General features: G+C 35.7%; 3 protein-coding genes across 3 annotated transcripts; all 3 read left to right on the plus strand.

The window, feature by feature from the left end:
* The first annotated feature begins 19,532 nt into the window (after positions 1-19,532).
* Positions 19,533-20,468, plus strand: LOC138868397 (uncharacterized). Its single transcript, XM_070145949.1, has one exon. It carries the CDS (start codon positions 19,533-19,535, stop codon positions 20,466-20,468), a length of 936 nt encoding a protein of 311 aa, XP_070002050.1.
* A 3,956-nt stretch (positions 20,469-24,424) lies between these two features.
* LOC138868398 (uncharacterized) lies at positions 24,425-25,222 on the plus strand. Its single transcript, XM_070145950.1, has 2 exons — positions 24,425-24,636; positions 24,781-25,222. The coding sequence occupies exons 1-2, from the start codon at positions 24,425-24,427 to the stop codon at positions 25,220-25,222; spliced, it is 654 nt and encodes a 217-aa protein (XP_070002051.1).
* Positions 25,223-47,506: 22,284 nt separating this feature from the next.
* Positions 47,507-57,307, plus strand: LOC104237406 (beta-hexosaminidase 1). Its single transcript, XM_009791582.2, has 15 exons — positions 47,507-47,912; positions 48,595-48,678; positions 49,558-49,593; positions 49,685-49,796; positions 49,952-50,022; positions 50,105-50,235; positions 51,414-51,430; positions 51,583-51,631; positions 52,398-52,498; positions 53,917-53,976; positions 55,051-55,084; positions 55,461-55,559; positions 56,090-56,149; positions 56,227-56,477; positions 56,825-57,307. Exons 1-15 carry the CDS (start codon positions 47,571-47,573, stop codon positions 56,998-57,000), a joined length of 1,623 nt encoding a protein of 540 aa, XP_009789884.1. The 5' UTR covers positions 47,507-47,570; the 3' UTR covers positions 57,001-57,307.
* Positions 57,308-72,089: the final 14,782 nt, after the last annotated feature.

The raw sequence follows: 72,089 nt of genomic DNA on the forward strand, positions 1-72,089 counted from the left end.
TCCGAAAAAACATTGAAACTCTCAAGAAAAGAAAAACATACAAAGAAAAATAAAAAAAAATTGAAAATTAGAAGAGAAAGTAGTACACACCTGATAAATATTCTGGTATACAGGTGTAGAAATTAAGGGTTGAAGATTAACTAGCCTTTCAAAAATCTGAAAATTTCCCTTGGTTTCTGTCCGTTATTTTCGGCATTCCTGGATTTTATTTTGAATTTTTCAAAGCTGTCACTGGGATTTTCGTTGACTGGTTATTGCTGGTTATTGTTGCTGTTGCTGTGTTACGTATTACGTTGCTGACTTTCTTCTTCTTATATTGACAATATCAGGTACACAACTGTAATTTTGGCATTTTGTAAGCTGAAATGAAGAATGGAGTGTTAAATTTTTAATTTAGTTTAATTTAATTTTTTGTATTGTATTTAGGTTATTCATGTATTATTATTCTGTAAATCACTGTCATTTGGCATAACTAGGCATATTATAGCGACATATTAAATAACGCCTTAACCAGATTATTAGGAAATATATTTAAGCCTGATTATTAATTAAAACTGTTTAATAAAAAAATAGAAGAAATAACGTAAAAATGGCGTTATTGAATCAGTTTGGCAAAAATTAACTAAGTTCCTTATTCATAAGGTTTTTCGTCAACGATAAGTTAATCAGAATCATGTAGTCAATTTCAGTTATAACATGAATTAGTTTGCGAACAAGTATTAGGACATGATGTGAATTAAAACAAAGTTAGAAATATGGTTTAGTAATCAAGTTTTTATTTTTCTTTCTTTCAATTTTCAGTATTTGTAAATAATTAGTTTCAATAAGCTTAAGTCTTACTAACAATTTGAATTTTAATCCAACTATGGGATAATTAGTTTTTATTTTATTTTTTTATTTTATTTTTCGATAATTCCATGTTGTATTTATGATTATAATTTTTATTACTTTCTGTTAATATTTGTTTTTCTCTTCTATTTAATATGTTATTTTCAAGAATGTAGATATTGATTTTATATTTATAGACAAACTTAGTAATAATAAAAAGGTAGTCATTAAAGGATATTCTTAAAATAAGGAAGGATTTCGCTAAAAATAAATAGATGTAAATAATACAAATTTACAGGATTCTCCAATCTCATTTATTTATTTAATTATTTAAAAAAAATTACTTAGAATTTGGGATGGATTGTTTAGTGAATTTCACTTCCTTCCCCAAAGATAATGACGCGCTAGACTCTTTAGGCGCGATTTAATTAATTTTACCTTCTTAAACTCGGATGCGCATTTCATGCGACCCAAATCTAAATCCTAAAACATTGAATAAAAATGTGTTCCGGATTACGGGTGCATTTCATGTGACGTAATCCAAAGACATGTTTTAAACGATGTTCACAATTTTTTTAAAAAAAAAAAATAATAATAATAATATTAATAATAAAGTGGTAAAAAGTTAATATTGGCACATCGGTTCATAATTGTATTAAAATCAGATAAATAAGTTAAATATGGCAGTTGAGCGACCGTGCTAGAACCACGGAATTCGGGAATGCCTAACACCTTCTCCCGGGTTAACAGAATTCCTTATCCGGATTTCTGGTGCGCAGACTGTTAAACAGAGTCATTATTTTCCTCGATTCGGGATTAAAATGGGTGACTTGGGACACCCTAAATCTCCTAAGTGGCGACTCTGAAATAAATAAACCAATCCCATTTCGATTGTCCTTTAATTGGAAAAACTCCCCTGTACCCTCGCGGGTGCGGAAAAAGGAGGTGTGACACCAAGTCACCAATTTTAATCCCGAATCGAGGGAAAGAATGACTCCATATTACAGTCTGCGTACCAGAAATCCGGATAAGGAATTCTGTTAACCCGGGAGAAGGTGTTAGGCATTCCCGAGTTCCGTGGTTCTAGCACGGTCGCTCAACTGTCATATTCGGCTTATTTATCTGATTTTAAATACAATTATGAACCAATATGCCAATTTTAACTTTTAACCGCTTTATTATTATTGTTTTTACAAGAATGTGAACATCGCTTAAAACACGTCTTTGGACTACGTCACATGAAATGCACCCACAATCCGGAACGCATTTTATTTGATGTTTTGAGATTTGGATTTGGGTCGCATGAAATGCACACCCAAGCTTAAGAAAGTAAATTATTAAACACGCGCCTAAAGAGACTATCACGTTATTATTTTGCGGAGGCCGTGAAATTCGCTAAACGACCCTCCTGAATTCTAAGTAATTTTAAACAAGTATTTACTGAGGGCCCCGCAATTTGTGTTTTTTTTATTTGGCGAGGCTCGTCTCATTTTTTATATTTTTATTTTTTATTTTTTAGGATGCCGTTTTTATGTCTTTAACCATACTAAACCTTACAGCTTCTTTACAACTAAAATCTCATAACTTGTTGGAAGTTTAATAAAAAGAGTTTTAGCGAATGAGTGTTTCGGGAGTAGTAACAACATATACTAACAATAATTTTTTTTTTCCGAATGAACTAAGCGAAGGAAAGGGCGAACAAATTAACATCAAACTTGTGTCATAGAACGACTAATACAACTAAATCAAATGACATCCAGTAAACAAGAATAACATAATACAAAGATGAACCAAAATGCATACGGTGAAACATAAGCAGAAAATTTTTATGCCAATCTCTATATTGCATCTTCGAACATTTAAAGTAACATTTCCTTATCTAATACTTGAGGTTTACTGACCTGTGAACCTCGGCAACCTCAGGACGATAAACACGACCCCGACGGAGCTCAAGCCGGACCTCACTGGACGAGGAACAACGATGAAACCTCGGACAAAACACCTCGACGAGCAAAAGCAAACTCACCGGAAAAACAGAAAGCTCGGACCAAAGTCGACCTCAACGGAAAACAGAAAACTCGGCAAGGCGGAATCGAGGCAACCAACAGCTGCTCGGAAACGATGAAACAATGCCGACAGTAGTAAGGTCGACGCCAGGGGGGCTGCTGATGGGCTTGCTTTGGGTGTTTGTTGACGGGGGTTGACTGGTTGGGGTTGTGACGGAGAGGGGTCAGCTGGGGAGGGTTTGGATGTGGAACGAGGGTGGTCGTTTGGTGGTGGCGACGAGCAGTGGTTGACGCGTCGATGGAGATGGTCGTTTGGTCGTTGGTTGGACGTGGACGCAGGTGGTTTCAGACGTTGATGAAGGTGACGGAGGGAATGGTGGTTTGTTGGTTGTTTGAACAGTTGACGATGGTGGAGCTGGGGGGTTGCGGACGGTTTGGGTAAGGGTTTTTGGACGTGAGGGAGTGGTTTTGGGTGGTGGAAGGGCAGTGGTCGACGGTGGAGGGACGACACAGGCGAGACGGAGAGGGGTCAGCTGGTGGACTGTTTGGTCGTTTGGTTTTGGACAGTCGATGGTCGTGAGGCAGCTGCGACGATGTCTGGTGGTTGACGACGAGGGGTCAGCTGGGGAAGGTGACAGAGGTGGTGTTGTTTATGGTGGTTTTGGGTGGTGGAAGGGCTGGTTGGTTTGGACGTGAGGGGGAATAAGGTGGTTGATGGTGACGGGGGTGCGAGGATGGTGAACGACGGAGGGAGCTGGAGTTCCGGCGTCGGGGGGTTGCGACTGTAGAAGAATGAAGCGACAATGGCAGACTGCTGGTTGCGACGGAGTTTGGATAGGTTGTTCGGGTGGTGGTCTGTTTGGTCGAGGGTGGTTTTTGGGTGTAGGGTTTGCTAGGTTTTTTGTCAGGAAGAAGGAGAGTCAACAGTGCCTCTTCTCCAAATTTTAAAATCTGTCCCCCTCCCTTTTGTGTTTGCCCGGATATTTGATACCTCTTTGCCAAGAAAAATGAGCCCCACGCGTGGTGGGGTTCGAGGTTTGTGTCCCCCACGCGTGGTGGGATTCCCCATGTGTCATGGACTCGGTTTATTATGGGCTAGGTCCGAAAATTAGGCCTAAAACCGGGTAGTTTGAACCCGAATATTATTTTTTTCCCGGACCCGAGAAATAGGAACACGACGTTGCTCAACTAGTAGTCCTATGCAAGCAAAATAACTACCAAAAATAAGACTAATATTTAAACAAAACTCTATCTTTTTTTTTTTGAATATTTTTTCAAGATTTAAAATAGCTACAAAAACTATTATTGTAATTTTCGTTTTTATATATAAAGATAAAATATGAAGTAATATTTTTTGTATTTTTCAAAATTATAATGACTGCAAACATTAATAGAACTATATATTTTTTGTAATTTTTGAATTTATATAAAGTACCAAAATAAAGTACAATTTTTGTATTATTTTTTTTTCAAGTTTATGAGAAATACATAAACTAAAATTTATATATATGTATTTTTGTGATTTTTTCTTTTTGCAACGAAATAAAGTAAAAACAGTTAAAATGGCTATATTAGATCCAATTACATATTTATGCTAAAAAATGTGAAAATCCTCGGGGAGGGTCAAAAATCACGTGCTTACATTTGTAATCTGGCTTCATATCTGGTAGTTTAAAATCAGTATTTTTATAGAAATCATGCCTATAGGAATTGTGATTAAATTCTGCTTGCTTCATTACACGTTCAACTAGATATCATGTCTCTAGGAATTAACTCATCGATAATAGATATCATGCCTACAGGATCGGAAATCATTCTAGTCTAAAATCAGTTCAATTCATATTGTTCTTAACTAGTTTTAAACAACTCTCTCTCTCTCTTCTTATTAATACGGTTTAGAAAGCATGTCTATAGGATCTCAAATCGTTTGTTTTAAACTTGTTACTGTTTTGCCACCTTCTGAATCAGCGATAGATATCATGTTTATAGGATCTCACCCAAACACTTAGGCAAGCCTTAGGTGATAACAACAATAAAATTGAGTATGCATTTGTTAATTAGTAATCACTACAACCAACAGGCAGGCCTGATTTGGACTTTTTATCTGAGTAATGTATTAAGCTGGTCTGCTTCAACAATTAAACTCCCCTCGCCTTTAGTATTTTAAATTCAGACCCTAAATGTTTGCTTAAGTCATGCTATTTGATGTGTTTTTGCTTGAGGAGGTATACATGAGACCTTTACTTGTTTACATGTTTCCCCTAATATGCAGTATTATGTGTTTTCTATGTCGCCTTAACTTTTTCACCTTTTGAAACCAGAAAGTCAGCCTAATATCTCTTCCCTTTAGGAATAGTAGTCCTAAGTTCCTCCGGGACTGATAGCAATGGGACGGGTAATAGCATGCAATAGACGTCGAGACCAATTCGCGCTTTAATACTTTAATGGGGTGGGAAGGGTAGATATGGATATGATGACCGGTATGTTAATACCTCGTGTATCCCCTCTTCTGAGGAGTGTCATACCGGGTATCACATTGACGTGATCCATATTACAAATAAACCTAGGACCCCCTTTGCCTCTTTTATATTTTCTAGTATTTGTAGAAACTGTAACTCTTTCTTTTTTTCAAAAATTCGCCTTCTAATTATTTTCAAACTCTTATGTGTTTAAATCCCCTACTATTTGAGCCTATACCTGTTTGTTTGCTAAATTGCATAAATTCACAAAATTGTTTGGCCGGGAACCACACTAGTGGATCCTGAGGGGTGCCTAACACCTTTCTCTTAGGATAATTTCAAGCACTTACCCAATCTCTGGTTATCAAATGAACTTAGAAGTGAACCCTTGTAAGTGTCCTAATGCACCTTAAATCATTAGGTGGCAACTCCTCAAATGCAAACCTAGTTCCCAAAAGGAATGAGTTGTCCTATACTCCAAATATCATAAACCCAATCTCCCTATGTTTAAGAGGGAAAAAGGGGGCGCGACAGCAATTGCGATGCCTGATTTCGCAATTGCGAGATTAGAGGCATGCAACAGCTGAAGCATACCAACAATATTTTTCTAAGTCCAAAATACTCTGTGTCCTATCCAAAACTCACCCGAGCCCTCGGGGCTCTAAACCAAACATGCACACAAGTCTAAAAATATCATACAGACTTGTTCATGCGATCAAATAGCCAAAATAACATCTTAAACAATGAATTTAACACCAAAACTCATGAAATACTTAAGAACATTGAAATTTCTATTTTCTCAACCAACGGTCCGATTCACGTCAAATCCCGTTTCTCACTAAATTTCACAGACACGACTTAAATGCTATATCAAACCTGTACCGGGCTCCGAAACCAAAATACGGGCCCAATACTAATGAGATCACACACTATTCCATTTCTAAAAATTCTTATATTTTCCAGCAAGTAATTTTTTCAAAAATTCATTTCTCGGGCTAGGGACGTTGGAATTTGATTCCGGGCATACGACCAAGTTCCATATTTTACTACGGACCCTCTGGGACCATCCAATTATGAGCTCGGGTCCGTTTACTCAAAATATTGACTGAAGTCAACTTTAATCAATTTTAAAGGCAAAACTCAATATTTTTCTTAAATTTTCATATAAGGGTTTTCGGAAGCTCGCGCGGACTGCGCACGCAAAACAAAAAGAATGAAAATGAGTTTTTTAAGGCTTTGAAACACGAAATCAAATTCTAAAACGAAAGATGACCCTTTGGGTCATCAGACCATTTCAAGCTCGGATGTAAGCTTTATCACCTTCTATTGCATAGCCGAGAAAGTCTCCCTATTAAGTTCCTCGCCCTGTGAGGAAGTTCCTATTCATTCAACGCCTATAATGATGAATTATTTTATTAGGAAGCCCGTATACCTTCCCTTTTTTTGGACTGGCAACAACCTCCAACCACATTCTTTCGTCATCCTCGTCCGAAGGTTGAGTTGGCTCGGCCGATTCACAAGCTGACTGACTATGAATAAAATCCTCCACAGTACTTTGGTAGCGACCTTACACTATTTTATATCGAATTAGTAAATAAATTTTTTTATAAAAGTAAATTATAATTCATAAAGAAATTTGAAAGCTTACATATGTAGTCTCTGCTCGGTCCCCGACCCACCTATCTACATCCGTGTCTTATTTTTTCTTTAAAATATGTGTCTCCATGAATAGCTCATCTTGCTGTAGTGGACGTCCATACTTTTTTTCCTGAAAATAAATTAATATGGTTAATAAATAGAATTGATATACTTAGAAAAGTAAAGATGTAATAATTTAAGAAATTACAAATCTTCTTCATACTGTCCTAATGCTGATAGAACCCCAATGTGTAATATGCCTCCCTTCTTGAATAAACGAGCTTTCTTCCTTGTTCTCTCTTCTTTAAGAACTCCTCGGTCTGTCACTGCCTTAATAAATCATACCATAAATGATGTAGACACCAGTCATGCCTCTTGTTCTTCTCTCTACCCATCCGAGAAATGATCCGCCAATCTCTTGCGGGCTTTATGATGAAAATTTGCAACCACTGCCTCGCAAATTTTTTTTTGGTTTTGTGTCTTGCTCTTCAACTTTTCCTCCACTGCGAAATGAATTGCACTTACTCTCAGATGATCTCCCCCTCTCCCACCCTCACTCCGATGATTTTCCCTAATATTATCCTCACTATTTTGTCTTGGGGATTATCTATTTTTGCAGTTGGTGTTGTCATTTTTATTCAGGCGTCAGTGATCTATTACTATTTTCGTGATACAAGGTGGTTCTTTGAGTACATATTTTTAATTAACATGGGTTTTGAGGCTGGAGTGACAATGTGATGTCAATTTCCTCACTAGTTTCTGGTAGTTCAAGGACATTGTGTAGCTGCTTTAATATCTCCATTTGCATCTTTGGTATGTCTTTTCTCTAGCCTTTTTGAATCATATAAAAGAAAACTACCAATTGCATTATATGGAACAATTGATGCGCTGGAAAAGGTTTATCAATGTTATGTAAGATGTTCCTATTTTTGCCGGGTATTATCCACAAATTAAAAACTTCAGATTAGAGTTGCTGTGTTACAACTTGGTTTCCAATCCCTTGAGTTGCTTATGAGGTTTCTGTATCCAACAGATGGAACTTCGATCATTCATGCATTCATTATCAAGAGTGATTTTTCTGTTTTCCCTTTGCTTCTTTCTATGGGATCTTTGTCAGCAAGATTGTTCTAGAAAATCAAAAGAAACTCAATGGCAATAGACAATATGATATTAGGGCATTGGGAGGAGATGGCACAATAAGATACAGTTCAAGAGAATTTGGAGGTGGAACAATAAAAGATCATTCAAGGAGACTTGGCGGGAGGACAACAAGTTGTGAATTTGGAGGGAATACAAAATAATATGAATTTGAAGGGAGAACAACACATTGTAGATTTGGAGGAGGCAGAACAAAATGATGCACAACGAGATCAGTTGCAGGTTGCACAACAAGATATTGCTAGAGTGGATTGATTGCGGCACAACAAAGTATGGCTCCACAACCATCTGCTCTATTAACTGTTTTTCTTAATATTAACCAAGTTGTGGTAAATGTATTAATAATATTTAGTCACTTAATTGTATATTAAGTATGTTTTATTTAAATCTTTTTTTCTCATCCTTTTATAAATTCTGATTGTTTCTTTATTTTGTAGTAGTCTAACAACAAAATATTTGATCTTTGGAGTAAAATTTTTACCACTAATGAAAGAAATATTACATTTAACATGTGGAAAATGAGGCAAGGTCAAGATAATGTGGTGATTCTATAAAGTCTATCTTCTGTTGATTTTGTCCTCATATATTTTTCTTTGGGGGAAGATCTTTCAAGCTTTCAACGTGTCGAGGGAGCAATAGGCTCTTTCAATTTTGGTTTCCTATTCTATCTGGTACAATCCTACATATGATTTATTATTTTGCAGTGAATTGTTCATATTATTTTTATTGGAACAACGCCCATCATTTAAGTAGCCCATCCCAATCTATAAAATCTGGCCGGGTTAAATGAGTTTGGGCCACTTTTGCCACCCCCTAAACAAAATCAACAGATGGAATGCTCCATTCTGTCTTTACTGTATTCTCACTGTCTCGTATTTCCCAAATGTTAAGAGTAATTTCTTCTCCATTAACTAACATTCTCTTACTCTATAGATCAAATATTTTGGTGAGACAAGCCTATAACAAAATATTTATAAATAATGGGATGAAAACAAAAAATATAAAAGATAAAATAATTTACACACCATTAACCGACTTCAGCTAATAATACGTAGATTGAGATTTAGACCACAAATTCTAGTGGTTAACAAATGTGATGGTTGTGCTCCGGCTGGTGGTGCCACTCCTGTTGGTTGTGCCGTTTCTAAGGCTGGTTGTGCCGCTGCCACTGTTGGTGGTGATTTTGCCACTACTGGCGGTGATGCTGACTCTGCTGGTTGTGTTTTTGCCTCTGCTGGTAGTGATGTTGCCTCTGCTGCTGGTGCTGCTACCGCTGCTGGAAACTCCAAATTCCCCAATATTATTATGTCCATAATGCTCACACTTTTTTTTTCTATTAACCATCATTCTCGTGACCTAATTGGTTGAAGCAAGAATAAGGAGAAACACAAAAAATCTTTATGTATGATGTATAAAGATATGAATGAGTGTGCATCCCCTAGTCACAAGTACCTAGCATGTGTCTAAAGGAGACGATAAGTAAATAGAAAGACTGTAGCTATAATCTGACCCCAATCATATCCGGATAATGCTTCTAAAAAGTGATACACTTTAAAAATGTGTCACTATGGTCTAAATCTTTTTAACCTATATGCCTAGTATCCTTCTTATATTTTATCGATGTGGAACTCTGTCTAAAGTCTGGGGTATTACATATACCCCTCTTATAAACTCAATGACCTCGCGGAGGTTTGCCCTGCCTAACCGGGATTTGTCTAAACTCAGAATACTAACCCACCAATAGAGTCTAAGTCTTGTCTACTTATATACCAGGCATGACTTAACGTCCTCGCTGAGGTTTGTCACACCATCGTTCAAGGTTGCAAGCGAAGTAGCAGTGACATCATATGTAACAGTCTAGCCCACTAGTGATATTGTCTGTTATAGGCCTAGGCCCACACGAATTTAAAACTCGTCACTAGAGTCTAAGGCATATCTACTTATATATACGACATTTCTCCCGTATTTTGTCGATGTGGGATTCGCCTAAGATGTCACAAATACCCCCTTTAGGGACTCAGCGTCTTGGTTGAGGTTTGACACACCATCATTCATGGTTGCAAGCGAAGTAGCTCTGATATCATATGTAACAGCTCAATCCACTAGTGATATTGTCTGTTTTAGGCCTAGGCCCACACGAATTTAAAACGTGTCACTAGAGTCTAAGGTATATATATATATATACAATATAGAAGTGTTTAAGATGCCGCTTGACATATACCAATACAAGATCTCAAAAACTGAATAATTCCCAAAACCCGGTTGGAATCTCATGAAATCACAAGCTATAAATGTTACATCGTACTCTAACTCCAGAATGTCTAAATCAAGATAAATACATTAAGGGCTAAACTATTAGAGAGAATGGAACGGGACTCCTCGATCTGCGGACGCTGCAGATATATCTTGAAGTCTTTGGAGAATCGCCTCGCCTCAAGAGTGGTAGGACTGAGTCGAATTACCTGGATCTGCACATGAAAGACATGCGCAGAAAGGGCATGAGTACACCACATCGGTACTCAGTAAGTGTCAAGCCTAACCTCGGTCGAGTAGTGACAAGGAAGGTCAGGGCCCTACTAATTATAGCTGAAAAATGAGGTAAAACAGTATAGAATACGACAATATAATTAAATGCTAACAATAAGAAGTAACACATGATAAGAAGAGTAACAATAACTATAACAGAGATAAAATAATCAATAAAGGAATACCGCTCAACACAGAGATAACAACCGGGGATCTCTCAGTATCCCGAGGATCTCTTCGTATCCTCAATATGTGTGCTAGGGATCTTTCAGTATCCGAAGGATCTCTTAGTATCCTCAATATACGTGTTGGGGATCCCTCGGTATCCCGAACTACAGTCCAAATCAATATATGTGATGGGGATCTCTCGGTATCCCGCACTACAGTCCAAATTAATATATGTGCAGGGGATCTTCCGGGATACTGTCTCGTAGTCCCAAAGTAAACACACAGCAGCAACACGAAGAATATTTAATTAAATTCAATTTCATACCAAGGTAAAAAGGTATTTCTAACCTAGCATGCTACACATAATCCAAATAAGGCAGTTTGAGCAAGTAAACAATTAAGTCAATTAGTCATGCTTCCCTAAGCTAACAGTAGGCTTAAATTGCAAGTAGTATAAACAGGAAAGGAAACACACTTAAAGTTACTTAATGAAAACAAGATTTTCAACAATTAGCACAAATACGCACTCGTCACCTCACGTACAAGGCATTTAACAAATCAACAATACCAAATCCTAAGGGGAGTTCCCCCACACAAGGTTAGGCAAGCCACTTACCTCGAACCGGCTCAAAATCAACCCGAAACTACATTCTTGCCACGAGTACTCGACTCCAAATGGCTCAAATCTATTCAATTCAATTGCATAATGTAAATATAACTTCAAGTAACTGACACCATCAATACATTCTAAGCTAATACAAAAAATTAGGTAAAATGACCAAAATGGCCCCGGGCCCACATCCCGGAATCGAGTAAAATTTACAAATTCAGAATCCTCATACTCTCACGAGTTCATTTATACCAAATTTATTCCAATCTGACATCAAAATCTCCATCAAAACCCCAAAATTAGGCCTAGGAACGTTTTCAAAGTTTTCACCCCAAATTCGAATTCAAAGGATTAAGTACTGATTCGTAGAAATTAATCAAAACCGAGTAAGAATTACTTACCCAAAATACCCAGGTGAAAATCTCTCTCAAAATCACCAATACGGAGCTCCCAAATCAATTTTCCAAGCTTTTAGACCAAACCCTCGTTCTGCCCCTTTTTCTGAACAGTGAAACCGCATCTGCGACCCTGGGACCGCACCTGCGATCCCGCTTCTGCGTAGACCAAGTCGCACCTGCGACTTTTCATTAAACCCAAGTTTATGCTCCTGCGACTGCCTTTTCGCACCTGCGACAGCCTTTCCGCACCTGTGACTTCTGGAGCCTGGACCAAATTCCGCTTCTGCAGTCACCTAGCCACTTCTGTGGCACCGTACCTGCGGTCCCACACACGCAGGTGCGGTTATGACAGGTTCAGCAATCAGATTTTTGCCTAAGTCCAAAATCAATTTCCGTTAAGCACCCGAAATTCACTCGAGGTCCCCGGGACCTCAACCAAACATGTCAATCAATCCTAAAACATCATCTCAACTTGTTCCAACCTTCGAAATGCTCAAAACAATATCAAAACACCAATTTAACATCGGATTCAAGCCTAAGAACTCCAAAAACTCTCAAATTACGCTTTCAATCAAAAACTCTATCAAACCTCGTCCGAATGACCTGAAATTTTGCACACACGTCACATTCAACACTACGGAACTACTCCAACTTTCGGAATTCCATTCCGACCCTTAGATCAAATTCTCACTATCGAACCGGAAACTTCAAAAATTCAACTTTCGACATATCAAACCTAAATAAGCTACGGACCTCCAAAACACAACCCGAACATGACCCTTAGCCCGAAATCATCCAACGGAGCTAACAGAACCAACGAAATTCCATTCCGAGGTCGTCTTCACACTGCTCTGGCTACGGTCCAAATTCTACAACTTAAACTCTCATTTAGGGACTAAGTGTCTCACGACTCTCCGAAACTCCAAATAAATCATCCAGACAACTCACAATAGCAGAAATAAATACGAGAAAAGCAGTTAATAGGGTATCGGGGCATTAATTCTTAAAATGACCGGCCGAGTCGTTACAGTAAACTCGGCCGAGTATTTGTGTAAAGATTCCAAAAGAAAGAAAAATTTATATCAAAGAATTGTTTTAAGCAGAGGTTGACCCGGGATTTGAAGGTCGCTGGTATACTTTTATATTCAACCAAAATTTGCTTTGTATATATATATATATGTGACGCCACTACTAATATATTACTATTTTGTAAAGATATCCACATGTATACATGGAATTTTGCCAAATTTTTCGGGTTCTAGTTACCCTTTCTTTACACCATATATAGGTCCACCTCTGATTTTAAGTGCAATCCAAGTTAAAAGTGTAAATGAATAAATAAATCCCCTTGCTATCATTCAGTAGAAACTAGAAAGTATCCACAAGGTAAGGCTCTAATGTGCAGCTAACAATTCCGCTAAGAGTATTCAAGATTTAATAAATATATAAAAGAAGTGTTATTTGATGTATATACATCGTATAATTTTCCGACGAGCAATTGACCACCCTACGCATGTTGTATACTTCCGTCCAGCCTATATCCATCGTATAACCAAATACATAAATCCCTATCTAACTAATACAGGATCCATAAGAAGAAAAAGGAAAGAAATAAAATTGAAAGAGACAAAAATATAGCGTCTAGATAGGATTTATTTGTTCAATAATCAACTACAGGAGTTGACTTTCCGACCTTGAACTCTAAATCATTCTCCAAACGGGGTTAAGTTCAAATCCAAACATAAAACTCTTCGGCAATTATTTGATTTCTTTACAACATGATGAGGAACTTGAATTTTATTTTCATTCAACATAGCCCTATGCCTTCTCATATGCCCACCTAAAGCTTGACCTATAGGAAACTCAAGTCCACAAATTGAACACTCATGTGTTTTTGGTTTAGGAGGAGAAGTTGGCAACTGATGATAATTCAATTCCCCCATTAATCTTGGCTTTTTATGACTTGCTCTATGACCTCCGAGAGCTTGGAATGAAGAAAATTGTCTATTGCAAGTTTTGCACTCGAAAACTCGATTAGGAGAGTTGTTGATGTTGTCAAAATGATTTTCTTGGCTAGAAAGAAGCATCAAGTAATTAGCCATGGTTGTTATGGTATCAAGCTCGCTTTCTCTTTCTCTCTTTTTTGGTAAAACCACCATGATTTCATGCAAATGTTTGAGAAAATGATATGTTTTTGTGGGGTTCTTTATTCTTCTTGAATTTGATTGTGGTTGGTTTAACTGGTTTTGGTTGGAAAAGAAAGAATGGAATTGAGGAGGTCATGCCCATAGGGGATTTATAAGGGTTATTAGTCTGGTGGTTTGACTATGCTCTTAGTTGACCTAATTTTGTCATGACCAAATAACACATTTTTTGTGGGATAGATAAGTTATATTTTGTTTGGATTAATTAGTTTATACACACCAATGGCCAAATTTTCTTTATCATGTAGTTACGTTTAACCTGCTTTTTAATTTTTTCTTATATTAAATCAAGAAGGAGAAGAAAATGTTACGGTACTAATGGAGTTTGAACCTTTCACATAAATAATTGAAGGCAGGAGCTCTCCAAGTGAGCTAGTGTATTCAATATTGTTTTTTTTTTGTTTTTTAATTATATCTTTTTCTTTTGTCCTCATAAATACTTTTTAAAAAAAAGAGACTTTTTATTGTTTTAATTATATGGTACTAGTCTAAAGATGAATTATCTAGATGGTAGTAGGTGTAAAAAGATAGAAATTTGCTACTTTGAGTGGTCTTTTGGCCAATTGGAGTAGGCAAGCGTGACGACATAACTTTTCAAATATTACTATTCTCGATAATATTGTTGCCGACTTGCTGCTATCACTAGTACCACTATAACTATATTTTTTTTCCTTTTATTTACCCATGTGAACCTAATGCATACTAATCTTTTTGTTTCTTTTAAAGCTTGCATATGATTCACAAATAAAATACTTGCATACCCATTATCTTATATTATATTATATTATATTATTAACGAACGTGATAAGATAGTTGAAATTTCTTCATCTTTAACTATAGATTTTCGGTTCAAATTTTAAGAATGAATGTTTTTCTAATAAGATGTGCTTTACTGGCTTTTAGGGACGGAGCTAGCAATGATGGTATAGGTTCTGTCGAAATCAGTAAATTTATTTTAAATTTTATATTTGTCTAAAAAATTTATTTAATATGTACAAATTATTAATTTAGAATCAATAACTTAAAAGTGCTAGAATGCCGAATCAATAACTAAGCTCTGCTTGCTTTAGTTAGTCATCCTAACACGAATCTGAATTAGTCAAGCAAGTGTGGATTGTTATCTAAATAAATTGACAACCAAATTGAACTTATAATATTTCTAAAAGTCCTCCCATTTTTTATTTTTCCTGCTTCTACTATTCTTGAATCCATTCTCACCGAAAAACAAAACACGACAGGATTAATACTAAGAGCTTCCAGAAAAGGTCGTGAATTGTATTTGGCCAAGTTTATACCATGTTTGATTGACGGTATAGCTTTATTCCGGAATAAATTTATACTATCAATCAAACATAATATAAATTTCGTACCACACTTTATCTCATCTTATCCAAACATTATCCCGCATACCAAACGACCCCTCATAGCTTCTAGAAGATTCTTTAATTTGGTCGTTACTTTCCACCTGGGTTTCTTTAATTGGAAAAAAAATTATATGTAACTCGACAAGTATTATCAATTGTTACTGAATCATTTGTTGGGGTGGAAAGGACAAGCTGTCATTTATTAATGTCTTTTTGTATCTGTTAATGAACATATTTGACTGCAGTCATTTAATATTGCTCACAGATATGACGAAATATATCTGAGGTTTAGGAGAAAATATTATATCTATAATTAATTATGTATGCTAACGTTACGTGTAATTATACCAGCAAGTTAGTTACCATAGTCTAAACTTATCACAAACTTTTTATCAGTGTAATTTTTTTGCACTATCAGTGCGTATATAGAACTCATTATACTTTATTAAAAAATATGCGTTAAAAATATTAGAAAGATGTGCCAAAGGGATGACATCCAGCCTGAAGTTCAATTTGTCTATAGTATTCAAACTATCTCATGTTAGGTTGAGATAGGATAGCAATATTTATCAAATAGAGTACTTATCTTAAGTCGGCATTTGTGTATATAGAGGATAAGTCTTTCTGAAAGAGATCAATAAATAAAAAAAGAAATATTTTCTCAAATATGAAATATGTATGTCTACATCTGTACCTGTTTGTACTTGTTTGTACAAAGATGGATTACTATAATATTTTTTGGAGTTTACTTTCTTAATGGAACAGTCGTATTATTCTACTACTTATTTTGATAATACTATAAGTACCCAGTTTTATCGAACTACCCGAGTTTGATTCTCACCGGGTGTGAGATACGTAGGCAACCTCCATCGGGTTCAGCCCGCATTTTTCAAGAAAAAAAAGGGAGCATAAAATTTTGCATGTGCATAAAATTTTCGGAAAAAAAAGAGAGCCTATTTTGGTAACCTTTTTAGTGTCTTGCCCTCATGTTCCGGCTGTTTTGTCATGACAGCCTTAAAATTTTCCTGAGAAGTGCTGAAGGGTCATTTTTGTAAAAATAGTTACTTTATCCATATTTATTCACCTTTTACCATTTTGCCCTTATGTCTGGCCATTTTTGTCGAAGCAGCTTTAAACCTTTCCGGAAGTACCGAATGACTGTTGTCGCAAAAATAGCCATTTTATCTAGTTTGGTCTGGTTATATTTTCTGAGACATCCTTTGAACCCCTATCGGGAGTGCCGAAAGGCCGTTTTTCGTAGAAACATTATTTATTATTTATTTTATATATTTTTATCATTTTGTTCCTATGGCCGTTTTCGTAATAATAGTCATTCTTCCTGCTTTTATCATCTCAACTTGTGTGTCCGATAATTTCAAAAAATATATATATTATAATAATAAAAAAATAGATCGAGTCCTAAATTGACCAAAAAAAAGAGAAAAAAAGAATGATCATAATTTGCGTAGAGTTTAGGTAAGTCCTAACCCCTTTTATCTTATTCTTAGGATCACCATGAGTTCTCTACAAAGAAGCGGTCAGAAAAGGGTAAGGGACGAGACACCTCCTATGTTCTTGATCAGATATAAGACCCTGAGTAGTCTCTGTAATTGGTGGGATAGTTTTGCTACATGGGAACGGAATCGAGTATTTAAGCACCTCAAGTTCCTCACAAACATCATGGGAATTAATCCTGACATAGATTTAATCGAGGCTCTAGTGGGTTTTTGGAACCCCGCGAACAATGTCTTCAGGTTCAAAGATTGTGAAATGACGCCCACATTGGAAGAATTAGGTGGGTTCACCGGATTGGGGAGAGACTTTCGTGGGAAAATGCCTGCTGCTCCGAGAAAAGTTGGTGTAAACAACTTTTTAAAGAAGTTATGCCTCCATTGAATTCCAATGGTTTGCTGAAACGAAGGTTGCATTTTGTTGGAATATCTTTATGACAAATTTGGGGACGAGAAAGGGTTTGAGAACTTCTCGGACACAGAATTCGTCAACCAGTTGAGTTATGACGCTTGGAGGGAGTTGAGAATCTTCGCGCTCATGATATCATTTCTAGGAATCAGGGTCTTTCAAGAGTGTGGTGGGCGCATCAGAATTCAATTGGTTGCGGTAGTCTCGTATTTGCAAAGTAGCGAGGATCATACCATTCTTCCCATGATTTTGAGAGATATTTTTCGGGCTTTGACCCGTTGTCAAGAAGGTGAAAATTACTTCGAGGGATGCAACATTCTGCTGTAGATGTGGTTCATAAAGCACTTTTATCATCATCCAATAGTAGTAAATTTCAATGATAATTGGCTGAATTACATTGGATGTCACCCAGACAGAGCTGCGAGTTGTAATCTTTTAGATGGGGTGAGGGCTTGGCGGATATTACTTGGTTCATTGAGTGCTGATAGAATCACTTGGAACTATTACTGGTTCCCTTCTGCTAAGGTCATGCATATGTCAATGTATTGCCCGTTCTTCATACCCATGGGTTTCAGAGGTTTCCAACCCTACGCGCCTCTATACATCATGTGCCATCTAGGGAGAGAGCAAAAGTGGCCCCCGATTGAGGACATGTGCCCGTTCATGTGGGAATTCAAGGGAGAGGAACCTCCAAGGGAGTCATATGCACAAAAGGTTTGGTTTAGTAGTCGATTTTCTGATTTAGATGAGATGGTAGTTGATCATGAATGTGGGGAGGTAAGCCTCGCATACCTTGAGTGGTTTCACAACCAGGCTATCCCCGAGCAAAGGCCAGAAAGATCCATACGACATGCAGTTGATTGGGAGGAGTTGATCGAAGCCAGAGTTAGAGAAACCAGAAGGGAAGTGGCACAAGAGTTCCAATCTCGTATTGACATTTTACAAGAAGATAAGGGCATTCTAGAGACAGCCATGGACATACAACATGTTGATTTTGAGCGGGAAAAGTCTCAGTGGGCACGAGAGAAGCAAGCACTCAAAGCCTAAATTCGAAAGAAGAACATAGTCACAATCGCTCAGCAACAAGAAGAGAAAGAAGCCCAGTTCAGGGTAGTCCATGATCATGAGCGTAGAGGTTTTTCTCCATTAATCCAAGGTCTAAGGGATCAGATAGGGGGAGATGAGTCAAGCAAGGAGAGCCAGAGCGCGGAGTTTGAAATAGAAAGACACCACTACCAAAATGTGATCAATTAGTTAGAAGCGGAGCCCCTAGAAGTTCGGCGCCAGAAAGATATGGCCTTGGACCCCGATCGTGATGCACTGGATCTAGCTGAGACCCATGGTCAGCAAAATCAAGAGTTGCATGTGGTTCAGGAATACATTAAGGGAAAGATCCTCGAGGTAGCCACATATACCTCAAGAGCATGCAAGAGTTTCCAGGGAATGATGCCAGAGCGGTTTGCAGAAGTATCATTGAACGTTGCTCGTCATATATTTGCAGAATTGGAGAGGATATACCGCAATGTTGGGGGTCAGCCGCAGGAACAAGAGTCTTGATTAAAGTGATGCTGGTGGATTCTACTGTAGAGATCAGAGTCTTCTTTTAGTTATCAGTCCTTTTTCAGTATTCTTTTATTATTTTTGAGTCTGTAAGAGTCTTTTGGTGTTTTGAGTCTTGTTGTTTTGCCTTTTATCCTAAAAAGTTTGTTTGAGTCAGGTTTGGTCTTGTTTATCTTTATGTAATTCTTGCTTTTTGAGTCTTGTATCAAAAAATATTATTATATATATTGAAAATCAATGAAAAAGATTTTGTTTCGAAAATTCAAAAATGAACCAAAAAGATGTTTGTTTTGTAAAAAAAATGGTCATGTACCTGAACTACGTAATGATCTGATTCATGCGGCGACATGATACGTAGGCAACCCACAAAAGGTTCAATCAAATATTTTTTAGTGACTCTAAAGTAAGGGATCAAAATAAGGCGAAGTGAAAAAAAATGGAAAAAAAGAGAGAAGGAAATAACAGTGTCAATAAGCAATAAGCTGATAAGCTGGAATGAAACATGAAGCATTCCAAAAGCATATTAGAGATGGTGATATTTTAGGAGCATAGCATATCTACATGTGATTCCTATATGTAAAATGCTTAATCCTAACATATTTGTTGCCTCTTATATAGTAAGCTTAAGGTGGTTGGTTTGTGGTGAAACTGGCAACACATCACTACTTCACAAGATCTAAGGGAGCGGTGGTAATGGATAACAGCGATGAAATCGAGTTGGTCAGTGATAATCCACAGGGTCAGTCAGTTGAGCAAGAGTCGGAGGAGATAAGAAAATTGAGACAGCAACTGTCAGATGTATATCAAGCTTGGGTTTCTGGTCGACCTTCACCACAGGGTCCCTCAGAGAGAACTTCCACCATACCCCGGGCTACTCAACCACCGCTCTATGCAACGAGCGATCTCATTCTACCACCAGGGTATGTGCCAAACTACAGCCTCCATGCTGCCCCCGGTACCTCTAATATGCGACTTCTAGTCGTACCGGTCAGGAACACCCCTCTCGTCGTGTCTGGCGTACCAGTATATACAATCCCGCCACCACCTCCTATGACGAGGACAAACAATGAGCCACCATCTCATGCTTATGATGGCCAATACTACTCTCCAAATATGGCCTTTTGGGTCTCGACTCCATATAATCAGATTCCTCAGTACGAGTCACCAGTGGAAAATGAAAAACCTGCCACGATGGTTGAGCCAGATGAAATGGTCAGGAAAATGAAAAGTCTTGAACAGAATATAAAGAATATACAGCGACTAAGTGGTCACAAAAGTGTTTCATTCAGTGATCTATACATGTTTCATCACATCCATTTTCCACGAGGGTTCAAGACTCCAAAATTTGAGAAATATGATGGACACGGTGACCCTATCACCCACTTGAAAAGGTACTGCAATCTGCCGAGGGGTGCAGGAGAAAAGGAAGAGCTGCTGATGGCTTACTTTGGGGAAAGCCCTGTGGGGGTAGCTTCCGAATTGTTCATTGACCAAGACATCTCTCATTGGCATGTTTGGGATGACATGGCCCAGGCTTTCATCAAACAATTTCAGTACAACATTGATATCGTGTCGGATCATAATTCCTTGTCCAATATGAAGAAAAAGCTAACTGAAAGTTTTAGGTAGTACGCCATCAAGTGGAGGGAGCAAGCGACTAGAGTTAAGCCACCTATGGATAACCACGAGTTGATCACTGTTTTTCTGGAGGCTCAAGAGCCTGATTACTTTCAGAACATGATGTCCACGATGGGTAGACCTTTTGCAGAAGCAATCAAAATAGGGGAGATGGTTGAAAATGGCCTCAAGACTGGCAGAATTGTAAGTCAAGCTGTTCTCAAAGCCATCACTCAAGCTATCCAAAATGGGTCGGGAGGTTTGGCAAATAGAAAGAAGAGAGATGAAGGGTCCATGATGGCTTCGGGATCTAGGGAAGTTCAAAGAGGGGCATCTCACCCTTATGTGCAAGTTTGGTAGGGGCAATCCAGCTACCCTCAATATTATTATCCCCCGCCAATTCCTCAATACTCTATGGGCCCACCACAATATACAATGTTCAATGCTCAATCATATGCTCGGCCTCCCAATCAGCAGGTACGGGCACCAGCTCCAAGGGCCCCTTGACCTCAGCAGTAAAATTTTCGGGCACCCTACAATGCTCGTCCCAGTAGGATTATGGTTGAGAGCAGAGGCCGGCAGAAAGATTCACTCCATTGGCCGAATCATACTCTAGTCTATTCCAGAAGCTGAAGCAAATAGGCGTGATTGGACCCATCGCTCCCCACCATATGCATCCTGATTCACATGGATTTCAAGTAAATGCTAGATGTGAATATCATTCAGGTGCCTCAGGGCATAGCACTGATGACTGTTGGACTTTGAAAAGAGCCATAGAGAGACTCATTTCTGAAAAACTGATTGTAGTGACAAATGGTGAGGACCTTCCTAAAGTGATAAACAACCCGTTGCCAGCACACAATGATGTTCATTTTGTGGTAATGATTGGTGGAGATCAAGAATACAAGCCGGTCAGTCGAGCAGAAATGACAGTGGGTGCAATTCAAGAAGGAACAAGTCTGGAAGTAAGTCCCAGCCGAGATGTGCCATTGATTGTGAAAGGCGCCTAGAGCTCAAAGAAGGCAACTTTATTTGTTCCAAAAATCTCGAGGTTGGAAGTTCGTTCTAATGTTCCAAGCCCTAGGTTATATGTCCTTGGAGGCCACCCCAATACAAAGCAGAATCAGGGTGGTACGAATGGTATAACAAAGCTGATCATAATCAAACCTGTCGTGCAACACCCTGTGACAAACACAAAAACAATTCCTTGGAACTACAACAAAACTGCGATGACCTACAAAGGCAAGGAAATCATAGAGGAAGTGGGGGAAACTGGAGGTTTGACTCGATCGGGGAGGTATTACTCTACAGAAGAGTTGAGGAAGGCCAAGCAAATTAGAGAAGGCCAATTGCCAATAAAAAAACTAGTCACTGAAGCAGAGGCGGAAGAGTTTATGAAAAAGATGAAAGTTTAGGATTACTCAATCATTGACCAGCTAAGAAAGACTCTTGCCCATATCTATCTCTGCTTATACATTCCAAAGAGCATGCCCGTGTACTAATCAAGGTCCTGAACGAGGCATATATCTTAGAGGAGACCATAGTGAATTAGTTAGAGAAGATAGCTAACAATTTTTTTGAGGTGAAAAAAATCTCCTTTACTAATGATGAACTTCCCGAGGAGGGAGCCGGGCATAATAGGGCTTTGAACTTGATGGTCAAATGTGAGGGGCATTATGTAAAACGGGTCATGGTTGATGGAGGCTCAAGTGTAGATGTATGCCCTCTCTCTACCTTGCAAAGCATGAAGATCAATACAGATAGAATCTGACCCAGCAATGTTCGCATCCGGGCTTTTGATGGCTCGATAAGAGATGCCATTGGGGAGATCAACCTCACCATGATGATTGGGCCGGTTGACTTTGAGATTGTTTTCCAAGTAGTGGACATGGTCACTTCTTATAACTTTCTTCTTGGAAGGCCAAGGATTCATAGGGCCCGAGCTGTGCCATCCACCTTGCACCAGATGCTCAAATTCGAACAAGACAGGCAAGAAATTATTGTTCACTGGGAAGACGAGTCTTCCATTTATAAAGACCTGTTAATCCCTTGTATTAAGGCCAAGGAAGGGTGTGAGTCCATAGTCTATCAGGCTTTTGAAGTGGTTGATGTGGACCATGTTGAGGAAGGAAAGCCCATTCTGTGTCCTCGTATTTTCGCCATATCTGTAATAGTGGCTGCAGTTATGTTGAGACAAGGTTATGAGCCAGGAAAAGGCTTGGGGGAATCATTGCAAAGAATTTCGAAGCCTATTTCTCTGTTCAGTAACCAGGGTACTTTTGGCTTAGGCTTCAGACCAACACAAGCAGACAAAAACAAAGCCAAACACCACAAAAGGCATGGATGGGTCTTGCAACAACTTATCCCTCACATTTTCTACACTTTTATTAAGCCACGACTCCAAGAGGGTCAAAATTCCTCGGCGCATTCAAACATTGATGAAATTTGCCATGGCCTCAGCTAGATGTTTTCTGAAGTGAATATGATCTAGGCTGGTGAAGGCACTAGTCGTACCGATATGCAACTAATTGACCCAGACACCATGCTCATCAACTGGGAAGCAACTCCTCTCCCGACAAGGAATGAGTTTTGGTAGTTTGCATTTGCAGTTTCTTTTTTGTATTTTGGGTTACTTTCAGGGTTGTAATCCAAACATCTCAGTATGATTGTTTTGTTTTGATGTTAACCCTTATATCCTTTCGAATTCAATGAAATGCAGTTCAGTTCCTATTAAGTTTTGTATCTTTTCCTTTTTCTAATTCCTGTCATTTTATTTCCATTTCAGTTTTGTTAATGCCAGCTTTAATAACATGACATGTATGTGGAATTCACGCCCAGATCTTAAAAAGTTGTCTAATATCAAAATAATGCATCAAGAGGTTGAATATGATGAAGATGAGGTTGTTGAGGAAATAAAAAGAGAGTTGGAACAATTTGAAAACAAGTCTAAGCCTAACCTTAATGAAATTGAGCCGATTAATATCGGAAGTCATGAAGAAGTCAGAGAAACGAAGATAAGTATTCATACTGAACAAAAAACCAGAGATGCCTTGATTCAACTTTTATTTGAATACCGAGAGGTGTTTGCTTGGTCTTACGATGATATGCCAGGTTTAAGTGTTGATCTAGTGGTTCATAAGCTTCCTACGTATCCTGATTTTCCACCAGTCCAACAAAAGCAACGAAAATTTAAAACAGATGTGAGTGACAAAATCAAAGAGGAAATAATGAAGCAACTGAGTGCCAATGTGGTTAGAGCTATCCGATACACCACCTGGGTGGCGAATGTTGTGCCTGTGCAGAAGAAGGATGGAAAGACCAGAGTCTATGTTAACTACAAGGACCTGAACAAAGCAAGTCCAAAGGATAATTTTCCTTTACCAAATATCCACATTCTTGTAGATAATTGCGCAAAGCATGAGATATAATCGCTCGTGGATTGCTATGCTGGGTACCACCAAATTTTAATGGATGAGGATGATGCAGAAAAGACCGTTTTCACCACTCCATGGGGTACTTACTGTTACAGGGTCATGCCATTCAGCTTAAAGAATGCAGGGGCAACTTACATGAGGGCCATGAACACCATTTTTCATGACATGATGCACAGAGAGATTGAAGTATATGTCGATGATGCCATTATAAAATCAAAGACATAGGCTAATCACGTGTGCGATTTGAAAAAGTTCTTCGAACGGCTTTGAAAGTATAACCTTAAGCTTAATCCAGCCAAGTGTGCATTTGGGGTTCCATCTGGAAAACTCCTCGGTTTTATAGTGAGTTAAAGAGGCATTGAACTAGATCCATCTAAGATAAAGTCCATTCGAGATGTGCCACCCTGGAAGAATAAAAAGGAAGTCATGAGTTTGCTCGGGAGGTTGAACTACATCAGTAGGTTCATTGCTCAGCTCACAACCACGTGCGAGCCCATCTTTAAGTTACTGAAAAAGGATGCCGCTATCAAGTAGATGGACGATTGCCAAAAAGCTTTTGACAGGATCAAAGACTATCTGTCAAAACCCCATGTACTGGTCCCACCTAAACCAGGTAGGCTTTTGTTTTTATATTTATCGTTGATGGATAATTCCTTTGGATGCGTTCTGGGACAACATGATGAAACAGGCAAACAGGAACAAGCAATCTATTATTTGAGCAAGAAGTTCACCAATTATGAGGTTAAGTACACCCTTTTAGAAAGGACATGTTGTGTCTTGACTTGGGTCGCTCAGAAGCTGAGACAATATCTTTTGGCCTACACTACTTACCTCATATCCAGAATGGATCCTTTGAAATACATCTTCCAAAATCCAATTCCCATTGGCAGGCTCGTAAAATGGCAAATCCCGTTCACCGAGTTCGATATCGTCTATGTCACTCGCACCGCGATGAAAGCACAGGCTTTGGCAGATCATTTGGCAGAGAATCCAATTGATGATGAGTACATGCCACTTAGCACATACTTCCTAGATGAAGAGGTCAACTCAATAGAGGAAGTAGTTCCAGACGATAACCCTGTGTGGAAAATGTATTTTGATGGGGCTGTCAATATCAAAAGAGTTGGTATCGGGGCAATCCTCATCTCACCTATTGGACATCATTACCCTGCAATAGCTCAACTTCGGTTCTTCTGTACCAATAATACGGCAGAATACGAAGCTTGTATCATGGGTCTGAAAATGGCCATCGATCTGGATGTGCATGAACTATTGGTTATGAGAGATTCCGACTTGCTTATCCGGCAAGCCCAGGGCGAATGGGAGACTTGAGACATCAAGCTTATTCCATACAAACAATGTGTGCAAGACTTGAGCAAAAGATTTAAATCCATCGAGTTCAGGTACATTCCCAGGTTTCACAACGAGCTAGCCGATGCCTTGGCTACTTTAGCCTCGATGCTCCCTAATCTAGGCAACACTCATATTGATCCACTAGAAATCCAAGTTTGGAATCAACACGGTTACTGCAATACAATTAAGACAGAACCAAATGGTGAACCATGGTATCATGACATAAAATGATTCCTGAAAATAAGAGAATATCCAGAGCATGCCAAATGATATCCAAAAAGAACTATAAGGTGGCTCGCTAGTGGTTTCTTCTTGAATGGGGAGATTCTGTACAAGAGGACCCCAGATTTAAACTTGTTCAGATGCATAGATGCCATAGAAGCGGAGCAGATCATGAGCGAGGTACATTCGGGGGTATGCGGACCTCACATGAATGGATACGTTTTGGCGAAGAAGATTCTGCGGGCAGGGTATTATTGGCTTACTATGGAGCGAGATTGCTTCAGTTTTGTTCGCAAATGTCACCAATGCCAGATTCATGGTGACCTGATTCACTCGCCTCCTTCGGAGTTGCATCCCATGCCCTCTCATTGGCCTTTTGTTGCTTGGGGAATGGATGTTATTAGGCCAATCGAGCCAATGGCTTCAAATGGGCATAGATTCATTTTGGTTGCAATTGATTACTTCACCAAGTGGGTGGAGGCCGTCACTTTCAAAGCAGTCACCAAGAAAGTAATGATAGATTTTGTTCATTCCAACATCATCTGTCGCTTTGGCATCCCAAAGACCATTATCACTGATAATGCAGCCAATCAAAATAGTCATTTGATGAAGGAGGTATGTGAACAATTTAAAATCATGCATCGCCATTCTACCCCTTACCGGCGAAAAGCCAATGGAGCCGTTGAAGCGGTGAACAAGAATATCAAGAAGATTCTTAGGAAGATGATCCAAGGTTCTAGGCAGTGGCATGAAAAGTTGCCTTTTGCTCTTTTGGGATACCACACGACTGTTCGTACATCTGTTGGTGCAACTCCGTATCTGATTGTATATGGAAGTGAAGCTATAATACCTGCTGAAGTCGAAATTCCCTCTCTCCGGATTATTGTGGAATCATAGATTGAAGACACTGAGTGGGTCAAGACCAAATTAGAACAACTGATGTTGATCGATGAAAAATGGCTAGCAACAGTGTGTTTCGGCCAGTTATATCAGCAAAGAATGGCATGCGCTTACAATAAAAAAGTGCGCCCAAGGTAGTTTGAGGTAGGCCAGCTAGTTTTGAAATGCATCCTTCCGTACCAGGTTGAAGCTAAAGGAAAGTTCACACCGAACTGGCAAGGATCCTACATCATCAAGAAAGTGCTACCAAAAGGGGCCTTGCACTTGGTAGATGAAGAAGGACGGGTACCAGACATGACTATTAATGCAGATGCAGTCAAAAGATATTATGTCTGATATATGGCCACTGCAGAACTTTCACGCATTGATTTTCTCAAATCAAGATGACGAAGGCTATCATTTGCTCGCTATTCCAAATAGGTGTCACTCTTTTGTTAACCCTTTTGAGTCGTATTTGTCTTCTTTGTTTTGCAACTTCTGGAGCCTGTGTACTTGTAAAAAAAATAGTCAAACAACAAATCTACGGAGTCACTGAACTACGTCCGACCTGATTTCGAAAGGATACATAGGTAGCCTTACCCTGGGTTCAGACCCATCAGAACAAAAAATCCATATTCCCAATACTCCAAAACTGGGGCAGAAGTTTGTTTTATTTCATGATTTTTCTATAAAAACGGTTCCAACAGTTGTAATTCAATTCAAGGTTTATTTCGCCTTTTTACCTTTCAAGAACTTCTGATCGATATTTTTTTTAGAATGTTTGAAGTCCCCATGCCAAGGGCGTTGGGCAACCTCCCTCATGCAGTATCTTAGTCAAAAAAAAAAAAAAAAAAAAAAAAAGAGAAATGAGAGAGTCTTATCAGTGAAAACCCGTACGGGCACTATAAGGCGACATTGAGCAGAGAAATGAGAGAGTCTTATTGGTAAAAACCCAGATGGGCACCATAAGGCGACGGTTAGTAGATAAATGAGAGAGGTTAGTTAGTGAAAACCTGCAAAGGGCGCTACTAGCCGAATGAGGGTCTTCAATTCTCCGGCATGAGCACAACCAAGACAATTTCAAGATGAACATTTGCAGCGGATTTTGAGAATTAGACAGCTTAGACGGATCAGGCGTCCAATCCAAAATGCATGTCATGATTCATTAAAGTCGGCACATACCTCCAGATAAGTCTCCTTATTCCTTTCCCCGAAAGGGACATCTTTTGTTTAAGCATAGTTATTTTTCACTTTCAATTATTATTCTATTTTTACCCATAATTTTTCTTTGAGTCCCTTTCAGTCTAATCCTGCATCAAAAGAGAAGCAAAGAAATGGCTGCAAAACTAGCTACAGTTTCCCCGTAATATCGAGCACAATTTGGGGCATATATAGCATTGACGAAGACACGAATCCATCTGAGATCTCATTCAATAAGGCGAACAAAGTGTTTCAAAGAAATTGAAAAGTCACATGAGCAAGACCTGCTTCATGAGAAAAGTTGGTAAGCACTACGGACACAAACTGATACTAGGGACAAGACAACTGAGTTTGATTTTGAAGAAAAAATGCATTGCCTTAGAGACAAGGGTAGCGGTACCATGGATATCTGGGTATGAAACAGTTGGGGGCAACATTGTAAAGCTAAGGTCCCCAGAAAACGATACAGAGCGGCAGAGCATCTCGGTACCACGCTGACAGAATCAGTTCTTCGACACCAGTGGCCGCGAATCAAGCTACTCAGGGCATCAAGGCCACAAACCAACCACCACTTTAAAAACTCATAAATGTTTCTTTGTTTGAAGTAGGAACAAAGCAGTGCAGAATGTCGATCCTAAAAGAACAAATGTCATCAAACGTAAGCTCCTTAAAATCTCCATTTTTCTTTTTTCCAGCATGCATCACTATTGTTCACTCCTCCCAGTTATGTAGATTAACTCAGGTAGAACCATTTCGCCTAGAGGGATCCAGCTTATAGTTCCGGGTAGAAGTGCTCTTCGCTCAGGGTGTTTTACGCAGCTTAACTCAGGTAGAACCATTTCTCCTAGAGGGATCCAGCTCATAAATCCGAGTAGAAGTAATCTTCGCTATGGTTGTTTAATATAGCTTAACTCAAGAAGAACCATTTCTCCTGGAGGGATCCATCTTATAGTTCTAGGTAGAAGTGCTCTTCGCTCAAGGTGTTTTACGCAGCTTAACTTAGGTAGAACCATTTCGCCTAGAGGGATCCAGCTCATAGTTCCGGGTAGAAGTAATCTTTGCTCGGGTTGTTTAATATAACTTGACTCAGGTAGAACCATTTCGCCTAGAGGGATCCAGCTTATAGTTCCAGATAGAAGTGCTCTTCGCTCAGGGTGTTTTACGCAGCTTAACTCAGGTAGAACCATTTCGCCTAGAGGGATCCAGCTCATAGTTCTGGGTAGAAGTAATCTTCGCTCAGGTTGTTTAATATAGCTTAACTCAGGTAGAATCATTTTGCCTAGAGGGATCCATCTCATAGTTCCGGGTAGAAGTAATCTTCGCTCAGGTTGTTTAATATAGATTAACTCAGGTAGAACCATTTCGCCTAGAGAGATCCAACTCATAGTTCTGGGTAGAAGTAATCTTCGTTCAGGTTGTTTAATATAGCTTAACTCATGTAGAACCATTTCGCCTAGAGGGATCCAGCTTATAGTTCCGGGTAGAAGTGCTCTTTGCTTAGGGTGTTTTATGCAACTTAACTCAGGTAGAACCATTTCGCCTAGAGGGATCCAGCTCATAGTTCCGGGTAGAAGTAATCTTCTCTCAGGTTGTTTAATATAGCTTAACTCAGGTAGAACCATTTCGCCTAGAGGCATCCAGCTCATAGTTCCGGGTTGAAGTAATCTTCGCTCAGGTTGTTTACTATAGCTTAACTCAGGTAGAACTCTTTCGCCTAGAAGGATCCAGCTCATAATTCCGGGTAGAAGTAATCTTCGCTCATGTTGTTTAATATAGCTTAGCTCAAGTAGAACCATTTCGCCTAGAGGGATCCAGCTCATAGTTCCGGGAAGAAGTAATCTTCGCTTAGGTTGTTTTCATAGCTTAACTCAGATAGAACCTTTTTCGCCTGGAGGGATTCAACACTTTATCAATAATACAAGGATACCAACCCATAATTACATTCCTTCCTAGTAGTACATGGCGCCTACCCCTGGTTACGTTTCCTTTCAGTAATATAGGATATTGTGCTATAATTTCACTGTCTTTGGTAACACAGGGTGCTACCTTGTGGTTGTGTATCCTCACATAGCTAGTTTATATTACTGTTTTTTCTTTATTTCAGTAAATTAAATAGTTTATAGCTTTCTCTAATAACTCACAAAACATTCCTAGTGCCAGGACTGGGGCTGAAAAATTTTATTCGTTTTGTTCGTCTTTGATGGCTTTGCAGGCTCTGCCGTACAGCACAAGTGACGATTAAAGCTTGCAGTTTCAGTTTCTCATCAGAAGAAAGAAGTCTTTCGATCACAAGATAGTCGGAGTTAGCTTTGATAATGTGTCAGGAACCCAGCTCCTCAAGATTCATCTTCTCAAATTCTGATCCAGAAAGCAAGCAATCGAGATTGAGTCATAATCTTTTCTTCAAAGAGAATCAATATCCAATCTAAGTTCAACACAAACGAGTAGGTCAAGAATCAAGATTTGACTCCAGAAGACACATAGATAGGAACTTTGTACTCTTAGTTTGCAGACATATATAATGCTCTTCTCTTTTTCTTTTGATGTAAGAAGCGAGTAACAGCAACAGCAACAACAGTCTTAACTCTAGTGTCCGGTAGTCCCAGCTACCAAATTTTCCCAGAACTACACTAACCTGATTTCTTTATAACCAAGGATATGTAGTCAACCTCAGAAGCAAGACTCGGTCACCATTTTTTAAAATTGCTTCCCTTGGAGTGATATGTGAGTAAAAATTAGCTATGACATTCATTTGTCTTTGCACGAAAACTCTTCATGTTCTCGAGCAAAGAGGGTCAGCTGTAAATGCCTAATTTTTGCCCTGTCTTTTTCTTCTACATTATATATATATATTGTGTGTGCGTTCTTATTTGTGTGTATGTAGGTTTTAAGAGTTTTTATTATGATTTAATTAAGAAAGGAACAAGACCTTGGGCTGGTTTCATTTTAAACTGAAATGGGCTAAAAATTAGGACCAAATCAGTGGCCCAATTGCACTGACCTGGTACGGATAAGGCTGGCCAAGGAGGAAAGCAAAACGGCATAGTTTCAGGGCGAAACTACGCCGTTTTAGCTAAAGAATCAGAGATTAAATGTCATCCATCCATAGACCTTTGATCTAACGGCCCTAATTTAATCTTTACTTATGTTATTTAAAGCCTAAAAAGGCCGAAAAATGCCCCCATTTATTCCTTATTCTCTTTTCTTCTTCCTCTCTCCTCACCGTCTCATCACTCTCATCTCTCTGTCTCTCCGCTGCTCCCCACGGTGGCTCCGGCGGCCAGAAATCACCGCTGCCGCCGGATGTCGTCCAAAGACCACAAAATTCTCACAATTCTTCCTCTCACTCCCCTCATTCCAAATCCACAACCCAAATCCCCCAAATCTCCATCAATAATCAACAAACGCAAACCCTAATCGCGCTGTCACCACTGCCCCACCATCGCCCGTCATCCAGACTACACCAAAATTGCACCTCCTCCTCCTCTTCTCTCCCTCTCTCCATATCTCCAACTCAAAACCTCAAAAAACCTCACCACCGTCGGCCACCACCTTCACTGTCGTGCAACCCCTCTACCACTTCCAAGCCTCAATTTTTGCCATGTATGCGACCTAATGACGACCTTTTCTAGATGACATGGGGTTGAAATTGTCGCAAGATTTTTCGGAATTGTTAATTTCAACATCTGTCACCCGGAAAAGTTCGTTCCGAAGTTGCTCGTCATAATTCATCATTGCTCGTCGTGCCCGACGTTTACTCATTGATTGAGTTACATCGTATCCCCTCGTGTGGTAAAACCTCGAATCCCTCTTACCCATGTCTCTGATTTTATGTTTTCTTTTGTGTTTGATTTGTAGTTTTTTTAGTTTTAATTCTGTTCGTGATCATTTACTTTGCGTTTAATCTAACTTTTGATTTTGTCGTCGTTCAGAATAATTAATTTCACTAGTTTATTTCATTGTTAACATGTATTTTGCTTAGCTTTGAATTTAGTTTTAGGATTCGAGTTCGTAACTTTTTAGCTTCTAGTTGTCGTTATTTTTAATTCGAGTTTATTCCAGCATGCTATTTGATTAAGTTTCAGCCTTTCGGAGGAATTACTTCATTTAACTGTTAGTTCGTTTAGCTATTCTCTTGGTTAGTTAGTTTGAATTATTGATGAAACCTAGTAATTCTGGTTTCGATTTTTTGCTCGTTTGTGTTTAAAATGTGATTGTCTATTTGGTGTATGGTTTCAAAATCAGCAGGTGTGGTACATATTTGGTTTAAAGTTGAAGGGTAGATATGTTACTCATGAGAGTAGGGTACTTGTTTGCTACTTTTTACTGTTTAAAGGCTGTTGGGAGTATACACCTCCTAATACTATTCACAATTGGTAAAAAATTATCCTTTGGAAAGATTTTTGAACCAAAAGTATGTCCTTTGAATAGTAAGAGCAGATTTTTTGTGAGAAATATGTCCTATGGACAGATTTTTAATTATGAATGCATTGCCTCTTCTCTTATAAAAGGCTGAACATCTTTACACACAAAAGGGGGGGGGGGAATCAGAAAGCATTTTACTAAGTTTTCAGCATACAATAGGTTTTAGGCAAGAAAACATCAAGAGTCTTGATTTCCTTTGTTTGTTTTTGGTCTAAAACACATGGCTGATTCTCTGGATTAACTTTTGAGTTCATTTCTGGTGTTGATTTTACTGCTGGAGTTTTACTGTTGTTGTTGGTTCGTTTTAACTGAAACTGTTTGTTACGCTGTTGCTCGGTTGCTTTCTTTCTACTTCTGCAAACTAGTTTTCTGCTGTTAGTTGGCCTCTGTATTTGCTGGATATCTAATATTAAAGAAAGTTGTGCTTCAAAAGGTCCGTGTCTATTCTTGCTCTTTCTACTTCATATCACTAGTTGTGAATCAAAACCAAGAGAAGTTATTTGAGATTTGTTTTATTAAATTTTTCTTTGATCTTTATAATTATTAAGGGAATAAAAAATATCATCATCATAGAGTTTAATGAACTAATGAAGATTTTTTCATAGCTAGTTCTTCTCTTGTTCCATCTCCAAGAATTTTTTATATTAGGATTAGTTGGTTCTGCATGGTTCAACTGGTCCCCATTTAGATTTTTAATCTAAGTAGTTTTAACAAAAAAAATAATTTATAATCCCCGAAATATTACTTAGTACACTGTTGTATAGGGGTGTTAACTATTTAATTTAGAGATATATGAGGTGTATTTGATATTGAGTAACACTACAAGGGTAGTTAGCGTAATTTACTCTGCACCAAATTAAAGATCTAGAGTTTTTGTTTTTCTTTGACATGTGGACTCCATTGAACTAATTTAATCAAAGGAACCTTTATTTTAATATCTATCTTATTCCATAGTCTCTCTCACCAATTAGTTGATCATTTATTTATGCCCTAAAGTGTTTGGCTATTGGCACAGTTGGGACAGTTCTTTGTTTATCTATACTATATTAAAAGCACGAAGGCCCTTAGCGAAATGTCGTTTGACTTTTTTACCCTTTTAAAATAAAGTTCACATTAGATAAAATAGTCATTTGATTATTTACCTAATATATTTAGGATCTTATAATCACCTAAAATTTTATATATTGAATCCCGCCTTATTTAAAATATTATCTATCTATAAGAAGTTCAAATATTTAGGACTTTAAAGCAATTACAATTATAACTAATACAAATCTTTCCAAACATGAGTTGTCGACATAAAAATGTAAAGTTTACCTGGAAACTTTACCTCATTAATATGGTGGTAAAACTAGAGCATCTTTATGAGATATATTTTAAAATTCAAGTTTATGTTATATTCAACTAGATTATATGTATGATTGATATTATTTGGTTGAGTATTTAAATGATTGATTCATGTGTAAAATACTAGCTCTTCGGTCCATTTTAGAATATATTGAACTTTCTGATAAGTCTATTCATTCATATACTAACATTTATTTTACAAATTGAAACTAGATAAAAAAGAAAAAAAATCATATTTATATAATTATAAAACCAAACAAAAAGCACGATTCAGTTGGATTAAAATAAAATACCATAAAAATTATATAGTGTTGGATTTAGTCTCAATTTTTTTTTGAATCGCAATACCTTGAAAGTTACAATACCAATCTCAAGCTACTTTAAGAAATAAAAAAACTAATGTAAACATATACATCTTATAAATTTATTTAATATTTCAACTAAATCGTGCGTATTAGTTCCCTTTCTTATTTTAATCATGTGATATAGTAATTTTATAAAAGAAAATTAATACCAAAATTGAAACTAGATAAAAAGGGAAAAATCGGATTTATATAATTATAAAACCAAATAAAAAGCACGATTCAGTTGGATTAAAATAAAATATCACAAAAATTATATAGTGTTGGATTTAGTCTCAAAATTCTTTTGAATCGTAATACCTTGAAAGTTACGAATATCAATCTCAAGCTACTTTAAGAAATTAAAAAACTAATGTAAACATATACATCTTATAAATTTATTTAATATTTCAACTAAATCTTGCATATTAGATCCTTTCCTTATTTTAATCATGTGATATAGTAATTTTATAAAAGAAAATTAATACCAAAAATGAAAAGTTTCACAGAGGATAGGTAAAAACATAACTATTACTCGTTGTAAGTTTGAATTATTCGTTGTATAAAATTATAATCAATTAGTTTTATATAATTTAATTATATTTAAATAAAAAATGAAAGTGAAAAAAAGTAATTAGTAGGAAGCTATAACTAAATTAGATAGTGCCAATCAGCTCTCCTTCGATTTTTTTATTCTTAATTACAGATATATAATCGATCATAAATTAATCAAAGATTCATATTATAAAATTTATGTACCAAAATATAAAACTTATAATAAATTCTATAATTAGATATAAATTATTTTAATATTTACAATTATTATACTCTTTAATCAACATCCAATTCTAAAGTTACTTTCTAAATGACACTTAACAATTGCACGTTCGGTATACAAAATTTAATAATATTTATATAGTTTTTTTTAAAGTTCTAAATTTCTTAATATGTAGTACATGCGCAAAGCGCGTAGGAATAAATTCTTTTAGTCTTTTATATTGTTTTTAATGTGCCACGTATTTCAAAGTTATTATAAATTTTTTATTGGCTTGATGATATAATTCTATTAATTTATGATTCATGCTTTAATTATTGATTTAAACTCCATTTGCTTAGTATTTTGCATGTTCATATGTAACTTTATTCATATATTTGATATTTTCTTATATTATTCTCATGCCGATTTTGGTTGTATAATTATTTTGAGATGAGAATAAGCAGAAGAATCAAAAGAAGGGAATAAAATAGGATTGAAATGGTGAGAATAATCCTAAATTTTTTTAGATGACTAGATTCATTTATCTTATTTAAAAACTGTATTTCTCCATTTTTTTCTAACCATTTCTCCTTTAAAATTACAACAATTGAAAATATAATACAAGGTTGTATATATGGAAATCACAAATATATCAATGCAAAATCGTGATGAACCATATGTAGTTAAACACATTGTTCTTGCACATATATTTACTTGACGCGAGGCACACGTGCAACGCACGTACACTAAACTAGTCTATTTAATTTATTATGAGGATATCCGATTTGGTGATGTTTTGTTCATAGAGTTGGTGGTACGTCTACTATAATACTCCATTATACATTATATATATATAAATATATATATATAGACACACACTAAGAAATGTAGATCTAGTCACGTCATTAATATAGAGATTTAGTTTAAAGGAATGAAATTTTCTTTCTTTCTTTGTTTCCTTTCTATTTATGATTATTTCAATCTCATTTTTAAGTTCCGTTCATTCAATTTCAAAGTGTCACAAATTGAGATGCTTTAAAAATCCAATTAATCACGCACTACTCGTTTTGAATATGTAAATAATTTTTTTTAATCACTTTGAATAATGTAAATATTTTTCATAAGTAAAAATTTAGCAATCAATTTTTAAAATTATAAAGTTTCTTTTTAAAAAAAAATTAATTTCATAACATAGTCTGTAAATTAGATAATGTTTTTAGAATAAAAGTTATAATAATCTAGCCAAGTCTCGTAAATAAAAACAAAATTTGTTCTTATGAAGGTTGAACCTTTTTAGTCTACCAAATAATTTCAATAAAATTAGGTTTTATTTACTTATTTTAATTTATTTTATTTTTAATAACTCAAACGCCTTAGTCACCTTAGTAATTAATTTAAACGCTAGGCAATTAGTAGATGCGCTTTAACTCACGGAATCGCTTGTGTAGCGTGATGCTTAACATTCAATAAATTAATTCAACAATCTCATGCCATATCCATTAGTATTAGTTAATTTTTAATTTAATCAATCCTTGGCTAAAATCGCGGATTCGCTTGCGTGGCGCGATAGCTAACCTTTCTTTTAATAATCTTCAAGAATTAATTTTCTCAAATGTAGTAATTTTTAAAAAGTACTACAAATAATTGATTGTTATGATTTTGGATTCGCTTGCGATGCGCAATTATGATAAGTTAATTAATTTTGTCATTCGATCACGCATTCGCTTGCGTAACGTGGTTATGACAACATAATATTATCCAAATTATTTTTTTTAATAATTTCAATAATCAAGAAATAAAAGTGGATAGGTAAAACATAGAAATCCAATAAAGCATAGTTTATCCAAATTAATTTAAGCCAAGTTTTAAGTCAATAAAGCGACCGTGCTAGAACCACGGGACTCGGAAAATGCCTTACACCTTCTCCCCGATCAACAGAATTCCTTACCCAAACTTTATTTTCGCGGACTGATATAAAAGAGTCAAATCTTCCTTTGAATAGAGATTCAAATAAAAGGTGACTTGGAACACCCAAAAATCAATTCCAAGTGGCGACTCTGTAAATAAATAATCCCTACTCAAATTTGTCACTTTAATTAAAAAACTCTTTAACCCACAAATCCATAACACTTATATCTTATCTTTCGGGGGTAGAAAAGGGGTGTGACAATAAAAATCAGAAATAAATATGATAAAAAAAAAAAGTTAAATTAGTAAGGGACAATTTAAAAAGTATAAATTTTAAGGTGAGGATAGTTTTGTCTTCAATAAATTAATTTTCTACTTCTGCTTCTGATTCTTGGAAGAAGCTAGAATTTTCTGCTTCTTCCCAAAAGCAGAAAAATTGCTTCTGCTGTTGGCCAAAAGTACTTCTTTATCTTGTCCAAACAACTTAAATTTTTAAAAAAATACTTTTGGCCAGAAGCTTGGCCAAACAGGCTCTTAATCATGTAATTAATACTCCCTTATTAGTCTACTTATTTTAGCATGACTTAGTACTTTTAGATTATGTTTATTTTTATTATGGCTTTTTAATTAGCAATATTTATATTACATAATTTTATTGTCTTTATTGTTGAATATTTTAGGATAATGCCATGACACATCTCATATTTTGTATTATTTTTTTAGAAAATACTTTATATAGTTGTATCTTACTAGGATTAAAGAAATATTTTGAGCACAATTTATATGTTTTTACCCGAAAAAACCTCGAAAAAAATCTGAATAACCTGAAAATCCGAGAGTAAAAAACCCGAGTTTTATTGTTTTAATTTGGTTTGGTCGTTAGATTTAATAACCTGACACAATTGATTTGGTTTGAAAATTGTAAAATCCGAACCAACCCGACCTATGTACTTCCCTAGTTTTAAGGCCTGCACATGACAAATAAAATACTTGCATATCCGTTATCTTATATCATATTATATATATTATTAATGAACGTGATGGGACAGTTAAAATTTCTTCATATCTAACTGTAGGTTTTAGATTCAAATTTTAAGAATGAATTTTTTTCTAATAAGATGTGTTTTAGTATTGGCTTTTCGGTGTGGAGCTAGCAATGATGTTACAAGTTCTGTCGAGATTTTATTCTAAATTTTGTCTATTTGATATATGTACAAATTATCAATTCAGAACTTCATAACTTAAAAATGCTAGAATTCCGAACCAATAACTAACCTCCGTTGGCTTTAGTTAGTCATCCTAACATGAGTCTGAATTAGTCAAGCAAGTGGATTGCTATCCAAATAAATTGACAACCAAATTGAACTTCTAATATTTCTAAAAGTCCTCCCATTTTTTATTTTGCCTGCTTCTACTATTCCTGAATCTATTCTCACCCAAAAAAAAAAACACGAGATTAATACTAAGAGCTTCTAGAAAAGGTCGTGAATTGTATCTGGCCACGTTTATACCATGTTTGATTGACGGTATAACTTTATTCCGAGATAAATTTATACTATCAATCAAACATGATATAAATTTCGTACCACACTTTATCTCATCTTATCCAAATCTTATCCTGCGTACCAAACGACCCCTCATAGCTTCTAGAAGATTCTTTAATTTGGTTGTTACTTTCTACCTGGGTTTCTTTAATTAGAAAAAAAAAAATTATATGTAACTCGACAAGTATTATCAATTGTTACTGAATCATTTGTTGGGGTCGAAAGGATCGGACAATCTGTCATTTATTAATGTCTCTTTGTATCTTTATAATGAATATATTTGACTGCAGTCATTTAATGTTGCTCATAGATTTTGTCTGCTAGACGAAATATATCTGAGGTTTAGAAGAAAATACTATATCTATAATTAATTATGTATGCTAACATTACGTGTAATTACACCAGCAAGTTAGTTACCATAGTTTAAACTCATCACAAACTTTTTATCAGTGTAATTTTTTTGCACTATCAGTGCGTATATAGAACTAATTATACTTTATAAAACAAATTGCGTTAAAAATATTAAAAAGATGTGCCAAAGGGATGACATCCTGCATGAAGTTCAAATTGTTAATAGTATTCAAATTATAATCTCATGTTAGGTTGAGATGGGATAGCAATATTTATCAAATAGAGTACTTATCTTATGTCGACATTTGTGTATATAGAGGACAAGTCTTTCTGAAAGAGAACAGAATGAATTCATCAAAATTCTTTTTATCAACATATCTTTGTTCGGGGTATCTTTGATTAGTTTGGTGTTTACTTTTATGAATCAATAAATAAAAAAAGAAATATTTTCTCAAATATGAAATATGTATGTCTACATCTGTACCTGTTTGTACTTGTTTGTACAGAGTGTTAGGTGTTTCCTATAATTTTCTTACCATATTTGGTTTTCCTATCTCTTAAAGGAAAAGGACAATATAATTACCTTAATTGAGTTTTCCTTTTTGTAGAAGGAAATTATAATTCTCCTATATTTGGCTAATCCTTTTTCTTGTAGGAAAAAGTTTGGAGTTCTATAAATTGAGGATCCTTCCTTCTCATTTAGTAGGATCCACAATGTAGCCATATAGGGTTTGAGAGTCGTGTTTAGGGAGAGAACTCTAGGGGACAAGTGTTAGTGTGTCACTTGTGTTTGCCTCTTCGTGAGGTTGTTCTCTCGATATTTTATACTCTCTTTTATTATAGTGGATTGCTCATCTCCGCGGTGGACGTAGGTCAGTTGACCGAACTACATTATATGTTTGTGTCTCTTTTGGTATATTTCTCTTTTGTTGTTGGATTTATCGTCGTTCAAGGTTTGCTTTGCTAGCTTCCGCATGACACTTGATTTTTCCGGTCCTAACACAGAGATGGATTACTATATATATATATATTAACCCTGTGTTCTGTTCCTTATACTGGGGCTCGACTAAACTCTAATCCATACAGAAAATTTTCACATTGAGGGTTAAAGCGTTTCCTAGAAAAGACGACTTCACATCAAGGCTCGAATTTGAGACTTGTGGTTAAGAATGAAGGAGTATTTACCGCTCCACCACAATTCTATTGGTGATATGATGTTGCGATATCAATATACCTTTTAAGGCACTCTTCCTTTCTTAATCAACTTTCTAGTGTGCATAGTTTTATAAATATCTCAATCATTATGTGCACAATAAAATGTTAAATTCTCATTTATTGGAAACATCACTCGTTGTTATTGAGTAAGTAAACTTATATGAGTCATGGCGGTTGTACATCACTTACTTGATATAGTCCCTTCCATGTACTACAATATTAGTCTACTACCCAATACAACCTATAAAAGTAATACTTAATTGGTCCAACGTTAATGCTTAGAATATCTTTATCTAAGCCTGAACCTGTCATCGTTATTCTCAATATTATGTATACAAGAGAAAACAGGTATAGAATACGAAAAACATATGTTTAAATGAGCTCAAAGTGTCAATTTCATAAACATAATAAAGTCTTTAGATAAAGTCATACATTGCTATTAAGAATGCCCATTCTTTCAACATGTTCAACAAATATTTTGGGTGGTAATCCTTTCGTCAAAGGATTGGCAATCATAAGTTTAGTGCTAATATGCTCAATTGACACTTTATGTTTCTGGACTTCTTCTTTGACGGCAAAGTATTTCACTTCCATATGCTTAGCACCCTTTGAATACTTGTCATTCTTAGAGAAAAAGACTGTTGCGGAATTATCACAATAAATTTTCAGCGGCCTGACAATATTGTCGACCAGTCTAATTCCTGAAATAAATTTCCGCAACCAATTAGCCTGAACTGTAGCCTCAAAGCATGCCATAAATTCAGCTTCCATAGTGGACGCAGCTATGACAAACTGCTTCGCACTCTTCCATGATATTGCTCCTCCGGCTAACAGGAACAAATAACCAAATGTAAATTTTCTTGTATCCATACAACCAGATCTGAATATGCATCACATCAAGATGATCAGATCTTCTATAAGTGGGCATATAATCTTTTGTTCCTTGCAAGTAACACAACACTTTCTTTGCAGCCTTCCAGTGGTCCATCCCTGGATTACTTTGATCTCTTCCCAGCATTCCAACAACAAAACTGATGTCTGGTCTTGTACATGTCTGGGCATACATTAAGCTCCCAACTATAGATGCATTAGGAATATCTTTCATTTGCATACGTTCTAATTCATTCTTTGGACATTGATTGAGACTAAATTTATCCCCTTTCTGAATTGGAACGGAACTTGATGAGCATTTTTCCATTCTAAATCTTTCTAACACTTTATTAATATAGGCTTTCTGAGACAATCCCAATAATCCTAGTGATCTATTTCGGAATATTTCTATCCCAATCACAAAGGATGCCTCTCCCATATCTTTCATCTCAAAGTTATTAGAAAGCAATTTCTTGGTGTCATACATCATACCAAGATCATTAGTAGCAAGCAAGATGCCATCAACATACAAGACTATAATAATAAACGTACTCCCACTGACCTTCAGATATATACACCGATCAACAGTGTTTTCTTTAAATCCAAAGGTGACAACAGTCTCGTTAAATTTAAGATACCACTGTCGGGAAGCTTGTTTAAGTCCATATATTGATTTCTTAAGTTTACACACCATGTGTTCCTTTCCTTTAATGGCAAACTCCTCTGGTTGATCCATATAAACTTCTTCCTCTAAATTTCCATTTAAAGATACGGTTTTTACATCCATTTGATGTAGCTCTAAATCATAATGAGCTACTAAAGCCATTATAATTCTGAGTGAATCCTTTCTAGAAACCGGTGAAGATGTCTCTTTATAGTCAATGTCATCTTTCTGAGTGAAACCTTTGGCAACAAGCCTGGCCTTGTGACGTTCAATGTTGCCATTTGAGTCGCGTTTGGTCTTAAAGACCCATTTACACCTGACTCTTTTGCAACCTTCCGGTAATTCAACAAGGTCCCAAACTTTATTCTGTTCCATGGACTTTAACTCATCTTTCATAACATCTAACCATTTATCAGAATTATTACTTTCAATGGCTTGTGAAAATGAAACTGGATCATAGCAATTCCAAAGTCAATTTCTGACTCATGTAGATAAGCTAAATAATCATCTGAAATAGCAGATCTCTTTTGCCTTTGAGACCTTCTTAATGCTACTTCTTGTGGTTCATCTATTGTAGGTTCATTAACTTCAATTTCATTATTAGTAGTAGGATCATTTATTTGTTGTTCTTGCTGGTTGTACAACAACTTCAGGAACAACAAGTTTAGAAGAAGTGCAGGGTAGATGAACTTGCATCTTGACTTCTTTAATTTCCACATTACGTGGTTCCTCACTCCTACTATTTTCACCATTCTCAATGAACCTAGAATTTTCAGTTTCAACTATTCTCGTACTATGATTTGGACAGTAAAATCTATACCCTTTTGATTTTTCTAGATAACCAATGAAGAAACCACTGATTGTTCTTGAATCCAGTTTTTTTCAAGTGGATTATAAATTCTTATTTCTGACGGGCAACCCCAAATATGCAGGTTCCTCAAACTAGGTTTCCTACCAGTCCAAAGTTCAAAAGGAGTCTTTGGGACTGCTTTACTAGGAACCCTATTTAGCAAGTATACGACAGTCCTTAATGCATACATCTACAATGAGATGAGTAAAGATGAATTACTCAACATACTCCTAACCATGTCCACTAATGTACGATTACACCTTTCTGTCACAAAATTTTGTTATGGAGTGCCAGGCATTGTGTATTGAGCACATATGCCACATTTTCCAAGGAATTTAGCAAATGGACCAGGGTGTTGTCCAGTTTCGTCATATCTTCCATAATACTCACCACCTCTGTCTGACCTGATTATTTTCACCTTTTTGTCTAGTTGTCTTTCAACCTCATTAATAAATACCTCTAAGGCATTCATTGCTTGAGATTTTTCATGCAACAAATAGACATATCCATAACGTGAAAAGTCATCAATAAAGGTGATAAAATATCTTTCCTTGTTGAAAGAAGTGACATCAAAAGGACCACATATATCAGTATGTATAATTTCAAGAAGCTGAGTGCTTCTTGTGGCTCTTTTCTTTGTGTGTTTTGTTTGTTTTCCTTTAATACAATCTACACAAATATTAAGGTCCGTAAAATCTAAATGTGGAAGGATTTCATTCTTAACTAGCCTTTCCAGTCTTTCCTTGGATATGTGAACTAAGCGTTTATGCCACAAGTAAGCTGAATGTTCATTCACCAAACTACGTTTGGTTCCAACATTATGATGTAGAGTTAGGAGGGTTTCGGCCAACAGATTATCAAGGTTCAATTTGTATAGATTATCACAAATAATACCAGAACCAATAAGATGATTATGCTTAAACAAACTGAAACATCCATTGCCAAAATTTAGAAAATATCCAGCTTTATCTAACTTAGACAAGGAAATTAAATTTCTTGAAAGAGAAGGTACATAAAAAGTTTTAAATAAGTCTAAGTGACGCCCAATATCTAGGATTAAACGATAAGTCCCGACAGCTTCAACTGGAGCCTTCACTCTATTCCGCATGTACACAAATCTTTCATTTCGATTTATGGTCTGGGTTGTAAGGAATCCCTACATTGTATGAGAAACATGAACAGTAGAACCAGAGTCAATCCACCAAATATTATAAGGAACTTCAGTTAAATTTGATTCGAGACATATAAAAGCACAAGGCTTACCTTTCTTCTCGAACCATGCCTTACGTTTCAAGCAATCTTTCTGAAAGTGTCCAGGTTTTTCACAGAAACGACACTTATCATTCTTGTGTTCCTTCTTACGTACTTGAGAAGAGGACTCATTGACATTATGTTTCCTCTGCTTAACTTTTCCATGTTTCTTTCCTTTCTTTCCAGCTCTTTGATGGCCTACAAGATTAATGGAGTGAGTTCCTTGATTCTTCAGCCTTGTTTCCTCTTGAACCAGTATACCGTGCAGTTCATGCACGTTCCATTTGTCTTTCATGGTGTTGTAGTTCATTTGGAAAGGGCCATACTCAAATGGTAATGAGTTAATAATGAATTGAACAAGGAAATTCTCATCCACTTCCATTCCCAAAGTCTTAAGTCTTGCTGCTATATTTGTTATTTCAATGACATGCTCATGCATGGTACGCGAACCATCAAATTTTATGGTGGTTAAAGTACCCATTAGTGTCCCAGCAATAGACTTATCAGCAATTTGGGAGCATTCTTCCACAAGTTTCAGAAGTTCTTTCGCACTTTCAGTTTTGGGAAGAGTAGTCTTAATGTTGCCTGCAATATTCATTCGTATAACCATTAGGCTTAATCTGTTAGACCTGTCCCAATGCTTAAAATAGGACCTTTCTTCAGTACTACTAGTTTCAGTAATAGTTGTTGGCCTCTCAGTATAAAGTGCAACATCAAGATCTAAAACTCCAAGATGGAATTTTATCTGTTCGCACCAATCTGAGAAGTTGAGTCCGTTAAAGGTCGTAACAGAAGCAGAGTGCAAATGAAGAGCAAGTGCTGCAAATAAAATATGCCCATTCATTAATGCTTTGAGTTAAAATTAAATATATCATTAAATTCAGAATGGTTTATGTTTTACTCTTAAATGTATATTGATGTCCACCTTTGGGCGTAACACAAAATACAATTTTTAACATAATGATGCTTAAAATAAATTTTACATAATTCAATATTTTTAATGTACAAGTTAGTAGTATTTACTATCTTTGGATAAATAAATAAAACTAACGATACATTTAAATTATCGATTTAATGTTTAGTAATTATAAGAACAAACAATCAACCTTTGGGCGATCCATAAATGTCTTGTAATTAAGAACTTCAATTTACCCACAAAAGAAGATCCATCATGTCGTTTATAAACATCAAAACTTATGGGTAATTGGGTATAACAATTCATTATTTTGGAATTAATTATTCATAATGATTCGATCACTTTGGTGACGAACTTCATGTTTATAATTCCAATGAAATTTTGAAACGGTATTCTTCCAAATATAATTCTTAAGTTTGGAACTTATCACTGAATCCACATCGCCGAATCCAATAAATTCATAAATATTCTACTGTGTCCAATTAGAGTGATGAATATTGTTTTCACAGTTTCACGTTTATTTACTAATTATGATGGCAAGTATTTGAAGCAAATCTTTTACTTGTCGAATCCACAAAGCCAACATGATCATGAAATCAAATGATAATCAAATATACTATTGGTCATCAACACATAAAAATCAATTTATATTTGCTTCGCTATTACTATTGACAGTAATTGTGAAATTCCTTGAATACATAATTAGGATTCACAAAATTGAGGAAACGTTAATTTTAGCGAAAAATCTTTAGTTCCTAAACCTGTGCTCTGATACCACATGTTAGGATTTTCTCAATTCTAGATTGTGGTTTATAAACAATCTATATAAAATCCTATCAATTATTCAGAACCGTGGAATTATATGATTTTCACATAAAATACATATACAATAACTTTAATCAAGAAAACTTACCTAAATCCATGATGTGTTTTCTTAATAAAATTGAGCGGAAGTCTTCTTCAGAGTTGTTGTTCTTGATAAAATCAATATTTCTCTCTCTTTTCCTTTTCTACGTTCTTTTCAGAATAGAATCTGAGGAGTTACGCTATTCTTCCTTTAATAGGCAGAGAGAGGGACCATCAGTTAATTCTCACTTTCCATCAAAGTGGGTTAGTGGGGAGTTATAACCATAATTAACTTCCCCTAATTTTATCCAATTATTAATTTAACAAAATATATTTGTATTAAACAAAAATACTCACGTGGGCCATATTTTACACTTGCATGTCTTCATGATGTCGATGCTACTCTTTTTTGCGTATCCTTTGAATAATAGTGTATCAGCTTGCTAATAACTTTTAGATAATCCGGTCATGCAATTTTTGTAACTTTAGTTTTTTTTCCCTAAGTTAAATTGTTGAAGTGATCAACACGTCAATGAAGTGTGAAACAGAAAAGACGGATATTAAAGGTGTGTTTGGTACTAAGAAAAATATTTGGGATCTTTACCCAAACAGCCATCCATATTCTTTGTTTACTTTTTTTAGTCATATAGTACATAGTTTAAATATTTGTTATATATAATTATACATATATAATAATTATACATATATTATACCTTCACCGGCTATTTTAGTTTAAGTGGTTGGTTGGATGACTATTTGCGTTAATTCTTCAAAATAAAATAGATTTTTTCTAGAAAATATTTTCTAATTTTCAATATTCGGTTGGCTTAAATATTTTGAAAAATATTTTTCTCATGAACTCATTTTTCTCTAATTGGAGAAAAATGTTTTCCCTACCAAAAGACGAGAAAATATTTTTCAAAATTCTTTTTTAACCTTCCCCACCCTATTCCCATCTCCACCAACCCCTCTACACCCCACCCACTCTACCCCAACCCAACCCATCCAAAACCACCACAACCCCTACCCCCGACCTCCTATCCTAAATAGAAATGTTATTAAGAGTACTTTTTTTTCTTGTTATAGATAGGCGTACTTTTTTTCTTATTTCAACAAAATGTGTATTTTTTTCATGATGTAAAAAAGTTTTTCTTTCATCTCAACAAATGATGCTGTAAAAAGTATATTTTTTTCATTTCAACAAAGTATTTTTTTTCTTGATGTAGAAAAATTATTTTCTTTCTTAACGTAGAAAAGTTATTTTCTTTCATTTCAATAAAATGATAACTTTCTTTTCATCTTGTAGAAAGAGTACTTTCTTTTTCAACCAAACAAAGAGTATTTTCTTTTTTGTTATGGAGCATAAATTTCAACGCTACTTTTGCGTGAAAAAGTAAAACAACACATTAGTTCCTTTGGGTTTCTACAAATTTTTAAAAGAATAATTAAATTCATGCAGAAAATAGAGTACTGAAAACGTTGGGCATTTGGGATTGTGGTTTTTTTTTTTGGGGAGAGGGGGGGAGGGGGAGAGGGAGAACACAAGCAACATGAGGATTTATGGGAAGGGAGGTCTGAGTAGCATAAAAAATTATTTTTCTAAAAAATACTTTTTGCTCTCTAACCAAATACTGAAAAATATTTCTGAAAAAAAAAATTTCACTTACCAACTAAATAAGTAAAATTAAGTGATAAAGCTACTCATTTTTCAGGAAAATATTTTTCATAGAAAGCATTTTCTTTTGATACCAAACACACCCTAAATTAAGGTCACTTAGATGGTAACATTTCAAAATTTCCAAGATTATTGTCTTGTTTTTACTGCCTTGTTAGGTCTTATTGTTAGGGAATACTTTTATCCTTCTAGATTAAGGAACATTTTCTTTTACTATTTCTCCTCAAATAGCCTAATCTTCAACGACGATCTACAATACAGGATATACATGTACATCTTATATCCTACAAGTAATTTGTCGCAGTTTTTTATTAATTTTTTTTTTATTGCGGATACATTACGCAAGGAATGTAAATTTATCCGCACGTTATTTCCATCTAGGTGATAATATGTGTAAATTATAATTTAATGATAATCGAAATTGTGTGACTTTTCATCAAATAATTAAGTACGTTGACTAATAATAGTGATAGCATCATATGTTGTCACTATATGCGTAATTAGGAGAAGGACAAGTCATATCTTAGGTTTCTTAGTTGTCATATGCTTACAAAATTACATTGATTTTAATTTGATCCCAAGTTTCTTAGTAGGCGTTTGGACATAAGAAATGTAAAATTTTGAAAAATGGCGATTTTTTTTTTAAAGTGAAAATGGTACTTGAAATTTAGAGTTGTGTTTGGATATAAATTTCATTTTGGGTTGTTTTTGAAGTTTTGTGAGTGAGAATTTTGGAAAACAGTTTTTTGGAGTTTTTAAAATTTTTAAAATGCATCTTCAAGTAAAAAATAAAAATTTTATGAACAAACCTAATTTCGAAAAAAGTGAATTTTTTTGTCCAAACGGGCTCTTAGTTAAAAGTAAAACTCCCCCTTACTGTGGTGTCGTCAAAAGATAGACACAGATAAAAGTGGAACAGAAACCGCCAACAGTTAAAACCAGTGACATCCATCAGTCAAAACTTTCAATTGACCTAGCTACTAACCTTTCTTTTCAAAACAAAAACTAAAAATCATATCCTCACAGTCTCCATTTCCAATAATCAATTTCATTCTTCTAAAAAAAAATGTCCTCAAATTCCCAATTTCTTCTCAAAACCCTCTTCTTACTCTTCATTTTCCCATTGGTCAACGCTCGTTCTATAAAGTCAACGCTTCATAAAACTACAGAGCTCGACGAATCATTAACATATCTATGGCCTTTGCCTTCTCAATTCACTTTCGGTAACGATACGCTTACTGTTGATCCCAATTTGTCTATTGTTTTTACTGGCAATGTTGGTGGGTCTGTTATTGTTAAAGAAGCTTTTGAGAGATACAAAAAGATTATTTTCAAGCATGGTTCTAAGTCTGGTGATTTTTTTGATGTTACTCAGCTCACTGTCATTGTTCATTCCGATAACGACGAGGTAATTTATTTTTCCAAAATAGTTAAGTGCTTATTTGTTTTATCTTATTGTTGGGATGAGTATTGTGTTGAATTATGTGAACTGTGTCATCTAAAAAATATAGTACTCCCCTCTGTTTCAATTTATTTGACCGGGCAGTTTAAGAAAAGCGAGAATACTTTTGAACAGCTGATGTAAAATGCGGCGCATATATTTTGTGTGGTTATAAATCACTGCGCGAAGGTAAATTGTTTCCAAATAAGGAAAGAGGTCGTTCTTTTTGGTACGGACTAAAAAGGAAATAGGTTCACATAAATTGAAACGGAGGGAGTATGATTTTTATGGATGTTATATGGACTAATAGTGTAAAGAGTCAGTGAATTTTTAGCATGTTAGTTACCTTTTTTACCCGATTACCAATTAATGCATATCATAGAATTTACCTGTAATTATCTTATAGTTGACCTGATTGTGGAAATGTTTTTTACACCTAAATAGAACTTAACTCTCTTTGTATCTATTTATGTTTGCAATACGACATTCTGTATGGCCTAATACATCAATTTTGAACCTTTATGATGATATTATGTTGAATTGTGTGAACTGCCTTATTTAAAAGTTTTAGCTGATAGAGAGGACATTTTATGGAGAAATTAGAAGTGATTTATGTTGGTGATTTGAATCACGTTATTTCATTTTCCAGCTGCAACTTGGTGTTGATGAGAGCTATTCGTTATTGGTGACGAAGAGCAATGAACATTCGATTATCGGGGAAGTCTCGATTGAGGTAATGTTACAGTTGAGTAATGTTAATAAACACTAAGGTGATGGAACTCTTCTTCATTTTTTCAGTTGCATACACATGTTTCGTAACAGGTGGCAGCATTTGAAGAAATGAACAAACGAATAAATTACTATAGCGTGACATCGCTTGGGGCAAGGGGCATCTGCCCCTGCATTTCTTGCTCAATCTAGTTTGAGCTATAAGTTCTTTTCTGCTAAAACCCTTTTTCTGCCCACAAGCTCTCATAGGAAGTAGAGCTAGATCAAAATCTCCGTGAATTAAAAGAATGCATCTAATGCTTAAGATGTGGAGAATGATTCACCCAGTCTACTTCAAAACATGTGTTGATCTCAAATGTATCTGTAGAATCTGAAGAGAAAATTTATGCTGTAAGAAAATTAGTAAATAGAGATTTAAGGAGTCGGAAGAATGTAGAGTGATGGTTTCTTAATAAATTTTTCCCAAGTGAAGGGTAAAACTATATGCTTTTCTAAAACTTTCTCGTATTCTTTTTCCTTTCCTATCGATATATTGTTCTTATAGTAGCATTGCTACTCTTTTCCTTATATGTGGAGAATTGTGGTCATAACTCTTGCTCTAGCTCCTGAATAGTCCTGATAGTCAACTTAGCCTATTGTATCATCTCTTTTATTGCTCTCTGATAGCTGGGTTAGCTAGCTAGTCTAGCTTTATCATAGTGACTTAACTTCATTCTGTAGTGTTAACCGACTTTTCAAGAAAAAAGACAAAAAGAAGAAGAGTCTTGTCCTGTAATCTCTTACTCTGCTATCAAACGTTACATGATAGGGTGCTAGATTGTGCATTCATTAATTGGGGTTTTACACCTGGAAGTACATGAGTAATTTTTCGTCAAAACTGCAGGCAAATTCTATTTATGGTGCGCTAAGAGGACTTGAGGTACGTATGTTGAATGAACATGGTTTATTTATGACTCTTGGTTTCATATGCTCCCTGATAACAAAAAGTTTACTCAAACCCTTTTCTGCAGACAATGAGTCAGTTATGTATTTTTGATTATGGGGTTAAAACCGTGCAAATTCACAAGGCTCCATGGTTTATTCAAGACAAGCCAAGATTTGCATATCGGGGGCTTCTGCTAGGTATCATGCTTTAAACTGATCCATTTGATTCTTGACTTGGTGGTCATGTAATATGTAACTCGTCATACTTCTGAGAATGAGTCAAAACATATGGACATTGCCTTTTGTAGATACACTAACTGATCTACTTGTTGTATTGCTGAATTGTTTTGCAGATACGTCAAGGCACTATTTGCCAATTGAAATTATCAAGCAAATTATTGAATCCATGTCCTACACTAAACTTGTAAGTTGTTGAATCCTATTTTCTGACCCAGTTTTGAATTGGGTGGTTCTGCTTTTCTGATATTGCTGATTGGAATCAGTAGAATGTTCTTCATTGGCACATCATAGATGAAGAGTCGTTTCCTCTAGAAGTGCCTTCATATCCAAACTTGTGGAAAGGGTCATATACAAAGTGGGAACGCTACACTGTTGAGGATGCTTATGAAATTGTTGAGTAAGAATTTCCCCCCGGCTTAGCTAATTTACAGTCTTTTTGGTATGAAGGATCTTCCCCCAAAACTTCTTCAATAACCTTGAGCACAGGAAGTGATTTTTTCTTTTATTTCCTATATGTTTTGGACAAAGGCATGAGCATTTATTCCATATTTCTTATACAAGAAAAGGAAAAAAAATGAAAGGGTGGTAACTGGAGGTGCTAAAATCTTCATCTCAAGTGGCTGTTAGTAAGCCAAATATAGTATCCTAGACAATTGTTCATATGGCTTTAGAGAGGTCAATTTTGTGAAGTACTTATATCACACTGGATCCAAATTCTAGTTTGATCAGGATTTGGTAGTTGGGTTGTGGTGGTGGTGGTGGGGGGGGGGGGTTATGGGGTTGGTGAATTGATCCACATTGTATTTGCTTGATCCTCTCTTGCCGAATGATTAGAAAGGTCTGGAGTCGTCCCTTTTGGTTATTCGCATTACATGTCATTTTAGCCAAACCAAATATTGGAGTACTATTAAATCTAACGCTTAACTTTAGTCAAAAAGCTTATATTGAGATCTAGTTCAACACATCAAAAGGATCATTTTGTACCATCTAGAGTATAGGTTAAAGCTATCCAATTAGTTGGGAAAATTTCTTAGAGAGCCATCTGATGTTGAATTGAATGAGTACTATGAACTTAAAGTTGCAAGCTTATCCTTTCATTTAAAGACAGTCAAAAAAAGGTTGTTTCTCATACCATCCCAGAAGAGCCATAGCATAAAGGGCGCTCTGGCCTATTACTTGTAATCTGGAGGCCAATGAGAGAAGTTTACTCCATAAACTACCGATGGATTAATGTAACATTTCAAATCTGAATCAGACACAAACTTTAGCAACCTTCCACCCGCCGAAAAGAAAAGGAAAGGGCGGCAGAGAGAGGGTGGAGAGTGCGAGGAATAAGTGCTGGCGACATTGATTATGTAATTTTAATACATATGCTCTTATTCAAATTGTTTCTGGGTATTGTTAAAGCTTCCAGGAAAAATTGAAACAATTCTTTGTTCCTAGAACTATGATAATCTGTTATGTTATTATTTGTTTGTTCTGTTTTTGCTTCTCGTCAGATGTTCCTAAATTAGAAACTGATGCTGACAGAGTTCTCCTTGTTTCTTGTCTTCATGATGTCTTATCACATTGAAGCTTTGCTAAGATGAGAGGTATGTGACATCTTCGAAGTCTATGCAAATGTTTCATTACCTCATCTTTAAAAGCTTTTTGATTGTTGGTTAATGCAATGCGGCTGCACTTTTCTTGATAAGTAAATAGAATGTATTTTGTCCTTTTCTAAACTGCAATATTACCTGCACAGGTATCAATGTTATGGCAGAAGTCGATGTTCCAGGTCATGCTGAATCATGGTAAGTGCTTTAGAGAATTGGTGTTTCCCTCGTACTATTGGGTCTATCGAGCTTTTATTAGCAAACTATGGATCTTTGAAATTTTGAATTGCTGCTGGTTTGCCTTAATTGCTCTTTAACTCTTATCTGACTAAATCTCCTTCAGGTTTTAAACTAAGTCGGCCAGTATGGTTTTTCTTGGTATTGCATAAAGATATCAGTGCTTAGGCAAAAAGCACAAAAACATTGAGAGATGTATTATTGAGGTGACAAGTGGAATAGCTTTTCCTGTGTATTGAGCTCTTTACTTTTCAGATCAGTCATATTTGTTCACCATTCCAACAGTCAAACTATGATTTCTGAAATAAAGGAAGGTGTCCTGCCTTTTGTGAAAGTGAAATGTTAAACGAAAGTAAAGAGAAAAGACAGAAAGAAATGTAGAAGAATTTGATATTTGCATGGGGAAAGTAGTTGTACCTCTAAGCAGAACAGAGATACCAGGGAATAAACACTTCGCCTAATTCTTTTGAATCCCAGTCCTCCCGCCTAACTAAGAAGCTTAAAACCACTAAAAGAACTTGGTTGATAAACATACATGAAAGCATATTGACAGAGTGGTCCATGGAGAATATTCCAGATGAGCTTTGTCTTGTTAGTTTTGCCAGGACATTTTTGGTGGTAATAATGTTTTGCCAAAAAAGATGTAAAATTTAAGTTAGGTCATCAGTCCCTTTAGTTGTGTTATAAATTTATTTCATGTCTCAATTTGGTTTTATTCACTATGCAGGGGTGCAGGGTACCCTGATCTTTGGCCTTCTCCATCTTGTAAAGAGCCACTAGATGTCTCAAAAAACTACACTTTTGATGTCATTGCTGGCATCCTGGCAGGTTAGTTCAGAAGGTTTCTTTTGAAGAATTCTCCCATTTTTTCTGGAATTATGTAATTGCATATCTTCCCCTATTTGATGTAGCTATGAAGGGTATATTTTCCCTATGTACTGATATTTGATTGGATTTATCATTATCTTTTCTTTGGCGATTAGAGCCTATTTATTAGTTAGAGATAATCTTATCTTAACTTTAGACTTTGAAGATAGGGCCTCGTGTACTTTGTCTGGGACAATTGTAGGACACATGATGAATTGATTTGAGTATCACATTATCTTCTCTCTTTAACCCCTGCTTCTTGCCCTCTTCTCCTTTCTTTTCCCCTCTCTCATTCTCTCTCCCCCCGCTTGTGTCTACTCTCTTATTCTTTGGTCTCATTCCCTTTCTCTTTCTTTCCGCCTGTGTCTTCTCTATCTCTTATCCTTTTCTCTTTGTCGCCTTTCTCATTTCTTTCCTTGTCTTTCTTCCTTTCTGTATGACATCTCTATCTCTCTCGCTATGTACCTTGTATCCTGGAATATTTTATTTGTTAGCACCCTCTATTCTTATCCGTCAAAATGTTTCACACAGTTGTACGTGGATCCGAATCTCGTAGTAAAACATGGCTATTTGGAGCAGCTAGCTGATGGATTTCATGATTACAGCTTACACGCTTGAAAAAAAAACTTTATCAGGACTTATCACACTTCGCAAAAACTTGAAAATGAAGGTCAATTTCCTTTTCAGTTTTGTGGCACCCCTTTCGTTGTCCGAAACTTTTACATGACATACAATTTCTTGAATAAAAGTGAGTAATAATTGCATAATCTGGTTCTGATTTATGCTGGACTCGTGTGAGATAAAATCCTATACATGATGTTTTCTTATTCTAGTATTATCTCATGCTTTGTTAGGACTTAAAACAAATTTACAGCTGAAGTTATAATTCTCTGTTGTTCCCTTAAATGTTAATTCTTATGTAGCATTTGTTATATGTTTATATTCATTTATGGACCAGCTTGTGAACTTCTGTCTCTATACCCACCTTACTAGCTAGAAACACGTAAAAGATCAGCATGATTTTTATATTGTTGATGAAGCAGTTTTCTCTATGTGGTTTTCTCTGAGTTTCATGTCTCTTCTTTTTCCTTTTTGGTTTATTTGTGATCTCTATTCTATCCCCTTCTGTTGGCTTTTTTTCTTAAATAAATAAAGTTTAAAATTTTCCTTTATTACACGCATTTTTAGTATGTCTATGGTGTCAGTATACTCAGTTTTTGTCTTCAATATTAGGAGTTTTTCAGTTAATCATCAAAACACCATCTAACTCAAAGTTGTTGTGCATGAAGAACCATTAGTTTTTCTCTGCCTTGTCGCTGTGGATGTTAGATTACCAATTTTTTTATTTTTTTTATTTTTTGTTTTATATTTTTTTGCAGACATGAGGAAGATTTTTCCATTTGAGTTCTTCCACTTAGGTGGTGATGAGGTCAACACAAGTTAGTATTCTTTCGATATATTTGCAGAAATTTCCTTGTTTTGCTGCTTTACTAATTTTAGCTAATTTCTTTTGAGCAAAAGGAATAGAAAACGATTATCTGCATATCCACAAATGTCAAGTCAAGATAACTCATTTCGTCAGAGTCAAAAGTGTGAAGATTAAGGAATCATTGGTCTAGAAGTATACTGAAATTCTTCGTAAGGGTTAAACTACTATGCCTCTTCTCTTGGATAAAGAAATTATGTAGAAAGCATGAACTAGACAACAGTGCTGTTTTTCTACTTTCTTTCTATTTGTGGGTATTGAAGACATGTCACACCTTTCAGCTTGGTACTAGAGCATTAGGTTTGAGTCTCACCGCCATGTATTATTAAAAATAATTTTCACGTGCTTTGGCCCATGAAAAAGAATTAGGTGCGCACATGCGGAGGCATACTGAAGATATAATTAAGTAAACAAAAGCGTGCTCTCTCTAAAAGCTTAAGCTTTTAGATGAGGTGGTCACACATCTCCCAACAGTGGGGAAGCAAAAGAAGAAGAGACCTCTAGAATAGAATTTAGATGCTGCAAGTACATAGTGATAGCCACTCATGGGCATGTAGTGGCAGCCTATCCTTCATTTGAGAGTCCCAGAACTTTCAGTGCTGTATCATGTTGTAATTTGTGTTTCCGGAACTTCTTTTCTGCGGATCATCCATAAGACTGATAACTTAGGATTTCTTCTTTCATTAGCACTGCAAATATTTTTTTTCCCTTTCTTCTAGGCTGCTATCAAACATTTGGTGGTGATATGCTTTATATTAGTTGTTAAGAAGAAAAGATATTAACATCGTTTGACCACTTTTCTTTTGACGGTGGCTTTTGTCCATTTTCTCTTGTTTAAAAAGAACTCTCACTATATGCATATCTTTCTCGCCATGCATGCACTCACACACATGAAAAGAATTTTTGTTTATTGGAATGTTTTTGTGGTTGGATGTCATGACCAACTGCCCACTCCGTTCCAGCTCTCCCAGAAAAGGATGGGAGAAATGATTAAATAGAAGTATTGAAAGCTGTTATTTTGTTGCAGCTTGTTGGACAACTACGCCACACATCAAGCAATGGTAACCTCTCTCTTCTTATTATGTCCTTTCTGAAGTTCCAAAAAATGATGAACTTAGTGTTTCAGTCGTGGACTTATATCAGGAAGCTGAAAATCTCGAGTGATTATAGGGACTCCTATGTTTACAAATATGCATCTTATGTTTCACACATTTATATTATGTATGGAGACCAAGCTGTAGTTGAAATGTCATCCGTTTTTATACCAATAAAAGGCTGTTGGAGTAACTATTCACCGTTTTTATTATGGTATTTTGTGTTTTAGATTTAGATGACTTCTTCCTTTGTTGACAACATGCCCAGTGGCATCTCTTTAATTATGTAAACTATCTTGATTTTTTCTCTGCAGTGCTGTTCATACCCTCATTCTGTTTGCAGGCTTCAAGATCATAATATGACTTCGAAGGATGCGTATGAGTATTTTGTACTCAGAGCTCAAGAAATAGCTATATCACATAACTGGACACCTGTTAACTGGTAACTTCGCTTATAAATGCTCTCCTCTATCACAAAGAAAGGGCCCTGTTATACTTGTAAATTCATGTTTTTCTTCATTATCAGTTGCAACTTACAAAAGGAATGATGAAGATAAACTAAATAATGGTTAAAAAAATTAGCCACAATAAAATCAGTGTGAAGATATTGCTGGACTGTGGTTCCATTGAACTTAGTGAAGTAAGATACAGTCCTGTGGGTTATCTCCTTTGTGTAACTTGGCAAAGGTATTAAAATTAGAGTTGAAAATATGTGTTGCAAATACATTAATTGAAGGACATGTCGGGCCCTTTATTTAGTTTCTTGTACTTTAGATTTATTAGGAGATGACAATAAGTAAAGAGAGACCGATGTGACGCTTTCTGTTTTATAATGCTTACTAAAAGTATGTTTTCTAGAGAAGTGTTTGTTTAATTCAAAAAAAATCACGAGCATTTATTTCGGGTTTAAGACAGCCATTTGTTTTTTTTTTCTTCTAATGTATGACATGGTGTGTGAATTTGTTATTGTAGGGAAGAAACCTTCAATACGTTTCCGTCTAAACTTAACCCGCAGACTGTGGTGCATAACTGGTGAGGATCAATCTACTGGTTATAAGATGAGGCTTTTTTGGTTAATATGCAACCATCTGAATATCTTGTTAATGTAGGTTACGTGGTGGTGTTTGTCAAGAGGCAGTTGCAAAAGGTTTTAGATGCATTTATAGCAATCAGGGGTTTTGGTATCTGGACCACTTAGATGTCCCTTGGGATAAAGTTTATTACACGGAGCCGCTGGAAGGAATAAAGAGTATTTCCGAGCAAAAACTTCTACTTGGAGGTGAAGCGTGCATGTGGGGTGAAACTGCAGATGCTTCAGATGTTCAACAAACCATATGGCCACGGGCTGCAGCTGTAGCAGGTATTCTCTTGGATATGTTGGATTACACGAAACTTATTGTAGTTCAACTATGCTACATATCACGAATATATCTTGTTCTACAACCTTAGTTATGATGGTGTTCCTTAAAGGAGCATTTGGTCAAAGTGGCAGAAGCATGACGACTTCTTTTTCTGAAACCAAGACCTTTTTTTTCTTTTTCATTTTGGTATTTACATCTTCGCTTCACAAGACCGGCCAGGAAATAGTGCTCACGCATTGCTTGACACTGGTCTTCCACTTAGTATTTTGCTGTCATATATTTGGTGTTCTTTCTCCAGAAGAAATTTCAATCTTGCTTTTGATATTGCTTTTTGTTTACCATCTAGAACGGTTGTGGAGCGACAAGGAGGCAACATCTTCAACAAATACTACTTCGGCTGCATTGCAAAGGTTGGAGTACTTTCGATGCCTCTTGACGAGGCGTGGGGTTCCAGCTGCTCCAGTTACCAATTTTTATGCTCGACGTCCTCCATTGGGCCCAGGGTCATGCTATGAACAATAACTTGTGTTGTATCATCTAGTTCGATCCGTGTGCTGGAACTGGTAAGTTTGTGAAGCTTGTGAACTAGTAAGTCTTGTCAACTTGACGCTGCTGCATGGTCTCCTGGGCTTAGGAAGGATTCCACTTTGAGATTGTCGTTTACTCTCTAGTTCTCGGGCTCTTTGCTGTAACTTTATAGTGGTTTGTTAATGTGAATAAGAGAAAAATGGATGATCTTTGCAAGACTTCCATGCTTACAGACTTGGGATTTGACATTATTTCGCCTCATGTATTACATTCGAACTTGTAATTTCATATTCTTACTTCATTCCTTTCCTGTTTTCATATTGCGCCAAAAGAAAATCTCCATAATTTCTAACATCTTATTCGAGCAATGTTACCTTCATGATAGGGGTAAGGTCTGCCTGTACATTACTCTCCCCAGACCCCATTTGTGGGATTACACGGGGTATATTATTGTTGTTATTCAAGCAATTCATTTCAAAATTTTGGAACATAAAGGTTTGCTATTCATTCTGTTTTGGCTTTTTCTACGAGCAACATTTTTCTTTTTTTTGGTTGGAGGGAGATAAAGGGATAAGAAGACGGCTGGAAAGAAAGAGGATCTTTTAATAAGGGTGTCCTGATCAATTTGAGCGTATTTTGACTATTTAATCTAGTACTCCCTCCGTTTATTTTTACTTTGGTTTTTAACGCTCCTTAAAAAACGTAATAAATTAAGTACATAATTTATTATGATACCCATATTAATTGATGCATATTTTATTGGATTTGAGAAAATGATTTGAAATAGGTAATAAATATTGTGGGTATAATAGAATTTTTTTTTTGTTTTCTCTTGATATGCGTAAAGTGACAAGTAAAAATGAAAATCTATTTTTAGTATATATGCCAAGCAAAAGTGAACGGAAGGAGTATGCAGTAGCGAAACTAGGAATTTCCCTAAGGGTGTTTAAATTTAAAAGAAGTGAGGAATTTTTGACAAAGGATGTTCAATATATGTTATATACCTATAAAATATAATATTTTACCTATATACATAATGCAATTTTTCGATGAAGGTGGTCAATCAATATGGATTCGCCACTGGGAGTATGTGCTTACTCATCTGCATATGTATTGGGTAAACTGAGTAGGGGTTTGGACATTAAAATAGTAATTTTTGAAAAAAAAATAGTATTTGGAATTAAGTTAAAAAATGATATTTGGAATTTGAAATTATGTTTGGTCAAACATTTCACTTGAAAAGATGTAGTTTTGCGAATGGGGAAAAAGGTTTTTCTGAAAATTTTGAAAAAATTGTCAAAATTAATTTTTGTTATTTGAAAAAATCATTCTCGAAAATTTTCAAAAACTGTAAAATTTTACGGACAAACACTTTTTTGATTTTTTATTATTTTATTTTTCTGGACAAAAGGGGCCTAAAATAAACATAAATTTTAGCTCCCCAATTTTGACTTAACATCTGTAGTAATAAACTATCGAAGAAATTTTGCGGACAAAGAGGGTTCTAGAATTGGAAGTGACAGTGACCTTAGAATACTGCATGCTATAAGTCATTGGGATTAGGGGTGTATATGGATCGGGTTGGTTCGGTTTTTATCAAAATCAAACCAAACCAATTATATCGGTTTGGATTGGTTCGGTTTTGTCGAGTTTTTCGGGTTTTTTTGTTACATGAATATTATTTCAATCTTAATTTGTTAAAATTATAGATAAATCTTTGATAAGTGAATATATGTTTAGTAAATTCTAATGGGAGAATTTTTTTAGTAACACATGATAGTTATTTCTTAGTCGTCTAACAATAATTTTTCGTTAATTTACGCTCTCAAGGTTAATACATGAGAGGATCCCAAATATTTCTACATTTTCTAAAGAAAATTCACTATGAAGTCTTAAAAATATAAATAAAATTTATATATTTATATGTCGGTTTGGTTCGGGTTTTTTTACTCAATACCAAACCTAGTCGGGTTTTTTAATCGATTTGGTTTGGTTTTTCGGTTTGGTGCGGTTTTCCGGTTCGATTTGAACACTCCTAATTGGGATTATAGCATAGAAAATGACAGCATAAAAAAGACTAAGAATTGACTAAACTTTCCTATTGAAAGCATTAGTGGAGTTAAATCTGGAAAAGTGTCACGGCTAAGAGATAAAAAATGTATACATTACTATTAACATAGCTGGTCATTAGACAAGACATTTGAATTGAATATTCCTTTTTCCCTTCTGACTCATTATTGTTTGCATCAAGCAAATGAATGTAAAATGTGTATCTTGAGTTGTATATAAGCTTTAATCACTTGATTATGGTCAAGTAATGCCCATTCTCTTTATAATTATGATTTTTTATGATTAAATTATTCGATTTGATGTAAATATTATGGACGGAGCAAAGGGTTAAAAGAGTGTTCATCCGAACTCCCTTCGCCGTAAAATTATTCTATACATGCTAAATCAAAAGTTTTTTTTTTTATGTATATATAATAGATGTTGGGTTCCCTTAACTTCTTTGTATGTTTACTTCTTTACGGTCTGAATTCCTTGTGGAAATTTCTGGCTCCACCACTGGTAAATATATACCATATGCACCCATTGTTATAAAATCTTAAATCTTTACTAAATTTGTTTTAGCTTTTTCAGCAAATGGTCTTCCCTAATTCCTGAAGTAAGCAACGTTTAAAGGTCTTTCCACTCACTAAATAAATTGAGTGAAAAAGAAGCACTACTTGCTTCTCAAGTTTGAAATATGACTCATATTTGCATTATTGCAAACTCAAATTATTCCACACGGCATTCACCTTTTGCTTATGCATTCTCCAAAATTTCTTTTTCAAGTGACAGTATAAGATTCTTCTATTTAATTATCAAATAGGGAGTACCAAGCTAATTGCCATGGCTACAAGATATTCCACTTTTCTTATTTTGGGAAAGGAGTGGGGGTGGGGGAATGATACTCGGGTCCATGTCGAATAAAAGTTGAAGATTTGTGCGCTCCTCGATTACTTTATTGAGTAATTTTTATTTCCATAGACACTGAACAACTCTATTCATCAACATTTAAATAGAAAATGAAAAGGATAATCGAAGATTAAGGAGCTTAGAGTATTTTTTGAAGGATTGCGTATAGGTGTTCGTAACACGCAGCGGAAGACAATAACAATCCTAGGCAGATTTTTTCGTGTTTAAAGTTTATTTACATGTCAAAGATCGGATCTAAGATGTACCTGGTGAAGAAAGTCTCGTTTCAAATTCTTCGATAGTGCGAAAACTCTATGCGTATCCACACCGAGACTCATCCTTGCTATCAACACTTTGATCAATGAAACCCGCGAACAAATTGAACGAAATATTATGGTGAAATTTTTCTCAAAAATTTCAACTCAAATTAGAAGAATAAGAAACACTTTTCTTGTGATTGTATTTTCTCTCTTGGCTTTATATTGTATTCACACTTTCATAAAGTGTTTTTTCTTCTCAAGAATTTAATAATCAAAGTTTCTTATATGTTTTTCTCTTAATTTTGTGGCTTCTTAAAAGTATTCCGTAGCCTCTTAACCCTCAGTGATGTATTTATATATCACTTAAGCCAACAATACCTTTCATCAGGTTAAGGAAAAGTATAAACATGATTTACTTCTTTTACAAGTTCATTCCAAAATTGAACTTTCGTAAAACTTTTTCTATTAGAAAACTAAATCACATTCCATACAGGAATAGAAGCCACGTCCTTTATGGACCTTTTAATTCAATCCAAATTGAATAGTGCAAATCCCATTCTTAATGGGATGTACGTGATTGAAATAAGTCGACAAGTCTTTTTGGACTTTTACGTTAACCCAATTACAAAACTAAATTGATATTATATACGTACAACTTTTATATAATTAATATCAATTAATATTATATATATCCCATATATATTACAACCAAGAGATGCAATTTAATTTTCTATTCCAAATAAAAAATTTCAATTTGTTCACAATATTAACTATATTCTCTGTGCTAGCAATGAATATAATAATATTTCACTTAGACTAATAACTAAATTTATTTGACTAATTAAATTCCTTAATTTAATTATCAAATAATAAGTTAATTAATCTTTTAGCAAATATCAGAACACTCGTAAGTGTGCGACCCCATAGGTTCAATACTAAACCGGTAGTAAATTGATCACATCAATATACTAATCAAGGGTGACGTCTAGCAACACTCCTTAACGACCGGATAACATGAAGTATACAATTTACTCTCAAGAACTAGTAGAAGAATAATGTAGTAATTCTTTTTGTCCTTATAGCTCTGGATCACCCTAGGATATGGTTCAACTGTCAAATCCTAATAGGCGACCAACTATGTGTTCATGTCAAATATAATCGACCATTGAATGACCTAAGAAACTCTTTTCTTCTTTCATTCAATTGCCCTGGCCAAGGTCTTAGTTTGGTCGTTTATAATTCATGACAACATAGAGCTTAATCTTATTACCAAGAGTTAACAGATTCTATCTTGATCAATCACTAATTCTACAAGCATTTAATCATACCCAATATGCTTTCAACTATCGCCCTAGGGCCATAGGTGTATGGTATCAAAGCACAATAAATAACTTGTCAATTACTAAGACGATCTCAGGTCAAAGGAAATTTTTACATCACATTCTTCAAGAGAATATCCTATTGACAGTTATGGTAATTCTAACCATTAGGAATTATCCAATGAGTCGGTTCAATGACCATATCTCTATATGCATTATCTATCTATGTGATTAGTTAATGAGATCAACTAATCTTTATCCAATAAAAACGATCACATAAATATTGATCTAACCGGATTACTAATGTCCAAATTAATAATCCTACGATCAAGAACAAATTTAGATTAAATTATAAGAGACTTTGCTCTCATTATCATGATCTCTATCACGATGACAAATCTCAAAATTTAATCGAGGACCTTATCAAATTAATCAAACAATTAATAATAACTATGATAAAAGAATGCCATATATTTTTATATCAAATAACGTTCACAAAAATATGTTCAAATCATCAAATATGAGATTGGATCTAGGGCATGTCTACTATATCCCTAACATTTTTTACATGGTCGATTATTGAACATTTCATAAATTCATTTATTCTTTTGTGATCGCTTGCTTTTCTAATCCAAAGGGTATTATTTATTTTATTTTATATTTTCTGTCCTAAGCAAAGAGCTACTAGCTATGAGACATATTGTCCTTTTAAGCTTAGACTCTTAGTAGCCTCCAATATTAATTGTTAAACTACATCTCATCTATCTCAAATGAACGATGTTTAGTTAATTAGATACATTTATTAGGGGAAAAATGATTTTAGCATTTCATTTTCACTTCATATATCCCTCATACTTTATAAAATAAAATATAAAACAATTCAATAATCAGCATTAAATACAAATTTTGTGCAATATGTAACAAAAAGTCATATCATATCAAGAACATGAGTCCAGTAAACTTACCGGTATCCAATAAACATGATTTTTTGTGCCTCCCACAAAAAAGAGGAGAATATAATTGTTAGTTTCCTGTGATTTTTGTGTAAAATCCCTTTTTATTACAGAAGACAATTTTTAAAACAATTCTGCCAATATTTTCAAGGAAAGGGAAATAAATAAATACCAGATTAAGAAATAAATGACTAGTAGTAGTAGTAGTCATGGTGTGACCTTTTTGTATTAATCTAACGGGACAATAGTTAAATGAGATTAAACCTAGATAATAGTTAATTAGCTATAGATCCGATACTTATGTCACACCCTTTTTCTACCCCTCCAAAAGATAATGTGTGTTATGAATTATGGGTTAAATAGTTTTTTCCAATTAAAGTGACAAATTTGAAATAGGGATTATTTTATTATTCAGAGTCGCCACTTGAAATTGATTTTTGGGTGTTCCAAGTCACCTTTTATTTGATCCCTATTCAAAGAAAAGTTTGGCTCTTTTATTAGTGATCTGCGAAAATAAAGTCCGGGTAAGGAATTTTATTAACCGGGGAGAAGGTGTAAGGCATTCCCCGAGTCCCGTGGTTCTAGCACGGTCGCTTTATTGACTATATTTGGCTTATACTATTTTTTGGATAACTTGTGTTTTATTGGTTCTCATCTTTTACCTATGTCCGCTTTATTGCTTGATTAAAATTATGAAAAAAAAGAAGTTATCTTGAAATAAGTTACGCATTCTAATACTTATTTTGTTACATATCATAATTATGCCACGAAGACCATACACATAGCCATGATATTTAATTATTTAAAGCGCACCTAAATAAACTAGCGTACTTGAAGTATTTTCCTAAACTAATTTAAGATTATTGTAAGGCCAAAAGTTATGGAATTGTTTGTGGAAAAAGTGTATGATTTTAGATATTTGAATAAATAAATTATCATATACCAATACCCTACATCCCAACAATTGAAGCCTAAACTTATTAGTGTCCAAATCTTCCAAACTTTTAGCAAGTTTAAATACTATATTTTCAGAAACATGATTAAACATATAACATTTAAGTATTGATTTACATTATTATTTAGAAAGTTTAAAGATAAATAAATAAAATCACATAAAATAAGATAAAAAAAGAGGGAAAAATAAACCTTTTAATGCAAGATTTCTAATTAAATGAGTCTCCAAGAATATGTACAATAACTCATACAAACGCCGAACAAGCATAAGCAAAGATGATCATCAAAGCCGGTGAACAGAGCTCCAACGGAATCCTCGACCTCGACTGTTAACACCACTCTTTGGCGTGTAAAAGGGGATGTTTTGAAGTATTTTTTGTTGGGTTTTGGGGTGTTGAATTGCTGGAAATTTTCGAAAGAAAGAGGAAGAAAGAATAACACGAGTAGAAATTGTCGTAGCGTAGAAGAAGAAAAAAAATTTGTTTCTCTCAATTCTCCCCTCTCTTTTCTCTTTTTTTTTTCTTCTCAGATTTTCTCTTCTATTTATAGCAAAATTTTCGAAATTTTTCAGATTTTTTTTAAAAATATTTTATTATTTTTTAATTAAAAGAAATCCCACTTACAATTTGCTTTCTTTTTTTATAAAAAGAAATCCCACCTTTATTTACTTTTATTTTTTAAATTCCAACTTTAATTACTATTATCTTATTTAAAATCTCACTTTTTTTTTACTTTTAAAAGAGGATTCCACTTATTTTACTTTTCTTAAAAAAATAATCCACTTTCTTTTGCTTTTCTTATAAAAATTCTACTTTCTTTTACTTTAATTTTTTTAAATTTTCAACTACCTTTATATTTATTTTTTAATTCCAACTTTCTTTACTTTTTATTTTTTTAAAATTTTCACAAAACTTTACTTTTAATTTTTCACTTTCTTTTACTTTTTAAAAGAGAATTCCACCCACTTTTACTTTTATTTTTTTTTATTCCATACTTCCTTTTTTCTTATTTTTTATATCTCACCCGAAAATTAAAAAAAAATTAATATTTTTCGGATTTTTTTATTATTTTAAAAATAAAAATAAAAAATAAAATAATAGTAATAGTAATAATTCACCTTTTAAAATTTTGTATTTTTACCCTATAATAAAAAAATGTAACAAAGCTAAAAATTGTAGGTTAAAACCCCTAAAATATTTACATAGAAGAAGTGACAAAAAATTAAATATTGTAAAAAATTAGGTGCTCACAACTGTCCCTCTTTGCTTGGAAACATGAAGAGTTTTTGAGCAAAGATAAGGTGAGTCATGTAACCAATATTTGAATATATCTTTATTCAAAAGGGAAGAAATAAGGATAAAAGAAAAGAGAAAGGGTGCAACCGAGTCTTGATTTTGGACAGCCTACATATACCGGGTTATAGGGGAATCAGGTCGCGTGTAGTTCAAGGAAAACTGTGGAATGATGAGTTGAAAAGTCGAGTGAGGTTCCGTCGAGGCTCCGGTCCGTAAGTCTGTTATTACATCAAAAATAAAAAAGAAACTAAACAAGCCTATCAGCTATGAGTTACAAGATTCCTATCTATGAATCTTCTAAAGCTTGATCTTTGAGTCTTGGATGGCTCTTCCTGCAGACTCTGATCTGAATCTTGATGCTCGTTAGCTGCAACCGCTGGTTCATTCTTCTTCAGCTTTTTAGATCAAAACGGCTCATGCAGAGCTTGTGACTTCAACTATGTCTTGAGCAATCCACATCTTTCCTTCGCTTCTGCTCTTTGGATTCACTTCTTTTTCTTTTTCTTTATTCTGGATTGAGACTTATTCTTTGGGCATCTCGAACCCTGTGCCTCGAGGTAAAACCTGCTCAGACACCAAAGCAAACAAACGAACGAAATTTTTCTGCCCCAGTTTTCACTAGGAAAATTTCGTGAGTTATTGTAACAAAATTCTAAACTACTTCTTTATTGAAAGCAACAAAATCAAGATTGTGTATCCTTGAGAAAAAAGGATTGGGGAGTGGGCCCTATATCTATACTAAAAGTCTACTAGGGAGTGGAGACCCTATGTTGGAAAGCTCAGCTAGGGATTAGCTTACCCTATACTGGTAAAGGAAATATAACCCGGGGTTGGTGCCATGTATTACTGAAAAGGAAATGTAACCAGGGGTTGGCACCCTGTATTACTGAAAAGGAAATGTAACCAGGGGTTGACACCCTGTATTACTGAAAAGAAAATGTAACCAAGGGTTGGTGCCATGTATTATTGAAAAGGAAATGTAATCAGGGGTTGGCACCCTGTATTACTGACCAAAAAAAAATGTTGAATCCCCCGGGGTGATAAAGTTCTACCTGGGTTAAACTAACAAAAGCAAATCTGGACGAAGAGTACTTCTACCCGAAAACTATGAGCCGGATCTCCCTAGGCAAAAAGGTTCTACATGGGTTAAGCTAATGTAAAACAACCTGAGCGAAGAGTACTTCTACCCGTAACTATGAGCTGGATCCCCCTAGGCGAAAAAGGTTCTACCTGGGTTAAGCTACATAAAAATAACCTGAACTATGAGCTAGATCCCCCTAGGCGAAAAGGCTCTACCTGGGTTAAGCTAATGTAAAACAACCTGAGCGAAGAGTACTACTACCCGGAACTATGAGCTGGATCCCCCTAGGTGAAAAAGGTTCTACCTGGGTTAAGCTACATAAAATAACCTGAACTATGAGCTGGATCCCCCTAGGCGAAAAGGTTCTACCTGGGTTAAGCTAATGTAAAACAACTTGAGCGAAGAGTAATTCTACCCGGAACTATAAGCTAGATCCCCCTAGGCGAAAAGGTTCTACATGGGTTAAGCTAATGTAAAAACAACCTGAGCGAAGAGTACTTCTACCCGGAACTATAAGCTGGATACCCCTAGGCGAAAAGGTTCTACATGGGTTAAGCTACGTAAAAATAACCTGAGCAAAGAGTACTTCTACCCGGAACTATGAGCTGGATCCCCCTAGGCGAAAAGGTTCTACCTGTGTTAAGCTAATATAAAACAACCTGAGCGAAGAGTACTTCTACCCGAAAATATGAGTTGGATCCCCCTAGGCGAAAAGGTTCTACCTGGGTTAAGCTACGTAAAAATAACCTGGGCGAAGAGTACTTCTACCCCAAACTATGAGCTGGATCCCCCTAGGCGAAAAGGTTCTACCTGGGTTAAGCTAAATAAAAATAGGAGGTGGGAACAATAGTGATGTATGCCAAAAGTAAAAGAAAAATGGAGATTTTAAGGAACTTACGTTTGGTGACATTCGTTCTTTTAGAATCACCATTCTGCATGCTTTGTTCCTGCTTCAAACAAAGAAAAATTTGTGAGTTTTCAAAGTGGTGGTTGGTTTGTGGCCTTGATGCCCTGAGTAGCTTGGTTCACGACCATTGCTGTCGAAGAACCTATTATATTAGCGTGGTACTGAGATGTCCATCGTACCGCTACCCTTGTCTCTAAGGCAAGGCTATTTTTCTTTAAAATCAAGCTCAGTTGTCTTGCACCCAGTATCAGTTTGTGTCCGTAGTGCTTATCAACTTTTCTTATGAAGCAGGTTTTGCTTAGGCGACCTTTTCAGTTTCTTTGAGACACTTTGTTCGCCTTATCAAATGAGATCACAGATGGATTTGTGCCTTCGTCAGTGCCATATATGCCCCAAATTGTGCTTGACATTACAGGGAAACTGTATCCAGTTTTGCAGCCCTTTCTTTGCTTCGATTTTGATGCAGGATTAGACCGAAAGGGACTCAAAGAAAAAATTATGGGTAAAAATAGAATAATAATTGGAAGCGAAAAAGAACTGTGCTTAAACAAAAGGTGTCCCTTTCGGGGAAAGGAATATGGAGACTTATCTAGAGGTATGTGCCGACTTCAATGAATGATGACATGCATTTTGGACTGGACGCCTGATCTGTCTAAGCTGTCTAATTCTCAAAATCTGCCGCAAATGCTCATCTTGAATTTGTCTTGGTTGTGCTCATGCCGGAGAATCGAAGACCCTTATTCGGCTAGTAGCGCCCTTTGCAGGTTTTTGCTAACTAACCTCTCTCATTTCTCTACTAACCGTTGCCTTATGGTGCCCATCTGGGTTTTCACCAATAAGACTCTCCCATCTCTTTGTTCACTGTTGCCATATAGTGCCTGTACGGGTTTTCACTGATAAGACTCTCTCATTTTTTTTTGACTAAGATACTGCATGAGGGAGGTTACCCAACGCCCTTGTCATGTGAACTTCAAACATTCTCAAACACATCAATCAGAAGCTCTTGAAAGGTAAAAAGGCGAAATGAACCTTGAAACGAATTACAACTTTTGGAAACCATTTTTTACAGAAAAACCGTGAAATAAAACAAACTTCTGCCCCAGTTTTGGAGTACTAGGAATATGGGACCGAACCCAGGGTAAGGCTGCCTACGTATCCTTTCGAAATCAGGTCTCACGTAGTTCAATGCAAGGATTTTTTTTGGCTTTTTTTTCCAAGTACATAGGTAGACAAATATGGATCAAAAGGCTTAACAAAAGGGTGACACCTATTTGGAGTAGCGAGCAAATGATAGACTTTGTCACTTCAATATGAGAAAATTAATGCGTGAAATTCTACAGTGGGTATATATCAGACATAATATCTTTTGACTGCATCTGCGTTAATAGTCATGTCTGGTACCCGTCCTTATTCATCTACCAAGTGCAAGGCCCCTTTTGGTAACACTTTCTTGGTGATGTAGGGTCCTTGCCAGTTCGGGGCAAACTTTCCTTTAGCTTCCACCTGGTGCGGAAGGATGCGTTTCAACACCAGCAGGCCTACCTCAAACTGCCTTTGGCGCACTTTCTTATTGTAAGCGTGTGCCATTCTTTGCTGGTACAACTGGCCAAAACACACTGCTGCTAGCCGTTTTACATTGATCAACATCAGTTTTTCTAATCGGGTCTTGACCCACTCAATGTCTTCAATCTCTGATTCCATAATAATTCAGAGAGAGGGAATTTCGACTTCAGCGGGTATTACAGCTTCAGTTCCATATACAAGCAGATACGGAGTTGCACCAACAGATGTGCGAACAGTCGTGCGGTATCCCAAAAGAGCAAAAGACAGCTTTTCATGTCATTGCCTGGAACCTTGGATCATCTTCCGAAAAATCTTCTTGATGTTCTTGTTTGCCGCTTCAACGGCTCCATTGGCTTTTGGCCGGTAAGGGGTAGAATGGCGATGCATGATTTTAAATTGTTCGCATACCTCCTTCATCAAATGACTATTTAGATTGGCTGCATTTGTCACACCTCCTTTTTGCGCACCTACCCCGAAGGATAATGCACAAAGGAGTTTTTCCAATTTAAGTGACATTATTTGAAATGAGATTATTTATTTATTTCAGAGTCGCCACTTGGGAAAGGTTTGGCTTTTGGTGTCCCAAGTCACCAGTTTATGTTGAATCCCAAATCGAGGAAATTTTCGACTTTCCAAATGAAGTCTGCGAACCATAAATTCTAAGTAAGGAATTCTGTTGACCCGAGGGAAGGTGTTAGGCACCCACGGATCCCGTGGTTCTAGCACGGTCGCTTAAATTGTTATAATGGCTAAATATCTGATTTTAAATACATGTTATAACTTGTGTGCTTTTATTAAGTTTAAAACCGTTTTTATTATTTTTTTTAATAGAATTGCAACGTCGTGAAAATGCATCTCGAACCACGTCGCAATCAATGCACCCGTGGTTGTTAATACATTCCGACTCTGTTGAGATTTGGATTTGGGTCACATAAATGCGCACCCGAATTTAAGAATGTGATTTAATTAAAATCGCGCCTAAAGAGTCTAACGCGTTATTATCTTTGGGGAAAGCCGTGAAGTTCGCTAGACGGCTCATCCCGTATTCTAAGTATTTTTAATATATACATTTATGAGAGCCCCGCAGTTTGTGCATTTTTTTTTGGTGAGGCTCGTCTCATTTTATTTTTAAAAGGGCAAGCCTAAAAGCAACTATAATTTTTTTTTGTCTCTAAAAAAAAAGAAAATATCCTAATTAAAATGTTTCAGGTCTAATACGGTCCAAGCAATAGTTTTAAAATAAACATGCCATTGGGCTCAAAAGTAAGCCCGAAGAATATGAATTGAAACAACGGCCCATTAACGAAGACTGTTCGAGTGCGGGCCTTAAAATTTGCCCAAACGAGAAAGGTATTTAATAGGCCCGCTTCAAGACTTTTAATTAGCTACCGATCCTTGATTCTTACCAAACAGATTTCAAATTAAAAAAAATGACGGCATGCTCAGTTATTTCACGCAATTGCAATATGCACTTGATAATTGAACGCATGGAATAATGATGTGTATCTATTTATTCCTACTGGAGATTGATTACTCAGCACAGGCTAACTAGTTTGATACTAGCTCGAACTAAACTTACTAGTCTAATACTTAACTTGGGCTTGACATATGATAACATAATCAATTACTTCACGCTGTTCTAACTGCCTGCTAATTTATTACTAACCATACAATCGTTTAATGACGAACTACAAAAGAGGATCTAATACTTAAACAATTGAATAATTCACATGATCTAGCTAACTCGAAATCCATTTTTCAGTCCAAATACAATCTCATACAGTTCATTCGAATACACCCAGGAGCCTACTAAAATCATGCATTACACTATCAATGTGAACTAAACCAAACTAATTGTTAACTTAACCCAAAATCAGCCAAAAAACAACCAAAATCAGTCTAGTAGTTAAATATTTTTCTTGACAACATAAGTAATCTAATTGGAGTATTAAAACTACAACAATTCTTAATAGGTTTAGATTAACAAAGTTCCTTGTCATTGACTTTCTGGATCATTTATACACTTGAACCAAGATTCCACATTCAACTAGAGACAAGAGTGTACCTGGATTCGAGATTACAATGAAGAAAAAGAGTCAGTCGAGGCAGGCAAGATTAACATCAGCAATTTGAACTCAATAGCCGCAAATTACGTCAAGCTTGAACCCAGAAACACATATAGAAACCAGGAGTGTTTTGAAAATCGAACAACACTACTCAATAGACCCAAAATCAACTGAACATCAACCAAATGGATCCCATTTGAAAACCAACAGCAATCTCATACACTGACCCCAAAAAAAAAACTGAAAGTGAACTCTTATATGTCTAAGAATAAACCCTTTTTAGTTTGATTCCTGAATTTGATTTCAAAGAACAAACTTCAAACTCAAAACTCTCAACAGACTGATTAAAATCACTAAATATTCTTTGTGTTTTTGATCCCTAAAAAAAGAATTCAGCCTAAACCTTTTTCCTCTTAATTTTCAGTCCAGTCCCAGTCCAGTCCTTCCTTTCCTTCATTTTATAGCCCTCCTCCTCAAAATAAACAGGCTGCCCAGACTTAAAGTATATTTCCTAATCTGTCCTTTCCACATTTTGTTGTCTAGGCATGGGTTTTCTTATTTAAAAAATCTCCTGAAGTTCAAAAAGTAATGCCTATCCTACTGTACAACAGGTTTCACTACCTATTTTCATGTGCATTCTCAGCTTTTAATATTTTAATTCATCCCACATCTGACTTCCCACCTTTAAAGATGTCAGCCAGGATGTATTTGCACTAAGATTCTCTCTTTTGATTAAATTATTCATTAATTTAATGATTCACTACATACTCAACTGGCAGTCCACTCACTCTAAACCCCTTTTTAAGTTTTCAAATCCCAAACTAAACTCTGAAATCTATATTAAAACTGCAGCTATAACCAATTCAAACTCCTAAATTCTGGATTGAACTTAAAACCAAAATACATCAACAAACAAAAAGAGCTTAGCAGAACATTGAAGCTGAAACTAAAGCTGAAATCAAAATTCGTTGATGCTTAACAGAAAATCCAATAACAACATTACCATGAATCAGAACACAAACCTATTGAACCATCCAGGTCAAAATACCAATCACCAGTGGCACATTATGGGAATGATTAATTCATAATTCCAAATTAAGCTAAATAGAGTGAAGGAAATCCTGCGAATATACTGAACTTAATGAAGATTGATGAATATCAAAGAACAAAGAAGCCACACATCACATATATGGGACAACATGAACCATCGCTATACATTATTTAAACAAAACAACAAAAGAAACCTACTGAAATGGACTATGAAATCAAGGCAAGGATTAAAACTACTATCAGGTTAAACTAACTCACACATAACGAACTAATAAATTGACCAAACAGTTTACAGCATATAAACAACAATTAGAGAAACTGGACCCAATAAACGGTCTGATGAGAAGGAGAGAAGTACTGAACAAACGCCCAGAAACAAATCAAAACAAAGATAGAATATAAAACAAACAAACAAAACTATAGAAGGAAACAAAAAGAATTAAGAAGAACTTACTGCTCTTTTCCCGGATTCCAACAGTACGCCCTTTCGAACTTGAGTCCTAGTCAGTATTATACGTCTATTTCGTGAGAAATAGGCCTACAATACTGAATAGAAACCAATCGACCCTGAAGCTTTGACATGTCTTGAAACGTTGAAACCCTAGATCCGTCATTCGACGGTTTTTACTCATGTTCGAGCCAATTTGGTTAGGGATTAAGAACGAGGAGGTAAAGGG

The sequence above is a fragment of the Nicotiana sylvestris genome, chromosome 5 (assembly GCF_000393655.2).
Source record: "Nicotiana sylvestris chromosome 5, ASM39365v2, whole genome shotgun sequence".
Classification (NCBI taxonomy): Eukaryota; Viridiplantae; Streptophyta; class Magnoliopsida; order Solanales; family Solanaceae; genus Nicotiana; species Nicotiana sylvestris.

What these genes read in the sequence shown, in the direction of transcription:
- LOC138868397 (XM_070145949.1), top strand. Translation starts at nt 19,533, where the DNA reads ATGGATAACAGCGATGAAATCGAGTTGGTCAGTGATAATCCACAGGGT.
- LOC104237406 (XM_009791582.2), top strand. Translation starts at nt 47,571, where the DNA reads ATGTCCTCAAATTCCCAATTTCTTCTCAAAACCCTCTTCTTACTCTTC. An exon ending in TGGTGATGAGGTCAACACAA is followed by an intron (nt 53,977 to 55,050) that starts GTTAGTATTCTT and finishes ATTTTGTTGCAG; the next exon opens with CTTGTTGGACAACTACGCCA. An exon ending in AACTGGACACCTGTTAACTG is followed by an intron (nt 55,560 to 56,089) that starts GTAACTTCGCTT and finishes TTGTTATTGTAG; the next exon opens with GGAAGAAACCTTCAATACGT.
- LOC138868398 (XM_070145950.1), top strand. Translation starts at nt 24,425, where the DNA reads ATGGACGATTGCCAAAAAGCTTTTGACAGGATCAAAGACTATCTGTCA. An exon ending in TTCACCAATTATGAGGTTAA is followed by an intron (nt 24,637 to 24,780) that starts GTACACCCTTTT and finishes TCCCATTGGCAG; the next exon opens with GCTCGTAAAATGGCAAATCC.